Source organism: Cajanus cajan, chromosome 10, assembly GCF_000230855.2.
Source record: "Cajanus cajan strain Asha chromosome 10, NIPB_CcT2T_4, whole genome shotgun sequence".
NCBI classification, from domain to species: domain Eukaryota; kingdom Viridiplantae; phylum Streptophyta; class Magnoliopsida; order Fabales; family Fabaceae; genus Cajanus; species Cajanus cajan.
Genome location: NC_138526.1, coordinates 1,972,745 through 2,035,391, shown reverse-complemented (window position 1 = coordinate 2,035,391; position 62,647 = coordinate 1,972,745). Strand labels below are relative to the sequence as shown.

The window sequence follows — 62,647 nt, the reverse complement described above, 5'->3', positions numbered from 1 at the left end:
CCCAACTGATCAACTTAGATGTGAGTCTACCACAATATTAGTCTACAAAATTAAGCCCTCGATGGATTTAGTTCGCCGCCTACCTCCATGATACAACACACCCTTCTAGAACTAGGTCGAAGTACACTCTAGGTGACCACCCATGACTTAGGTGCCAACTCAATGTCTCGATCACTTGAACCCAAACACAACCATTTATGGAAAGTATGAAGCGCTCACTCCATATCATGTTCGCAACACTTTTAAAGGAGAACCATTTCTTTAAAAGAAACACGTCTTCAACTTGGACTACAAAGCTCTAGTAGTGTTATTAAACACAAATCGGAGGTTGGTTGAATTGGAAATCAGAACCATGCACTAGTGTAGATGGGACATTCCATGTGGGTGTTTTTGGATATTCTATGTAGACTTAGGATAGGAAATAGATTTCAACAACATAGAATGTCTACACATTCTATAATGGGTCAACAAGTGACATAGAAAGTAAACTTTCTATGCTGGATGATTAACGTTCATTATAGTATGGGGTACAACATGTTGTGAATTTGATATATTGCCACCCATATTCTATAATAGGTGTGATGTTATTCATCAAAGAATGTGCATATTCTATGATGAGTAATGTCACACCTGTCATAAAATACATTTTTTTAATATATTGTTCATTTTTTGAATTTTTCCAAACTTGCATAACAAATATATATTCCAGTACATTCTAGGCAATTCAATTTAATATATTGTTCTCCAATTTAATACAAAACTACATAATATACAATATCTATCATTTAAATTGAAACAATGTATAAATTAAACTTCATTAGAAATCAATCCTAAAGTTAATAATTGTCATTAATTAATAATAATGTACACAAATAAAACTAAAACAATGTACCAAAACATCAATCAATCTTGAATTGCCTTAAGAAAAGATGATGCCTATCTTTTACAAATATCTTTCATGTCTTCATGGGAAAATGGATGTGAATTTTTGAATACCTACACAATGAATTCAAAATAGAGATAATTTAGTGGTGTGCTAAGTCAGAAACTAGATGTAGGCCCTTATATGGCTGAACCAGTATAGATCATTGTGTAATTCTCTCTTAACCTTCATCTCTTGATATAATTTTATTATAATCTTGTGATATTTGTTAAAAATAATTTCAAGAAAATGTTTCTTTATATGTTATCAATTGTTGTTCATATTCAGTTCATCATATATGCAATTTGGTAATAATAAAAGAAAGAAGGTAATTTCTAAAATCAATTTGGATTACAAGTATTTGATCCGCTGCACGCTATATCTGATATTTTGTATCTTATTACTGATTTGTGATCTAAATTTGATTAATTGAATTTGGGATAAGAAAGAAGAGAATAAGGAAAATTTTTGAAAGACCATAGGAAACCATCTAAGTGAAAAATTTATTCAACCCCCTTCTAGATTCATGTTCTATTGGGACTAACACTTTTCTTTTCCTATCACTTTTGTTCGTTGTTAAAGATTTGTAAGAGACTCAAAACAATCCATTGAGAAGAGTTTCCCAACCACATTTAATCTATTTTTCTTGAGTTATGAGTATTGGTAAGATGTTAGGGTTTTTGCTTATGATGTCTAGCTAATTGTCTTTTCTAGGTTTGTAAAGTAGATTATATTTTGTTGATCCCAATTTAATATTATGATTTTTTTGTGTAATTAAATTTTTCTTAGTGTTTTTGTGGAGAAAAGATAAACACTAGAAAGGGAGGGTTAAATAATGTATATAAAAAACTCGCACAATTTTTTGTGGTGAAATAGTAACTCTAGTCAGATGGAGTATGAAGAATTATCAAATGGAACATTGAGAATTTTTGTACTGATTCGTTTCAAGCATTGAGACTATATCCAATTCACAATCTAATCAGATTGAGTTCCACTATCTTTAAACAAAGATACAATTATTCTTTCAACAAATCACTTCTGACTCAATCCTAATTCTTTAGCTTGCCACTTCAAGCAACTACCTAAGTATTCTTTTATCAACAAGCCTCTTTAAGCGTAACAACATGTATTCTTTTACATTCAAGCTCTTTAGGCTCAAAAGAAATATTCTTTTTCAGACAAGCTTCTTTAGGCTCAACCTTATAACAATGGCTATGAAGGTTACATGTGTTCATCTCACTTAGACGTTATATAACCAGTATAGAACAATGTATGTTTACAATAAAGAATAAATTTACAAAGAGTATGTTTCTGTATAAATATATATATGGCATTTTTCTTGTGTAAATTCTATATATATATTTTTTTGGCTTGAGATTTGAATATTCTTATATAATAGCTTAGAGAAGATAACCATTGTAACACTTTAAGTCCAACTCATAAGTTTATTTTGTTTTTCTTTATTGTTTTTCCTTATGATGGCAAGTGATCGTTCAACTCGTTTAACGCGAGCATTAAATGCATTTCACCACATGATACCTCTTACCTAATAAAGGAGGCTACTTATCAACTTTTCATACCAAACAAAGCTTGTAGAAGCAATGTTAATACAGAGCAACTATATCAGTGACTTTATTTTCTTTTTTCTTTGATTTCAAGGATTTTGGTTATGACAGAGAGCATGATTATTTTTTTAACAGATTTGTGAGTTTTAGGATGGCTTTCTAGTTTGATCTGTTAAGGAATAAAATATTTAATACAAATTTTGTCGTCAGTCTTAATAAATAATAAACATTCAATGTATATGAAACATACTATATGCTCCGTCTGATTTACAACATCTCATAGACTATCTATGTTTTACGTTATCTTATAAACTTTTCAAAGATATTTTTTAAAGATGTTTTTACAGACATTTCTTCTTTATAAAAACGCTTTGTTTGTTAACATTAGAACTTTGCGTTTAAGGAATCTAGATCATCTTTTGATTTAACAATTCTTTTTTTGCATGATAAACTCATCAATTTTGAATGTGCATCTTAGTTTATTTTTGGGAATGATCTATGAACACAAATTAACAATTCTATGAAACAATTAACAACTCCATTAAACATTTGGGATTCAAAATTTTGCATGTATGTTTCCTTAATTTTGAATTAACCTAACAACAATTGGTGATTTAAAATAAGAGAAAAAAAATTAATTTCTATATAATATTTAATTAAAGACTAATATGTACTCACAAGACGTGTCTTTCACTAATCAAACATTATTTGTTTTATTAACCAATCCTATTTCTCTCAAAATGCTATTTTTTTCCTTAATTAATAAAAAAAAGTCGTGTGTGTGAATCCTTTATATTGTTATTATCATGATAAAGAATAATAGGTTTAAGTGCATTTTATATACAATAATTTGAAACAAACACCTATATAAATTAAAATAATACAAAATATATATGAATATAAAATTATTTTAACATATAATAGTATTTATAGTTATGTTATAATATTTTGAAATATTTATTTACATATTTATTAATATTTTTTTTGACGAGTGCTACATATTAATTTATTAATATATGTATAGAAAGTTCAAATTTGATTGAGAAATATATTAACAAATTATAAATTGTATTCCCAATATTCACGAGTTATACTAATTATTTTAAAAAAAAATTATATTGTGTAATTCTATAATTTTATTATTCTATAATTTTTGTGTTGTATAATTCTATAGTTTTAATTTTAACATTATTAGTCAACTTTCTTTTATTTTATAATAATTTCATCTTTTTTCAATTTTTTTATCGTGTGACATAATGACATGATCCAAAAGCACCAAAAATATATTTATATTAATTCAATTTTTAATTAGCCAAAATATTTTTTTTTTGAAAATTGGTCTTAGTTTAATTTTTTCATACATAAATAAGAATAGTTATTCAAAAAAATATTTATATTAAGAATTTCGCGGAAGAAAGTGTATTTATCTGTTTTATTTAAGAAGAACGATTTTAATTTTTTTTTCTTAATTTCCTATTTCTTATAATTTAATATTTTATTTTTAAATAAAATTTTTAATATTTAAAAATTACCATAATATACATTATTTACTATAAATATAAAATATATTTATTTATTATAGATTTTAATTATAATATAATTTTTATATTTAAAATACTTATTTATTATAAATATAATTATCTTAATTTGTTTCATTAATTTCAGTTATATAAGATAAAAATATTGATAAAAAATTATATAAAAAAATCAAATTTAAATATATTTTTATTTCAAAATCGAAATATATATATTTTTGTCTTTCAAATTTATAACTTGTATTTCTAATTCGTATATTTTTTTAAAAATATTTTTTTAATTCTCAAATTTAAAACTTATAATTTTAATTCTCAAAATATGAAAATTTATTATTTTAATTCCTCTCATTTATTATTACCAGTTATGATATTAGCAATCAAAACAATATTTTAAAAATTAGAATAAAAAATAATTTTAAATTTAAGAAATTAAAATAATAATTTTTTATATTTTAAAATTAAAATATATAAATTTTAAATTAAGAATAAAGGAATCTCAAATTTAGAACTACAAACATAATTAAGATAATAAAATTTAGGATTTAACTTCTTAAAGTGAAAATACACTTTAAACCTTTAAAAAGTGTAATAATAATTTTTAATTAAAAATTAATAATAAAAAGTAATTAAATATATATATATATATATAATAGTAATAATAATAAAATTTAAAATTAATTATAATATATATCAAAAAATAAAGTGAATCATAAAACTTATGATATGGGAATAAATGACACGCGTGGCCACTCTTAAATTATGAAGACACATGAAAGAGTGAAGACGACGAGGGGAGTGAGTAGCCACGAGTTCTCATATTCCGTTCCCGTGACACTGAAGGCACTAAAAAGAAAAGAAAAAAAAAAGTGAAAAACATAACTTACACCGCTCTCAATTAATTTCCTTGGTTCGGAGAATCCAACGTTGGTGTTCGTCTCTCATCCCGAAGGTGAATCCATTTCGCAATTTCCTTAGATCTCAAACTCACCATTTACGTTTGTGTTTTTCTCTGTTTATTTATCACAATTCACAACATCCAACCACATTCATTTCCCTCTGATTCATCCTCCTTTCTGTGTTTTATTTGATTAGATGGAGGAAAGGAAGCAATCGCGTTACGTGAAGCTCACTAAAGATCAGGCTCCTTTGGAAGATATCACACCTGGTGAACTGAATCAGCCAATTGAGGTTCCTCAGGTTCGATTTGATTCGTACCCACCTTGCTTTTTTCTTTAATTTCATTCATCATTGTTGGCTATGTTGTTTGATTTATAGTATAGGCAATATCAAGGTTTTAAATTGCTATCATGGTGGTGAATATGGGGTAGTAGACATATAGTCTTAATTTCGAATCCTGATGTGGTCAATGTAATTTCAATGGATCAAAAACAAAAATTGTTATCGTGATTCCATTGTGATCCTTCGAATTGCGGGAAATTATGAATAAATGTAGCCAGGTTTTAAATTGCTGTTGTGGTTCTGTTGAGATCTTTGTCATTGTGGAAAATTGCAAAACATTGATGTTGCAACTGAAATCATGGTTGCGGATTGTTTTTGCAAACCTTGAATGTGGCAATGATTGTGGTAGTGATGTGGTCGTAGAGAACCCAAAAACCTTGATGTTGTGGGTAAAATTGTGGTTGCTGACCGGTTTCTGAAATCTCCCAAGAGAGATATTCACAAGGATGGAAATCTTGTTGAAGGGTTTCTGGGTTCAATCCGAACCTAGTTTTGCATGTTCGAGAATTCTAGTTATGTATGCGAATAAAGCAGTGGAGTGGTCCAATGTTGTTTGTATTTGCATTTGTGGAGACGTAGACATGGAATGTGAATTTGGGTGGCGAGATGAGGTTGTAGATTTGCTTGAATGCTTGGTTGAAAATGTTTTATAATAATCAGTTAACATTCTGTTGGCCGATGATGTTACAATGTTATGTGTTGGTTCATTAAATATATAATAACCCCTTGTAAGTGTTGGTGCCTCATATGGCTCCTCATATGTTTCTACTGTATGAGGTAGAAGCTTAGGCCTCAGTGAATTCAGGAGTTACCAAGACCAAGAAGTATTATTTTCCTTATAGGTTGATAAGGGGCTATTTGTTATTTTAGCAAGGTAGAAACATGATGCCTGAAGTAAATTGGCATACAGTTTGTCTTCCTTATGTACTTATGTTTTCTGAATCGTTGATCTGGGACTTTTTTTTATCCATATCAAAATCAGAACAAGGCCCTAAGCTGAAATCTAAAATCTAAAATTGAGACTGTATATTGGTTTGATGTTCTAAATTTTACAATTCCAAACAAGGGTAACTATTCCTTTTCCATCTTGTCTCCTTCAATCCCCCTCATCCCTCTTTGAACCTAAACCCTAAACTCTAATACTTTATAGATAGTAACTTACAGGAATTAATTGTAATATTATCATTTTGTCATGAAAATTTTCAAATGGAATAGTTCTTGATTTGTGCTAGAAATAAATTTAGCAACGAAACAACTAAGCCTTATTTCAAAAGGTGAGGTTGATCACATTCTCAGGTCGTGTTTGGAAGTTGGAAGCCAATTTGCAACCTTTTCAAATCTTTTGTAACATTGCTAGAGAAAACAAAATGAAAATTTGAAAAGATTGTGCTTGTGCTTCATCTGCTGAGTTTTAATATAAGTTAGTAGACAGCTATTTGCTTATGGTTTTTGTTAGATATAATTTTATCTTATGGTTATTTTATCTTATGGGCCTAGGCCCACTACTTTGTATTTAAACACATCTTTTGCTTTGCAATACACAAGGAATATGTTCTCTTCATTTACCATCACTCTCAACATGGTATCTAGAGCCTAATCCTTGACCTCCCGGTGGACCCACTGTTCATCGGTGCCCGGAAAACGTGTCTCATTCCGTTTTCCGGCTACCCACCCTGTCGTGTCTCATTCCGACAATTTTTTCTATTTTTTAGGGTTTTCTTCGTCACTGCCGCCGCCGTCGACTTTCCGGCCGGCGACCCACCCACCCAGGTCGCCCTGCTCCGGCGACTCACCCGCCACCAGTCGCGCGGCGAACGGAGATCGCACGCGCCCTCACGCGCCGATCTCCTCCTCGCGCGTTTTCTCTCTCCTCCACGCCGGCCGCCGCGCGTGGCAGCGCGTCCAGCCACCTTTCCGGCAGCGACCACCGGCGCCGGACTCGCCCAGACCCCCTCTACCCCGATCTGTGATTTGTTTTGTGATCGGTCATCGTTTGTCACGGGTCTCTTCCTTCTCGGGCCGTTTCTTTCTCTCTCCTGTTGCTGTTTCTCTCTCCTATTACAGCATCTATGGCTTCCTCTTCCGCTGCTCGGCCTGACTCTGCTATTTTCACTAATTATGTCAATGTCCCTCTTTCCATTGACAAGTTAGATGGCACCAATTATGATACTTGGGCTTCGGATATCAAGCTCTGGCTTAAGGGACAGGATTATGTTGCTCACCTTACCCAGACAGCTGCTTCTATTGATGAGAAGGATCGTCCTCGTTGGTTGAAAATTGACGCTCAAATTTGTAGTGTCCTTAAGTCGACCATTCATCCCTCCTTAAAGCAAATTTTTCGTGCCCATGAGACATGTGTTGATTTATGGGAACAAGCCCGAGTGTTATACACCAATGATACTCAACGTCTCTATGGTGTGTGTCAACATCTCCAGAATATCATCTCTCCCCGACGCCTTGATGGTTCCATGGCTGAGTATTTGGGCAAAGTTCATGGCCTCCTACATGACTTCAATGAACTTTTGCCTCCTGCTGACACTCCTGCCAAGGAACTAGAGCAACGCCAAACATTCTTTATGTTGATGGCACTGTATGGGCTTCCTGATGAGTACTCTTCCATTCGTGATCAGATTTTGGGATCTCCGACCGTGCCTACCTTGAACTCGGCTTGGTCCACTCTGTTGCGTGTGCCCTGCAAGTCTTCCCCTGACATCTCTTCTTCCGCTACCACTGGCGACTCCTCTGCTTTGGTGTCTCAACGTGATGATCGTCAGCGTTCTCGCAAACCGGGCAAAGGTCGTCCTAAGTGTGATCACTGTCACAAACTGGGTCACACAATTGACCGTTGCTATGTCTTACATGGTCGTCCCCCTCGCCCTGCTAGTGCCGTTGCCCACACTGCGTCTCCTGTCTCGACTGCATCTGGTGCTACCCCCTCTGACAGTTCTGGCTCTGGGCCCCCAGCTCTCTTCAATGACTTCCTTACATGGTATGAAGAACGTCAAGCTTCCAATTCCACTGCTTCTGTTGCGCACACAGGTCCTTCGTTTGTTGGTCTCACTCACTCCACCTCTCTTGGCCCTTGGGTCCTAGATTCTGGTGCTACCGATCATATTTCTGGTAATCGGTCTCTTTTCTCATCTCTTTCTACCTCTGCTTATTTACCCTCTATCACTATGGCTAATGGTTCTCGCGCCACATCTCATGGTGTTGATACTGTCCATCTTTCTCCTTCTCTCTCCATTGACAATGTCCTTTATGTCCCAGAGTCTCCCTTTAATTTATTATCCCTTAGTCGTCTTACTCGTTCTCTTGATTGCCTTATTTCTTTTACTAAAGATTCTGTTTTCTTACAGGACCGGAGTTCGGGACGGATGATTGGCACCGGATGTGAGTCTCATGGCCTTTATCACCTACGCACCTCTGCTCCTGTTGGTTTGGTGGCGGATTCCCCTACCCTCATCCATGCTCAATTAGGTCATCCTAGCCTTGCCAAGCTTCAACACCTTGTACCACGTCTGTCTAAGTTGTCTCAGTTGTCGTGTGAGTCGTGTCAGTTAGGCAAACATAGTCGTAGTTCTTTTTCTCCGAGTGTCCACAAACAAGCATCGTCTCCTTTTGCTTTAGTTCATTCTGATATTTGGGGGCCGAGTCGGGTCCCGTCCACTTTAGGATTTCAGTATTTTGTCACTTTTATTGATGATTACTCTCGATGTACTTGGTTATTTTTAATGAAATCTCGTTCTGAATTATTTTCCATATTTCAATCTTTTTATAATGAAATTCAAACTCAATTTGGTGTTTCTATTCGTACTTTTCGTAGTGATAATGCTCGTGAATACCTTTCTCACTCCTTTAAAGCCTTCATGGCTTCCCATGACATTCTTCATCAGACTTCTTGTGCATATACCCCTCAACAAAATGGGGTGGCTGAGCGCAAAAATAGACACCTTATTGAGACCACTCGCACCCTCTTACTTCATGGTCACGTTCCTCAAACTTTTTGGGGTGATGCTCTTCTCACTGCTTGTTATCTCATCAATCGAATGCCATCTTCTGTCCTTAACAACCAAATACCTCACTCTATTTTATTTCCCTCTCAACCTCTCCACCCCCTACCTCCTCGCGTCTTTGGATCTACGTGTTTTGTCCATAATCACAGTCCTGGCCTTGACAAACTCTCCGCTCGGTCTCATAAATGTGTCTTTTTAGGGTATCCTAGGTCTCAAAAAGGGTATAAATGTTTCTCACCCTCCCTTCGTCGCTACTTAATCTCAGCCGATGTCACCTTTCTTGAGTCTTCTCTCTACTTTTCATCTACTTCCTCTTCTCCTACACCTGTCCTTGCCCCTTCACCCTTACCTCTTGTCTTTGATACTCTTCCTGTGTCTGCTGTGTCACCCGACCCACCACCTCCGCCTCCACTTCAAGTTTATCATCGTCGGCAACGCTCCAACCTTCCCATTGGACCCTTACCCGACTCTACTTCGGTGCCACCTCCTCCGTCTCCTCCGGCCCAACCACTTGAGTCTGACCTCCCTATTGCCCTTCGGAAAGGTAATCGTTCTACTCGTAATCCTTCCCCTCATTATATTACTCTGAGTTATCACCGGTTATCCCCATCCCAATATACTTGTCTTTCTTCTCTTTCTTCTGTGTCTATTCCTAAAAATGTAGGTGATGCCTTGGCCCACCCTGGTTGGAAACAAGCCATGCTTGATGAACTGTGTGCTCTTCAGAACAATGGTACTTGGGATCTTGTTTCTCTGCCTCCTGGGAAGTCTGTGGTTGGATGTCGATGGATCTTCACAATCAAGGTTGGTCCTGATGGCACCATTGATCGACTCAAAGCTCGTTTGGTCGCCAAAGGTTATACTCAAATTTTTGGATTAGACTATAGTGACACTTTCTCTCCTGTTGCCAAGATGGCCTCTGTCAGATTATTCTTAGCCATGGCTGCTCTTCGTCGTTGGCCTCTCTATCAACTGGATGTTAAAAATGCCTTTCTTCATGGGGATTTGCTTGAGGAAATTTATATGGAGCAACCTCCTGGGTTTGTTGCTCAGGGGGAGTCTTCCGGTTTGGTATGTCGTCTCCGCAAATCACTTTATGGTCTTAAGCAGTCTCCAAGGGCATGGTTTGGTAGATTCAGTACTGTAGTCCAACAGTTTGGTATGACTCGAAGCGAAGCTGATCATTCGGTCTTTTATCGACATTCCACTGCTGGGTGCATCTACTTGATAGTGTATGTTGATGATATTGTTCTCACTGGTAGTGATCATCATGGCATTTCTCAGATAAAACAACATCTTTGCCATCACTTTCAGACAAAAGACCTTGGTAAACTTAGGTATTTCTTGGGGATTGAGGTAGCGCAGTCTACAAATGGAATTGTAATATCTCAAAGAAAGTATGCATTGGATATTTTAGAGGAAACTGGGCTAATGAATTCCAAGCCCGTTGATACACCTATGGATCCTAATGCTAAACTTCTACCAAGTCAGGGGGAGCCTTTCTCAGATCCTGAGAGATATAGAAGACTGGTTGGGAAATTGAATTATCTCACGGTAACTCGTCCCGACATCTCTTTTGCAGTTAGTGTGGTGAGTCAATTTCTCAATTCTCCATGTGCAGGACATTGGAATGCAGTCATCCGCATTCTGAAGTATATCAAAGGTGCTCCAGGAAAAAGTTTATTATATGGCTACAACAATCATACCCAGGTTGTGGGATACTCAGATGCAGATTGGGCAGGCTCTCCCTCTGACAGGAGATCCACCTCAGGCTATTGTGTCTTTATTGGCAATAACTTGATTTCGTGGAAAAGTAAGAAGCAGAATGTAGTGGCAAGATCTAGTGCAGAAGCAGAATACCGTGCCATGGCCTCTGCTACGTGTGAGCTTATTTGGCTCAAACAGTTGCTTAAAGAGCTGAGATTTGGCGAAGTTTCACAGATGACTCTCATATGTGATAACCAAGTTGCCCTGCATATTGCCTCAAATCCAGTATTTCACGAGAGGACCAAACACATTGAAATAGATTGTCACTTCATTCGTGAGAAGATTTTATCTGGGGACATTACTACTCAGTTTGTTAACTCTACTGATCAGTTGGCAGATGTCTTCACCAAATCATTACGGGGTCCTAGGATTGATTATATTTGTAACAAGCTTGGTGCATATGATCTATATACACCAACTTGAGGGGGAGTGTTAGATATAATTTTATCTTATGGTTATTTTATCTTATGGGCCTAGGCCCACTACTTTGTATTTAAACACATCTTTTGCTTTGCAATACACAAGGAATATGTTCTCTTCATTCACCATCACTCTCAACAGTTTTCAATCCTTTGCAGTTGGCTGTTCACAAGTGCTTGGAATGTGGCCAGCCATTACCTGAAAGCTATACACCTCCTTCTGATGAACCTTGGATGACTGGGATCTGTGGATGTGCTGAAGATAGGGACAATTGTAAGTTAATGCATGACCAAGCTGTCACATTTTGCTGGAGTCAGGCTGTTATCTATCATTTATTCATTTATATTGGACAGTTTGAACCAGTCAATTGTGTCGATAGTGAGACTACAAATAATCTAATGTCATATGATTCCTTTGACCATTAATCCTTACTATCAAAATCTCTTCATATTTAATATGTTAAATTATTGGTGAACTACAACTTGCTGAGCACTAGAATATGAAGGAATTATTTAAATGGCAATGATTATGCAGAAAATTGTTTCATTTGCTTGGTTTTATACTATTTCACCTTAATTGCAGGTTTGACAGGACTGTTTTGTCCTTGTGTATTATTTGGGCGTAATGTAGAAAGCTTGCATGAAGAGACTCCTTGGACTGGACCATGCATTTGTCATGCCATTTTTGTTGAGGGTGGCATTGCTCTGGCAACCGCAACTGCAATCTTTAATGGTGTCATTGACCCAGGGACATCTTTTCTCATTTTTGAGGGCTTATTTTTTACTTGGTGGATGTGTGGCATTTACACTGGTCAGGTTCGGCAAAACTTACAGAAGAAGTATCACTTAAAGGTATGTGTTGAATATCTTTTCCACTCAGACTAGTAAACTTTAAATATGGAACAGTACATATCAAATATTCACATGCTGAGAAATATTGCTTCTGCTTATTCCAGATGTGTAATGCAGAATTCATTAGATGTTAAAACCAATTTCCTTTCTGTAGGTGTCTGTTCTATTACCAAGCCTTGCCTGAATTGACATAAGACCTTTTTTTTACTGGAACAGTACATGCATGTTTTGAACAAATTTAATTGAAAGAGAAACATAGATCAATAGATGTACTTGATAGTCTGTAATCTAACAATGAATACATGATAAATGCCTGTATGGACATGATTCTAGTCTTATTCTTGGTGAATTGTTATATGAACTTTCAGCAAATCTGGTGTCAAATGTCAACAATTTGTAACCAACCACTCAGTTTGAGAAATGATGCTCAATAGAAAAAGACATCTTATAACCTGGAAAGAAAAAAAGACTAGTATAAGAAAATAGAAATATATTTGAAAAAATTCCATTGATTTTCTGTAAAATTAACTACTCAAAAATTTCATTTGTATTATAAATAAAAGTTTATGATGTTCAATTTACTAAATCCTATGCTGCTTGCTGCTGCTAAAAATTGTAAATACCGGCAACAGTTATTCTTTTAACATTCCAGCCATTGTACTTTCTTTGTCCCATTCACCAAGTTAGATGACTGGGCTTTTCAGAGATTTTTCACTAATACCGATAAGATGCTAGAGATGTGTTTCACCTTAGCCAGAGGCAGGCACCTTGTTGCTTTGGTGCCTTTGTCTACACTGCATTGTTTTTCATCCCATCTTTACTCTTGTCTTGTATCATTAACAGTTTCCTTATTTATCTATTTGTTTAAAGTACAATCCTTGATAGTCTCTAACTTCGTAGACAATTTCATAATCCACGACAGTTTGTGAGAACAGGGGCATCCATTCGTTTCTAGAGGTTATTTTGATTCAAAAGGTGGAGAAATTTGGGTTCTGACCCTTAACATGGGGCAAGAACCTTGCTCAATTCTAGGTCACCATTGGGCCATAGGCTTAAATGGCTGCTTTATAATTTCATTGAGTGATCAAATACTGTATAAGAAAGCATTTCTTTTACTCGTGTTACCTAGCAACATGTAGTGTATGTTTGGAAAAGATTTTCCAGACAAATAATTATTTTTGTTCTCTCAAAATTGCTGGTGAAGTTGGCAAAACAAAAAGATCAATTTTTTTTTATCCAAAATAAGTTAAACAGAGCACACAAGTAATATTTTAACAATTTTTTCTCCTTTAGCTTTTATGGTTTACCCAGAGCATTAACCTTGTTTTGCTTTTAAGATATTTTTTGACTTATTGTTTGGATGACTGCAGAACTCGCCTTGTGATCCATGTTGTGTACACTGCTGCATGCACTGGTGTGCCTTGTGTCAAGAGCACAGGGAGATGAAGGGAAGGCTCTCTGACAATGTTTTCTCAGAGACAACCATTGTAGATGCTCCTCCCGTTCAAGAGATGCAGTCTAGTGATGAAAAGGAACATCCTGAAACCTCTTCTGCTAATGACACTGAGCATACTGGTTTGGAATTGCAGCCTGTATAGGGTATTACCATTGTTAATCGAAAAGAATGACATGTATTCGGAAATTTTGCTTCATAGAGAATAACTTTCTTCGACCTATTACGTTGAGTCCCCTGCGTTTCATTGCACATGTAGATCATACATAGACAACACTTATGTTTTCAAGTGCCAACTTACATTGGATTCATACACAGTTTTTTTTTTTTTTTTTTTAAATTAAATTATTCCTGGCTTCAATTCGTTGAATGCATCTATCTTTTATTTATTTATTGGTATTATCATCTAGTTTTTAAACGAGCATGTGAATTAAAATGCCCAAACCATTGAATGGAGGGTACCTTCCTGAATAAGAGGCTATCCTCCTAAATTAAAATGCTTAAACCATATACAAGCTAGAAGGCTTTTCAATACGTTTTTTTCTTCATAACTTCAAATGTGGAAAAGGCTTTCCTTCTGTATAAGAACCATTGAATTTCTTATAGATTTACCGTATAAAAATTTTATGCTTTCTATTAATTTTGATGCATGTGTGCATACAAGAAAATATCAAGTTTGCTATTGATGTTGAAGCATTAAATTATCATTAGATTTGTAATTATTTTTCTGTAGCAATGCATGGGAGCATAATTTATTCTTCATCAATATACATACTGTAACGACAAATTTCACATTGAATTATGTTTATTCCTATTTTAAAAATTAAAAAATATATATATTAAGGTGCTAATTTTTCTTTATTCAAAGTAGTCTTGATCAATGTGTATCAAAGAATGTTATATTATTTTCTTCTAACTTAAAATAGTCTTTTTATGTGAAACTTTTACATATAAATATTTTACAGATTTCAATATAATATTAAATTCTTTATATAATTCATTCTCTTCATAATATAACATACATTTCTTAACACGAAATGTCGTCAATATCTGGTTAAAATTTAAAGTGTAGAGCTTAAATACCGAAGAAGGACGTGATGCACCAGCACCACAATTTAGAGGCACTTTTGGAGAAGAGTAATAATACAGTTCTAAGAATATAGCTCAAGTAGAGGAAAGGATAAATATGCTAGAGAAACAAAATGAGATGAAACAAAATGCATTCTCAGTAAACAAATATGTAATAAAGTGTCGAAGTTAATGGAGAAAAGACACATGGCATTGGTCTAATAGTGTATTCTGAGGTAGTAATGTGATGTGTTGGAGTATTCACCAAAAAATGAAAAATGTGACGTGTTTGGAGAAACATATGCAATTGTGGTAGAGGCATACAAAAAAAAAAAGTCAGGCAGTGAAGCATACAGTGAAAAAAAAAAAGTAACTGTAGAAAATAGAAAAACTAACTAAAAAGGGTTGCCGATCGAAGTCGGAGAAAAACATATCGCAATTTTGAAATATTCAGTCCATTAGTTTTGCCACTTTTATGAAAATTTCTTGAAGCAGTCATCTATTTTGATAATGATAGGTGCTTTATCCTTAGCTACAATACAACATTTGGTCACTATCCTTATGATAAGTGCTATGATTTCGTTAAGTTTATGGCCTAGTTTGAAACACTTATATCAATTTTCCTTGCTTTAGACCTTGTTTTTAACTCAAAACATATCTAAATTGTTAGGCGATCACATTTTGTTTTTGAATCATGTTTTTAGGCAACTTACAAGTATTTGGTTGTTGTTTTGTAGTTTAGGAGAAAGCTAGGAAAGAAGGAAGGAAGTCAAGCACAAAGTGGTGAATTTCAAGTTGAAGGAATTTTTGGTTAAGTCCCTAGGCTAAGCCCTAGATCCAGGCTTAGCCTCAGCTTGGCAGAGAGTCCCTGGAACAAAAATTCAATCCTCACGCTGAGCGTGGAACTGAGGCTGAGCGTGAAAGTCCCAGAACCTCATTTCACTCCAGACCTATCCTCAAGCTTAGCGTGGCTTCTCATGCTTAGCGTGGATTGTGCTAACATGTCATTATGCACATAAGACAAAAGCTTTTATGACCTAAAAGTGGGATTTTCGAGAAAAGAAGAAAGAATGATCATTCTTGGAGTGTGTGTGACGGCTGGAGAGCTCTGGAATCTTCAAGATCAAGCTTCTTCCTTTCTTCATCATTTGTAGAGTTCTACATGTCTATGTGTAGCTAAACTCACCCTTGTTGGGGTTTGATGTAACTAAACTCATTCTCATGTGTAAACTCTAAGCTATCAATCTAAATTGTTATCCAGTTTTATTGTTATTTTTCTGTGCAAAATGCTTGTTATGGCTTGATCATCCTTAACTTGAACTTAAGGTTTTTAAGAGATTGAGAAATGATTTTAAACCTTTGACTTGAAATAGAGCAGATAATGGTGCTTATTGCTAGAGATAGAGTAAATGTCATTGGTCTTTCTCAAGCTCTTGTTTTTAAAGCTGGTTGTTTGGTTAAACTATGCAAGAGATTGATAGTTTAAGTTAGCAACTTAGATGCCAACTTGTAAGAGATTAAGGTTAGTTACTTTTGAGAGTGATTGATAAATTCTGAATAATAACTATTTTGAACTTAGTGATAAGCATGAGAGGAAGGTTTAGTGAAGTCAAACCCCAACAATTTATTAATATTGCATTAGAATCAAGTTTTGCACTCTAAGTGTTTACCAAAATACCAAAAAGAATTGTTATTGCTTGTTTACATTATTTACTGCAGCAATCAAACTCTTATCGCTTTTTGGTAGCTTAGTTAGTATAACAAGTGAAATTACAAAGTGTTGCGCAAGTCCCTTTGGAGACGATACTCATACTTTCATTGAACTACTTATATGATTTGGTACACTTGCCAAACAAGATAACAAGTTTCTGGCGCCGTTGCCGGGGACTTGCGTCTCAATACTTAGGAAAAGTCACTTGGATTACTAATCTAGGCTTTGATTCATTTATTCTTTTACATTTTGCAATTACTATATTCTTTTTCGTTTAATTCATTGTATCTGTGTTGCTGACTATTGGTTGTAGCTTTGTGATTCTGGTTTATGCGAGGTACTGTTCCTGCTAGTGATTTAGCTTACGACCCAGAAATTGAGAAAACAGCTAGGAGGAACAGGGGAGCAGTAAGGAAGCAAAGGTTACTAGCCAAGCAGGCACAACATAGAGAGGCTACTTCATCCTCTCTCAATCCTTTTGTATCTGAAATCTTAGAGGAAGCTGAAATGGCAGAGGAAAGACCAAGAATTACTCTTGGTGATCATGCAGCTGCCACTGGTACTACTCATTTTTCTAGCATTGCCACTCCTGCAATTGCTGCTACTAATTTTGAGATGAAGCCTGCACTGTTGAATCTGATTCAGAACAATCAATTTACGGGCCTTGATCATGAGGACCCATATCTACATCTTCATACTTTTATTGAGCTTTGTGGCACAGTGAAGATACATCAAGTTCCTGAAGAGGTGATTCGAATGAAGTTGTTTCCTTTCTCACTACTTGGGAAAGCTAAGATGTGGCTCAATGCTCTACCACATCAAAGCTTAACCAGGTGGTCTGACATAGAGACAAAGTTCTTGGCAAGATTCTTCCCTCTTGCTAAGATCAATCAAGCAAAGAGTGAGATTGTCACATTCTCTCAGAAGCAAGATGAACTTCTTTTCGAGGTTGGGAGAGATACAAATCCTTGTTGAGGAGATGTCCAAGTCATGGATTTGATGACCTTACTCAGGTTAATATTTTTCTGGGTGGATTGCAGCCACGATGAAAATTCTATTGGATGCCTCAACTAGAGGTAGTATGCGTTTTAAAACACCAGAGGAGGCTATAGAGTTGATTGATGCTATGGCAGCAAATGATTATGATTTGCCAACTAAAAGGGAGTCAAGACAGAAAAGAGGTATTTTAGAGTTGTGATCTCAAGATGCTTTATTAGCTCAAAATAAGCTCTTGTGCCAGCACATTGAAGCTCTTACCAAGCAAGTTGCTCGGGTTCCACAGCTACAATCCACTCAGCATCAAGTTCTAAGTTGTGATCTTTGTGGGTTGAATCATCCTCACGGGCAGTGCATTGATACTTTCCCATCTCATGGAGAAGAGGTGAGTTACATGGGGAATCAAGCTCGACAAGGAGGATATTATGGTGGTAATTATGGGAAGAATTGGCAATCACACCCTAGCACAGGGTGGAACCAGAATGATATTGCTCAATCTAGTAGACCTCCTATGCAAAGGCCCAACTTGTATGATAGACAATCTAAATTAGAAGAAATAGTGAACCAGTTCATGCAGGTCTCAATCTCTAACCACAAGAATACTGAAGCATCTATAAAGAATTTGGAGATTCAAATGGGGCAGCTGGCCAGATAATTGGCTGAAAATTCTGGTGGAAATTTTTCAGCCAATACTCATACTAATCCAAAGGAGAATTTTAGTGCAATTACAACAAGAGGTGGTAAGAGAGTGGGTGTGTTGGAGGATGAGGAAGAGCAGCAAGAAAAAAAGGTAGAAATGAGAGAGGGAGATGGAGAAAATAATAAAAAAAATAAAAAAAATAGAAAATGCAAAAGAGAATGTCATAGAGGGAGAAGAGTTGGCTGAGGAAGTTGCTGTTAAAAAATCAAAGAGCCAGCTAGCAAGAGAATTGAAGATGAAATCCAAGGTGTCTAGTACCCAGGATATGCCATATCCCCTAGCCCCAAGCAAGAAGGATAAAAAGAAGCAATTTGCACGCTTCATGGAGCTTTCTAAGAAGCTTCAGATCAACATTCCATTCTCAGAGGCATTGAAGCAGATGCCCACTTATGAAAAATTCATGAAAGACCTCTTGACAAAGAAGAAAAAGTTCATTGAGCAAGAGATCATTGAGTTAGAAGCAGGGTGTAGTGCCATAATTCAAAAGAACTTACCTCCCAAGTTCAAGGACCTTGGAAGTTTTACAATTCCAATCACTATTGGGGACCTATCAGTTGGAAGAGCACTGCTAGACTTGGGTGCAAGCATTAACCTCATGCCTTTGTCTATGTTAGATAGAGTTGGCCAGGTGGTAGTAAAACCGACCCGCATAACTTTGCAACGGTCTATCAAGTATCCCTATGGTGTGATTGAAAACATGCTCGTTAAAGTTAACAAATTCATATTTCCAGCTGATTTTGTGGTTATGGATATGGAAGAAGACTCTGCTATTCCTATTATCTTGGGGAGGCCATTTATGAAGACTGCACGAGCGATCATTGATGTAGAGAATGGTGAATTTAAATTGAGGGTCCATGATTAGGTGATCACTTTTAATGTATTTGAAGCTATGACCCATCCGAATGATAAAGGTGCTTGTTTCCGAATGGATGTGCTGGACGAGGTAGTGCTTGAGGCTACACAAAAGCTAAAAAAATCAGTTCCAGATGATGTAATCCGCTTGAAGCCGCTTCCATTCTCACTGCTTGGGAAAGCTAAATTTGTGGCTCAATGCTTATGATTCAGCTAAGCATTACAAGGAAAGGGTGAAGTTGTATCATGAACGAAATATCTTAAAACGAGAGTTTCAGCTAGGACAACTTGTGCTCCTTTACAACTCCCGGTTGAGACTTTTTCTAGGGAAGCTGAAGTCAAAGTGGTCAGGGCCATTCAGAGTTAAGCAAGTTAAGCCTCATAGAGCAATACAAGTGGAGGATCTTGCCTCCAAAGAGAGTTGGGTGGTAAATGGCCAAAGACTCAAACTCTACCTAAGCGGTGAAATTGAGCGAGCTCATTCCACCGTTGCATTGCACAACTCCTGAAGCTTTAGCTTGTCAAGCTAGTGACAGAAAACGAGCACTTTATGGGAGGCAACCCATCATTCTTAATCCAAAAACCAGTTAGCATGCCTTTAAATTCAGTTATTTTGTGTTAGTGTGTTCTAGGTGTAGGTGCATGGTTAATCATTGTGTTTGCTTCTTAGTCGAGAAAGCATTGTGATTGTGAGGGCTTGAGGAACTTCATGTTGAGCTATGCTTGAAAATTTTGAAAATTTGCAGAAAAATTGAAAGCATGAAGTTCCAAGCTAAGCTATATCAGTGTAGAGGTAGAAGAATAGCTCTCTGGAGGTGTCACGCTAAGCCTCAGTCCCACGCTGAGCCTCAAATTTGAACTTGAAAATTGGTAGTTCTCTCTGGAACTCCCACGCTTAGCTTAGAATCCACGCTCAGCGTGGACGTGACAGCAAAATGGGGCACCTGGAGCTCCCAGGCTAAGCCCCAGAACCACGCTTAGCCTAGGAGTCACTTTTTCAATAAATGTTCTCACTTTCTCTCCAGAAGCCCATTCTTTTCTTCTACCCCTATTTAACCTTTCACAAACTCTCTCAAAAACCCTAGGTTCCTTTCTTTTCATTCTTTGGCCGTCTTGCTCTTGGTGTGGGTAGGCTCCATTTTCTCTCTTCTTGTTCATCAAAGGCATAAAGGTAAGTCTCTTTCCCTAATCTTATGTGATTCCCTCCATTGTATGTTTCTTGGTTCCATTTCTATTTTTCCCCACATCTAATCCCCTCTACCCATTTTCGTGCAAACCCTTGTATCCATGGTGTTTTTGAGCTTATTTTCATGGTTGATGTTCCTTTATGATATTTGCACATTTGTGGTGGTATATTTGTGAATGGGTCTTCTTAAAACCCTTGGAAACCTTATTTTTGTGAATGCCCAGTACAAGATTTAAGTTATTTTGGTGTTCTTGGTGGTGGAAACCCTTGAAAGCATTTTTAGGGCCAAAAAACAAAGGGAGCACATTGTTGCAACCCTCACGTTGAGTGTGGGCTGGGCGCTCAGTGTGGTTATGGAAGATTAAAAAAAAAAAAAACCAGCTTGGTTGTTCATTGTTTTGCCTGATTTTGTGTCTTCCTAGTTACATTCACTTATTTTGCTCATGTAGCATGGCCAGGAGGCCATGATCAATAGCAGGGGGAGGTGATGCAGCTGACGATGAAGAAGAGTCAGGCAAGGCTGAAGAGGATGAGGAGGAAGACTAAGCTGTTTCACTTTGGAAAATTGTGTTTTATTATCTTGTTCTGTTATTTGCTTCTGATTGTGTGGTTTTAATGCGTTTGAAAACTGGAAAATCAAAATTTAGGTGTGCATAGTGAACAAGGTCACTTTAAGACACAAGATCAAAAATGTTTGTGGTTGCACTCTAGGGATGATTAGTGATAGTGTATGATAGTTACTTTTGTGGTTAATGACTGTGGCATGATACTGTTGAAAAGTTTTGAACACCTTTACTAACCCATGTGAGTTTTGGCCCCTCTTGCTGTAAGAGTGTTACCATTTGATTTCATGCGGTTGATTTTGCTTGAGTCTCTTTTGAGTTTGCATAGCATATGTTGTTTAGAGATGATCAAGGCAATTTTTCTTGTAAATTTGAGCCACTTGACCAAAAAGTCAACCTAACAAAAAAGTGAATCCATTGCACCCTACTTTGAGCCAAACAGTGAATTCATTGAAAACCTTGAAGCCCTTAAGAAAAACAAAATTCTCCCACACCTTAGGAATAGGAGAGCAATCAAATTGATCATAAGGGGAGAAAATTCTTAAGTTTGGGGTATTTTGGGGTGATCATTGTTGTTGAGCATATTGATGAATGTACATGTTATGGTTGTACCACTGTGACCATTAGTCATCTATTATTTAGTTTCAAATAAAAAAATAGTAAAATAAAAAAAAAAGCAAAAGAAAAAGAAAAAAAAAAAAAATCAAATCAAACATCAAAAAGTGATTAAATTGTGTGAATAAGTGTGTTGTATGATCTATATGCTTTGGGTGAAGGTAGTATCTTGGGACTTCTAGGAATTGAGAAAGGAAGAGGAATTATACATGGTGATCATTAAGACTTGCTCTTCTACTCCTATGGTGTCATTTGTTTACCCAGAAAAAACAATTTCTTTTGTTAGCCCAGCCACATTACAACCCATGAAAGACCTTGTGATCTATGCATGATTATGTGACTGTTTGAATTTGATTGAGATGAAAAGCAAAGTTGATTTGTGTGATTCAATTGTGTAAATTTGAGAGATTCTCACCTAAATACACTTGTGTGATGAGAGAAACACTGATCTTGGTGAGGAAGAGTTTGTTCACTAATTTTTATTAGTATCATTGCCATGCTTGTTAATCCCTTTGGGAACTGTTGCAATGCACTTCTGATATCAAATGGTGTGGGCACCACATTAATTGGCTGATCAAGTGTAAACATTTTTGGTGTTCAACTATTGGAAGACATGTATGGCTGTTTTGTGTGATTACCAATTTTCAAATCGTGTTCAATTAGGAGATTAGGTTGTGTGTTAACTTAGTTGCTTTATTTTTCTTTGCTTGAGGACAAGCAAGATCTTAAGTTTGGGGTATTGATAAGTGCTATGATTTCGTTAAGTTTATGGCCTAGTTTGAAGCACTTATATCAATTTTCCTTGCTTTAGACCTTGTTTTTAACTCAAAACATATCTAAATTGTTAGGCGATCACATTTTATTTTTGAATCATGTTTTTAGGAAACTTACAAGTATTTGGTTGTTGTTTTGTAGTTTAGGAGAAAGCTAGGAAAGAAGGAAGGAAGTCAAGCACAAAGTGGTGAATTTCAAGTTGAAGGAATTTTTGGTTAAGTCCCTAGGCTAAGCCCCAGATCCAGACTTAGCCTCAGCTTGGCAGAGAGTCCCTCGAACAAAAATTCAATCCTCACGCTGAGCGTGGAACTGAGGCTGAGCGTAAGAGTCCCAGAACCTCATTTCACTCCAGACCTATCCTCAAGCTTAGCGTGGCTTCTCACACTTAGCGTGGATTGTGCTGACATGTCATTATGCACATAAGACAAAAGCTTTTATGACTTAAAAGTGGGATTTTCGAGAAAAAAAGAAAGGAGGATCATTCTTGGAGTGTGTGTGGCGGCTGGAGAGCTCTAGAACCTTCAAGATCAAGCTTCTTCCTTTCTTCATCATTTATAGAGTTCTACATGTCTATGTGTAGCTAAACTCACCCTTGTTGGGGTTTGATGTAACTAAACCCATTCTCATGTGTAAACTCTAAGCTATCAATCTAAGTTGTTATTCAGTTTTATTGCTCTTTTTCTGTGCATAATGCTTGTTATGGCTTGATCATCCTTAACTTGAACTTAAGGTTTTTAAGAGATTGAGAAATGATTTTAAACCTTTGACTTGAAATAGAGCAGCTAATGGTGCTTATTGCTAGAGATAGAGTAAATGCCATTGGTTTTTCTCAAGCTCTTGTTTTTAAAGTTGGTTTCTTGGTTAAACTATGCAAGAGATTGATAGTTTAAGTTAGTAACTTAGATGCCAACTTGTAAGAGATTAGGGTTGGTTACTTTTGAGAGTGATTGATAAATTCTGAATAATAACTATTGTGAACTTAGTGATAAGCATGAGAGGAAGGTTTAGTGAAGTCAAACCCCAACAATTTATTAATATTGCATTAGAATCAAGTTTTGCACTCTAAGTGTTTACCAAAATACAAAAAAGAATTGTTATTGCTTGTTTACATTATTTACTGCAGCAAATCAAACTCTTATTGCTTTTTGGTAGCTTAGTTAGTATAACAAGTGAAATTACAAAGTGTTGCGCAAGTTCCTTGGAAGACGATACTCATACTTTCATTGAACTACTTATTCGATTTGGTACACTTGCCAAACAAGATAACACCTTACAATACAATGACATAGTAAACACATGAAACACAAATAATCCCAACTTAGAAATTAGTGACACCAGCCACTAATAAACATGTGTTTGAAACTCCAGGTGAATCAAGTTAAACTGACATCCAGAGCTGAAATATGTGAAAAATTAAGATGTTGAAATTAATATTAAGAGGTTGTGTGACTGACATATATAATTGTCCTTTTAATTCAATGCCTAACTTGCATTACTGCGTCCAACAGAGAGCAAGGTTAAAGGAAGGAAACGAAAGAAAAAAAGCAAGGTTAAGCGTGCTAAAACACATAAATAAAAAAAGGTAAGAAAAAAATAGAAAGGAAAGAGAAACAAAATACCAGGATACGTATTTTTTCTTAGCTCAGGGGAAGTGAATTGGTCCTCAAAGAAGCAGCCAGCAGTTTCACTCTACCATTAAAGCTGAATTCATAGCAGCAGCCTCTTGTGCATGTCAAGATGTGTGTGGATGTGTAGGATACTGGAAAAGCTTGGCCATGAACAAAATAAGTGCACTATTGTTTTTTGTAACAATAGTTCAACCATTAAATTATTAAAGAATATTCTTATGCATGGAAAGAGTAAACACATTGATAACTAAATCTCTTGACCCAGTAGTTGTAAGATGTGTCATGAGACACAAGAAATTGACCTATTACTTCCAAGATCAATTCATGCAATTTTGAAATAGTACTTAACTAGTGGAGGTCAAGTCTCACAAGTATAAATTAGTCTTTAATTATCAGTTTTGAAATACTTTGTGAACCATATCTATAGACTCAAAAAGAGTAAGCACATTGATGTTAGATTCCACCTCCATGATTGAACAAAAGATGGGGTGATTAAGTTAGAGCACTGTGGCTCAAAGGATCAAATTACCGAAATTATGACCAAAGCATTGAAGCAGCATGTGTTTATGAAATTAAGAGTTGCTTGGAGTCCGTTCATCAGCGGGAGTAAACTGACAGCAAGTTGCTAATCAGTTTAAGGGAGGATTTGTTAGGATTGCTAGTTATTTTGGTGACCAAGTCAATCAGACTTGTTCACACTTTTATTTGTTGTTGCTTATTCTAGTAATGTTCTGAATTGTAGGGATAGCTAGTTTATGTTTGTTTCAGCAAAAGTCTCACCACGTCTTTAGCTAGCTTTGTGAATGTGGTGTTATGTTTGTTTTTCTGTTTTGTAAGGCTTCTATAAAAACCATGTCAGTGTCTTCCAATAAAGCAGATTTGAACTCCATTCTACATGTGTTGTTACTAAGAACTTGAGAGTACAACAGGTTCTATCTGACGTGACTCTTAGTAAGCTTTTAACTCTTGATTCTAACCAAGTATGGTGGAAGCAATTCTTTCCTTTTAACAAAGAGGAATATAAGAACTTTATGACTCTACTTCTCTCTTTCTCTTGAAGAGAATTCAAGTATGGATTGGACTCTACTACTACACTATATCACTTCAAAGTCCTCTTATTTATAGGAATGGAATGACTTTATTTATGACTCTTCATTCATAACCTTTTATGAAGTGATTAATCAATTAAGTGAGGAATCCCACTATAAAGATGTGGGTCCATTGTGAGAATCATTTCAATATCTTTTTAAAGTTGACTAAAATAGAGATATAATCTCACATTTTTAATTTTAAGTTTCACTTTAATCTTTTGAATAGTCTTTATTAATCTTTTTAAATAATCTGATAATGCATGACACATTGAAAATAAGTTATGAACCTATGGATAGATTCCCCATTGTGGGGTCATGGTTGATTTCCTATAACTTTAAGACTTGGAAGGTTAAATTTTGAGTCTATCCTTTTACCATAGTTTTAGATGTGCACATTAAGCATATTGATATCCACTATCCAAGAGTCAGTGCCACAATGTATACTTTTTTAAATGATATAATTTTAATTTGAGAGTAAAGACTCAGGAGAAGAAGATAATGGAATAGTAGAGATACAGACGAGATTTCGAAGATCACGACTTTCGTTTAAGTAAAGACAAAATATATGATGTAGTTTAAGTTTAGCAAGAGGTGCAAAAACACTAGCTTACAGCTATTTAAATTTTGAGAGGAGAACATACTTAGCCTCACTTCTCATCATTCAAGTATTTTGGGTTCAAAATGAAACTAGAAAAAAAAAATGAATCATGGGATTTCAGAGTACGAGGATGAGAGGTTCGAGTTATTTGTTTTTTTTTTTATCGCAATGCATTAAAGTGACGTATTTAAGACTTTGAATACATTATTATAATTCTGTCATAATTAGAGTGGATTTGATAGTTTCATTACTCAAACTTAAAAAGAAAAGACGTTTTCTTTTAAAACTTGAAAGAAAAGATTTAGTGTGTGTTTGTATAATGGGTGGGGTGAATTCCAAAGCAACGAAACGGAAAAGTGTGAGTCTTGATGCATTAAAATAAACTCACATTTACCTGTACATACCAAACGAAAATACAAACACACTCTTAATCATTATTATCGTAGTTATAACATAATAATCCATAAATAACTCAAAGTTGATTTATATTAATTTTGATGCCCTCACTTGAGTCACACAACTTAAAATTAATGTATGTAAACTTTTTTTATTTTTTTAGAAGTTTCCTCTCCTATTTTGTCCATATATAATAATGCCATAAACTCATACTGTTTTTTTTTGTAAATTAGTAATCAAATATTTATCTTATTGGAAAATTTCCATAAACTTGGAACTAATCCAAACGGGCTAATTATCCTTACCATTTTTTGTCCATTCTGCATCACAGTGATTTTCTATTTTGCAATTGAATCAATTGTGTTATTTCATTTGTTTTTGTATTTGTTAATATTCTTATTCATTAAGAAAGTGAGATCATATAGTTGCTATGGACAATAACAGGTGGTATGTGAGTTAACTCAATTAAGGCACATAGAAGCAAAAGAAAACACTGACTCATGAGGTTTCTTAAAAGAGCTCTTAAGCACCAAACATTCTGAACTATTTGTTTTTTACTACAAATCTAACAATTGGGTCCACCAGAGTTTTCATGTGAATATAACATTAGCCTTTCTCCATTAGTTTCATCTTTAGCAACGGAAGAGTATGTTTCAAAAGTAATCTTTGTCAACATCATAACTCATGTAACAAGAGCTGTCCCATTTAATATAGTCACAAAGTTATAGACAACAAACATGTTTGGATAAAAGTTTGAAATGTTTTTTAAGAGTTTTCCTAAAAAAAATAAAGAATATTTTTCAATACAAAGACTCTTAAAAACACTTCTAAACTTATATTAAAAAACAAACTCAAGTTCTTTTTATACTCAAGTTCTTCTCATTAAAAAATATTGATCCTTGAATTCTTCATTTTTTTTTTCTTGTCACGATGTTCTCAACTTATGGAATCAGAGACTACTTTCATTGTTCATAATATTGTGACTGCTATTGATCCGAAGAGTTTTTATACACAGCTACATCTAACACGAATTCACTGCTAAATAAATACAAGATGTGTAAATATTATGTGTCCGATACAATGATCCCATTTCAAATACATCATTGAGCATTGCTAGAGAGATAGTCTCCAGTGTTGGACTTCATCCTTTGGATAATATGCACTCGAATGCTTTTCTCATTCTCCTATTAGTGTATATGGAAATAAAAAACATTATTATTTAATCTGGCTAACACAAGAAAAGAGTAATTATATTTGATATAAGAACTTAAAAATAAAAGCTAAACGCATTATTTATATTATAAATATAAGCTATTTTTAAATGTTAGAAATGTGTTGTTGAGAGAGAAAAGGAGGTTGCAAGGCTCACCAATAAAGTAGCAATAACTGGAACAAGCCCCAGAAGTTCTTGTAAGTACTCTTCTTCTTGTTTTAATGTGGTGGTAAGTTCTGTAATTTGATAAAGAATCCTTTCAACCTGCTGAAATAAAGAAAAAAAAAATACTACCATTAATTAATTAGTTATATAATCAGGTAAGAATATTGTTTTTCTTGTTACATTTAGTTCATAATCGGATTATATAATATTGTTTGCATACTTCAACAATTATTTGGTGAGTATAATTTCAATTACATTTACAGATAACATTTTTTTTAATTTTCTTTTAACTTGTAAATAATTTTATTTAAAATCATAATAAAGTTAGACTCTGCATAAATTATGTTAGGCTAATAATTTTAAGACATTGAATATTATTTGCAATTTTTACGCAATTTTTATTTTCTTTTCTTACTTACATTTTCTTTAAATATTAATTAAAGTTTATTAATTATTATTTTTATTTTTTTAAAAAATTAAATAGCCTGTCTGGTACGAATTTTTTTATGTTACTATTTTTAAAACGTTTATTATCAAAGTTAATATATTCTGACTAAACGATTTTTACATTCAATATCTAATTTTTATTCTTACATAGTGTCCTTGAATTTTCTATTTAATATTTATTTTAATAATATTCCTGTTTTAAAAATAATTATTTTAAACTGATGTTTTTCTTAATGTTTAGCTTATATTTTTTTAATAATGTATTATTTATATTTTATACATAAATATTGGTAAAATATTTAATACTTATTTCAATTTAAAATAATTTGTTAATTAATAAAACCGAGAATAAAATATTTAAAACTGAAAAAAATATTTCTTGTAATAGAATTACGAATAAAAGTGAAAATATTTAAAACTATAATATTTAATTAAAACATGAACATAAAATAATTCTTACTTATATAGATAGATAGTACATCTCCTACTTTTTTCTGTGAATATAAAATTGAGAAAATAAAAAAAGCACCTGTGTCTGGTATTTCGCTATTAATGGTACCAAACTCTCCATTACTTTAATGGCTGTATTCAGCGCTTCAAACACAGATTCCGTGTCTACCTGTGAAGAGAATTAAATAAGAAAAAAAAAACGTTAATTAAGCTACAAGATATTAAGACGAATTCAATATAAAATTAAAAAATGTTTCGTTATTTTTAAAATAATTTTTATATTTTGAGACTTCAAATAAGGTTTTATAGATGAAGCAAGTATTTCATTATTTACAAAAGAATTTAATTAGAATACATGGATAATATAAAAATATTTTGAAACCTTGGTTTACTTATAGGATTAAAAGTAATATTTAGATGATTAGATAGTGAATTTTTTTAACATATAGATAATGTATCAAATTAAAATATTTTATAATTTTCTTATAAATATATTATAAAAAAAACTCTTTACCAATTTGGCATGATCAAAAATGGAAAAAAGAAATATTCTTAATAAACAATATATTTTAGTAACATTTGCAACCAGTGACAAACTTAAAAACTTGAGTCAGTTGAGCAGTTTATATAAAAAATAATAAAGTATTTATTATATTATATTATATTATATATATATATATATATACATAAATCAAGAAATGAATATTATAATGCAAAACAGTCATTAACAATGAAAATTAAGCTAAAAAGAGACTAAAATATAATAAATAAATTAGCTAATAAAAGATAAAAGTAAACAACTAGAAACAATGAATTTAAAATATAAATTTAGAAATGAAAAAAAAAAAAAAAACCTATAATTCTTAAAGTCAGAAGTGCTAATGCACCCTCAAGCATATATATATGCAAGTCTTCTTAAATATGCAAGTCATGATGGAGGCGCATTTGACCAAATATGTATGCCTTATTAGTTTTACAAAATATATATATATATATATATATATATATATATATATAATATTTCCATATTTTATACCTATATATTCTATTACATGGAACATATAAAAAAGTAATGGTATAATTGTTTTTAAGGTAAAATTAACTTATAAGATAGATAAAAGCCCTTTAGAGTTAAAAAAAAAACCTAAAAATTAAATAATTAAATTAAACATTTTAAAAAAATTAACTGATAAATTATGATTAATATAAAATTAAAATGATATATTTATTTATTTAATAATGGAATTAAGAAAATGACAATATGGACAAAAGATTTTTTAAATTAAAAAGATTAAAACAAATTCTACGTAAATTAATGAGAAAATAAAAAATTTAAGTTATTATAAATTGCTTAAATTAAGTTATAAACATAAATTATGTACTAATTTAAATAAACTAATATTAGTCCGGTGTGATGCAAAAATGCATACCTTTACAAGGTGAGATAGAGGCAGTATGGTGGACAATGCTGATAACTTTCTTGTCAATCTGCCTATCGAGTCTTCATTTCTTCTCTCTAATTGTGCCCATTCAGTCAGAAGGTAGAGTTGTCCATCCAAAATTTCATAAAGCTTCATCACATTTTTCACCTTTCGCAATTCCATTCTCTTTTGTATTGTTATCTTTCTCAATCTCACCATTCTAAGCCACACCGAAAACAATTGTATCTGAAATTAACAAGAGAATCGCAGAGTAAAAATCATAACATCACAAATAGATATTTATAAATAAATAAAAAATAGTTCACTCTTAATATTTATATTTATTATAAGGTATAATTTCTTAATATTAAATATTTTTCACAATTCTTAATATTGGAAGATCCTTCATTAACTAAAATTAAAGTCATAATAATATATATAAGAGAAAAATAATTTTTACTTTAAAAATTAATATCTTTAATTCTCTATCTTAATATTAAAGTGTATCTTAGTCGTAATTATTAATTATACAAATTTTACACTCCAAATATTTGATAATGGACTAACTAAAAAAGAAAGAACATACCTCAACTATATTCTTGACATTATCCATGACAACCTTAGCTCTAGCATTGATAAATCTCCACTGCAAAAGTCTGTTATACAAAATCCTAAACCGATGGTACTCTTCCTCTTGCAAGGAAGACACTTTCCTTTGCTTGAGATACTTCAAGACTTTACTAACACTACCACCAACACTACCACCATTGTTACCATTGACTTTCGCCGGTGAGTGAGTCCCAAACGAAGAGCCGAGGGACCACCTTCCCGGCGAAAGTGCCCACGCCGAAGGCGACTTCATTGTTGACAATGAAGTCCTCTTTGAAGCTCCAAAGTTGTTGTCAGGGCTGACACCACGTTGCAAGAACTTGCCATTGCCAAAGCCATCATCTCTAGGACTCTTCTTCTCTTGAACCCTATTATTGGTTGGCTTGCTTGTGATTAACGTGGGATTTAGGTTTATATTGTTGTTCCTTTCGTTGTTGGTTGTTCTTGTTCTTGATGTTGACTTTGAACGTTGGACATTGGTGAATCTTTCACTAGAGCAGCTGAACCTTTGTGAAACCCTATCTGGGGTGGTTATAGCTGCGGCGGGGCTGCTACCGCTTCGGCTACGGACAAGCCGCGGTGACGGCGGCACCACCGTGAGGTGGTTGCGGCCGGAGAGAGTGTGGGAAGTTTTGTCCATAGATGGTTTTATGTAGGGTTTTGTTTTGGTACTCTTTTTGGGATTCAATAAATATATATGTATGTAATGTGTAGAGAGACAAAGGGTTAGAAGTTAATTGAAAGCACGTTGAGTAGCAAGAACGTTGAATACGTACGTGACGTGTACCCACGCCATGCAAAAATGTTTGCACGTATATGATGGAAGTTCAAAGGGACCTTTCTTGTTGCCTTAATGTTCATGAAGTGCTGCAAGGATAATTGATAAATAAACAATCACTACTTTGTTTGTTTAATAAAGTCAACTTGAAACAAGTTTTTCAAAGGTTTATATTAGTGCTTCAATTAAAGCGCGTATATTTTTAAAATAAACTTTATAATCATGGATGGATAGTATGATTTATTTATTTATTTTTAAATTATACTTTTGATTCTGTTATTCAATCTATGATTTTGATATTCTAATTCTTAAGTCTGCAATTTAGTCTCATGATTTATAAAATCTAAATTTTTGTTCCATTGCTATATGTTTATTTAATAACCATTAAAACTATAATATTGATCACAACCTTACTTTTAAAGTTTGTTTAGGTAAACTTTTTCAAAAAGCACTTTTAAAAGAGAGAAAAAAAGTTAAAAATTTTGTTTGGTTACGAACAAAGAAGGAAAAAATGTTCTTACCAGAAATCGGTCGTAGGGGACGATCTGCTGGGTAAGATCGGCGAGCCTCCTTCACTGGGTACACTTACTGTTTCAAGGCGGGAGTGGTACCTGCAAAAGAGACTCCGACGTTAAAGTTAGTGTTTGTGGATGTATGAGTCTCGTATAAGTAATGCACGTATCTTTGTGTGAATTAGGGTTTCATTGGGCCTTGGGCCTGAGATCAGTTATGACTTATTTGGATGTCGGGTTGACGTCGCTTAGCGTGTGTCCGAGGTCACTCCGCGCTGAGATGTCGAGCTCGAGCTCGGCATAGCAGTATGGATATAGTACACTAGCCCCCCGAGCTCCGAAGACCGTGGGTCGAGGAGTTGATGCCGAGCTCGGTAGGGGGTCGTGACCCTTCGCGTACGCTTCTATGTTGTACTGCCATGTGTCATAAGTGTCACTTCGTGTTCCGAAACGTGTGGGCGGCGCGTTAATGGGAATGACGGTTACATAATGATGGTAGTGCTTCATCATGACGGGGCCTCATTAATGTGCTGTCAGTCTTGTCCCCTTGCTGACACGTGTTATTGCCGTTTTGAATTTTGAAGGCCACTTTTCTTCTCTCGTGCCCTTTCCCCTTTCACTTTACTCTTTTCGTTTGTCTTGCTTCCGACGCCTCTTCGTTTTTCTCTGCTCATTCTCCATCTTTGCTTTCTTTGTCAACGTTCTCCTCCGTCGCCTTCTCCGGCAACCGAGTTCTCATCTTCCGTTATTGTTCTTTCATTTGTCAAAGGAGTACCAGGTACTTTGATTTCCCTATCTTCTCCTTCTTCTCAAATCTTTTCGTCTTCTTGATGGCTGGTAACAGTGATGTCGCTCCTTCCGCGTCGGCCAAGGGCAAAGGCAAGGCACGCGGCAAGGCGGTGGCCGCCGAGACGGCCGCCGCCGAAAAGAAAAAGGGGGGAAACCAGCCTAAGGAACCCTTCCCCGTCATTCCTGGCTACGATTGGGACAGTTAAAAATTCTGTTTGGTTAAGAAGAAAGAAGGAAAGGTAGCTTTTTTCCTATTTGGTTTTTAAAGGAAAGAGAGATCAAATTTTAAAAACGAATTTAATTTTGTATCTTTGTAAATTTAAAATTTAATAACACAAATATGGTTATTTTAAACAATATACTAAAAATATTTTAAAATCTCTCCCCTCCCCTCCAAATCCTCCAATATTGGAAGTAACTAAAATTAGATGAGAAAAAGGTTTTGCTCCTCTCTTCTCCTCTTCTAAAAGTTGAACCAAATAATTTTTTTTTTGAAAAACCCCTCCTTTCCCCTCCATTTCCCTCCAAACAAATACTATGTAAGGGATTTAGGGACAACTTCGCTACCCATTGTAACATCCCAGTTTTCAAAATGGTTATTATTACTATTATTATTATTATTATTATTTAGTCATAATTTGGTGATTATATTTTACTTCAATTGTAACTAATTCACACTCCATTTATGCTTAATTGTAGGCTTTAGAAAGATATGTGTATTATTGGGCTTAATTAGATAGTTGTGATTTTCTTTGTTAAAACCGTTTTTCGCTGGGCTGATTGGCAAGCCTCGGTGTTTAGGGCATAACTTGGGCTGTGATGGTCCAAATTATGCAAAATTGGTGTCAATGGAAATATAAGAGAAAAACGCACAACTTTTACAGAAATAGCCATTTGCAAAATCGGTCGTTTAGGAGGTCAAAATTGGAATTTGATTGATACAATTGTTTCTCGCTGGACTGATTGGCAAGCCTCGGTTTGTGGGGTATAACTTGGTCGGTGGTTGTTCAAATGATACAAACTTGGTGGCTATGGAAAGATAAGAGAAAATCCTACAACTTTCATGAAGGAAATATTTTCAGATTCGGCTGTCTATAAGGTCCAAATCAGTAGCTAAAGTCGGTGAGGAAAAGAACATGGCACCAACTCCATTAATTCACACCAACTCCATTAATTCATCCCACCAACTTCTATAATTCATTCCACTTAGTTTTGTCTATCTTTTTCTCCATTATTTTACATTTTTTTAATGTGTTTTGGAGGCTATAAATAGGCCTTCACTTCTCCATTGCAAACCATCCCAAGAAACACTTCTCATTCTCATTCTCTCTTCTCTTATACTCTCTTCTTCTCCTCTTCTTCTCTTTGAAGACCAAGGAAAGTCTAGAGGAGGAGGTTCTATCCTAGTTTTAGCTCCGGTCCCTGTTTTAGACGGAAGAAGCCTTGGGGAGGCAGCTGTGCTATAGTCTCAGTTTCTGCTTATCCAGGTAAGGGGGGGAGTGAGAAATCTCGCTCTGGGTGTGGGATTGTATGCTGGGTAGTGGGATTGGCCCCCAATCCTGTGTTTGTTGTATGTTATATTGTTTGTATGTTCTAATTGCTTGGTTAATATGTGTGTATGAATAGAAATTCTGTTGAGATTATGATTGTGAAAGTTATGAATATGATATGATAATGTGAATGTGATGTTTCTAATGATATGATGTGATGATGAAATATGATGTGAAATGACCATGAGATATGATTGACCATGAGATAGATAATGTGATAATGTGACAATGAGATATGAAATGTATAAAGAGAAATGACCATGGAAAGTGATAAAGTGATATGAGAATGCATAGAGTCTTGTTTGACATGCATCATTTGCATAAAGTGATAAGGGTACGATATGGAATACGCCGCCAGAGAAGGCCCCCTAGTGTAAAAGCTGTGGGGATCAGTCCTTGGGGATGGCTCGGTTTGGAAGTCCCAGTCTCGCCCATTGTGTGCATGGGATGTATCTTGCGCGGCTTAGCTATCCCGACGAGACTCTGGTAGTATGTCCTTCTAGTGAGAGTGCGCAGAGGTTGTGTCCCGGCATGTACTCCTAGACTACTCTTTGTGTATTGCTAGCGGCAATATACTACGTGATAAGTGACTGGCGCCACATGCATGATAAAATGTAGTCCGTGTCCATACATGTGTCTTTTGATATTATATGACAAATGGATATGCCTTGAATGAGTAAGATGTGATATTGTTAATCTATGTTATATATGTTTTGTTTGTGTTTGGCTATCTAGTATATATATTCCTACACTGTGAGCCGAGTGAGATGTTTTCTCACTCCCTTTTTCTTTGTGTTGTTTTTCTTTAACCGCTATACAGGTGATTATCAGCATGAGGCTGAGGATGTTGGTGGTGAAGCTTAGGCTTCTTTATGGGCTATGCTCTGATAGGACATGTGACATCGGGGTATAGATAAGATTAGATTAGGTTGTTAATGTTATTTTAAATTACTTTGAAAACTTTGAGATTTATTTCTTTGTAATTTCCGCTGATTATGTTTGTTAAAAATGTGATACTCTTTAAACATGTTTGATTATTAAAGTTATATTATTTAAATTTATTGATTTATGATATGCGGGGTAGAGGGTGTCACATTTAGTGGTATCAGAGCCAGGTTGATCTAATCGACCGTGAGTTATGAGTCTACTATGCTTGTTTGGTAGATTAATAATGTGATGAGTTGATTGATGTGCTAATATGATGATTGATTATGTTGTGTGCATTGTGTTCTCAGGATTTGTTTGATAGACATGATATAATTTGATGATGCTATTTTTGATTGCTCTTTTCATAATTGCTTATTTGTTTGATACTTCTTGCTTACGTAAGAAGTAGTGGTTGAGTAGTATCACTCGTATGGTGAGCTTATGTACCAATAGTACGGATAAAGCCTATTGAGACCTTAGAATTAGGAGAGACATTAATTTGTCAAAAGTTTACGATTAATGAAATTTAGGAATCTATAGTAGTAGCGATTGAATCCAAGGAGGTTGTATCTGAGAATTGGAGTTTTGATATTTTGATGAGAGGTTGAAACGTTCCTTGAGTATTGGTGCTTCATGTTAACTTTTATGGTTTAGGTAATATGTGAATATTATTCTCTAAGTCCTTTGCACTAAATATGTGAGCTGTTTTGGTCTAGGATTGTAATGGAAAGCTTGAATATGAGTTTAAGGTGGAAAGGAGTGAGTTTGGAATGGTTGAGGTATTTTGTGAAATGTTAGTACACTATTGCTGTATAATATGGGGATTATTTTCGTTAAAATTTTGTTGTGCTTGTATGAGTATCATATTGACAGAATCAGATTTTATGGTCTTCACAAAAGTAGTAGCTTTGGACGTTATCTTTCTAATGGAACTGGAATCAGGTAAAACGGAGGTATAGAACTCTAGTTATAGCTACTTTGGTGATCAAAGGTCTAGTTATAAGCGCTGAATATATCTGCTGCGGTTTTTGAAATTTGTAGCTAAGAAGATGATCTTTTTAGAATTCTATGTCTTCGTAGGAGTTGTAGCTTATTCTCTATCTTTATTTTGAGATAGGTTTGAGATCATTTGAATAAGTATAACTCTCTAGGTATCATTTTCTTTAAACATTGTTGAAGGGATATGTATGGTTTCATGATATTTTTGAATCGTTAGGCAATGCAAGGATAAGAATTGATTTTGTTTTGGGGTGTTTGCATAAGGATTGAGAGGTTGTTTAAAGGTCGTATAATGCTATGTGATAAAGTTTGTTCATGTACATGCTTATCGATGGTATATTTGAAGGTTTAAAGTTGGTATTCTAATATGATTTAGTAAGCATGTATGTTGATATGTGGATAGATTACCTTAGGGATCAATTGGTGAATGTCGTGTGGTTAGTGAGATTGATCTTAGGGTGTGATATGATCATATTGTAGTTGAAGGTGGAGATATATTCAAGACGGTTGTATGTTAAGTATTACTATTTTATTTTATCTTATTTATTGATTGATTGATTGATTTATTTATTATTTTTATTGTATAAGATAAGTTTTCTAGTTCTTGTAAATTCCAGTTAAGGTAAACATGGATATGTCTCAGGTAGAAGTTGTATTTAAGTGATATCTAAGCCAATTAGTGAAGATAAGAGTTTTATGATGTTAGCTTATTATTATTGGAGATTTATTGAAGGAATTTCTAAGATAGCTTTGCCCTTAACTACATTCACTAAGAAGAGTATTGTCTTTATGTGGGATAGTAAGTATGAGAGTAGTTCCAACTCTTAAGGCAAGATTGACTAGTGTTAATACTACTAGATTTTAGTAAGTCTTTTGTGGAACATAGTTATGTTTCTAAGATAAGATTGGATAGAGTGTGGATGCAAGAAGGAACAGATAAGTAGCTTATGATTCTAGAAAATTGAGAATTTATGAGAAGGAATTACCTTACCCATGACCTTGATTTGAAGACATTACCTATATGATTCTAAGCTTGAGGTATTTAGCGATCATAAGAGTTTTAAATATCTATTGACCAAAAGAGATAGTTAGAAATTTTTAAGGAATAAGATTTTGATCTTACTGGTTATTTGGCCAAAGCCATTGTGGTAACCAATGTTTTGAGTAGGAAACCTTTATATTTTTCCTTATGATTAGAAAGAAGGATCTTTTTAGGGATTTAAGTCTGACTTGTGAGATTACTCCTAGTGGTGAAAAACTAGGTGTGACTCGAGTAACAAGTGGATCATTGAGATAAATTGGAGAAATACAATTAGTTGATTCATATTGGTAACAAGATATGAGACTATAGAATAAGGTGATGGATAGGGGTTTGAATTGGTTGAAGATGGAGCAGTAAAATTAGTGATTTGATATGTATAACATGCTTAGGTGCTTGATCTTTACAGATGATCATAGAAGTAATATCAATATTATGACAGATGCCTTGATTACGATGATCACTAATATATTTAAGGATTAGATTTGATTGGAGAATTTAGGGACTTATGATTGATGTGTGAGACTACCTTTAGGAACATTGAATTGACTATGGTTGAAAATAACTAGTGAATTAATGGATGAGACTAGAATCTTTTCTAGTGAACCAAGTGGAAAAGATTAGTAGGAATATGATTAAAATTTATAATAAAAAAAAAAATAAATAAATAAAATTGGAATTGATGTTGTTTTGAGGTGCAAGAATAAATTTGGGTGCTTAGTAATCTTGAAATTAGAAAGATGACCTTAAAGGGAGTTTTAAGAGCTACTAAGGTGCATCAGAGTGGCGCAGCGGAAGCGTGGTGGCCTTAAGTAAAGAGAGGAATAGAGGATATTATGTACTTATATTTAGTATGGTATAAGTATGAGACAGAACATCAGAAGCCTTTTAGGACTTTTGTAGCCTTTAGATGTTCCTGTTTGGAAGTGAAATAATATGTCTAGACTCTGTTGTGGATTTTCCAAGGAAATTTAAGAAGAATCTTGAACGAGTCATAGTCAAACCTCTTCGTTTCAAAAATTCGAGGACGAATTTCTTAAAAGGGGGGAAGTATTGTAACATCCCAGTTTTCAAAATGGTTATTATTACTATTATTATTATTATTATTATTTAGTCATAATTTGGTGATTATATTTTACTTCAATTGTAACTAATTCACACTCCATTTATGCTTAATTGTAGGCTTTAGAAAGATATGTGTATTATTGGGCTTAATTAGATAGTTGTGATTTTCTTTGTTAAAACCGTTTTTCGCTGGGCTGATTGGCAAGCCTCGGTGTTTAGGGCATAACTTGGGCTGTGATGGTCCAAATTATGCAAAATTGGTGTCAATGGAAATATAAGAGAAAAACGCACAACTTTTACAGAAATAGCCATTTGCAAAATCGGTCGTTTAGGAGGTCAAAATTGGAATTTGATTGATACAATTGTTTCTCGCTGGACTGATTGGCAAGCCTCGGTTTGTGGGGTATAACTTGGTCGGTGGTTGTTCAAATGATACAAACTTGGTGGCTATGGAAAGATAAGAGAAAATCCTACAACTTTCATGAAGGAAATATTTTCAGATTCGGCTGTCTATAAGGTCCAAATCAGTAGCTAAAGTCGGTGAGGAAAAGAACATGGCACCAACTCCATTAATTCACACCAACTCCATTAATTCATCCCACCAACTTCTATAATTCATTCCACTTAGTTTTGTCTATCTTTTTCTCCATTATTTTACATTTTTTTAATGTGTTTTGGAGGCTATAAATAGGCCTTCACTTCTCCATTGCAAACCATCCCAAGAAACACTTCTCATTCTCATTCTCTCTTCTCTTATACTCTCTTCTTCTCCTCTTCTTCTCTTTGAAGACCAAGGAAAGTCTAGAGGAGGAGGTTCTATCCTAGTTTTAGCTCCGGTCCCTGTTTTAGACGGAAGAAGCCTTGGGGAGGCAGCTGTGCTATAGTCTCAGTTTCTGCTTATCCAGGTAAGGGGGGGGAGTGAGAAATCTCGCTCTGGGTGTGGGATTGTATGCTGGGTAGTGGGATTGGCCCCCAATCCTGTGTTTGTTGTATGTTATATTGTTTGTATGTTCTAATTGCTTGGTTAATATGTGTGTATGAATAGAAATTCTGTTGAGATTATGATTGTGAAAGTTATGAATATGATATGATAATGTGAATGTGATGTTTCTAATGATATGATGTGATGATGAAATATGATGTGAAATGACCATGAGATATGATTGACCATGAGATAGATAATGTGATAATGTGACAATGAGATATGAAATGTATAAAGAGAAATGACCATGGAAAGTGATAAAGTGATATGAGAATGCATAGAGTCTTGTTTGACATGCATCATTTGCATAAAGTGATAAGGGTACGATATGGAATACGCCGCCAGAGAAGGCCCCCTAGTGTAAAAGCTGTGGGGATCAGTCCTTGGGGATGGCTCGGTTTGGAAGTCCCAGTCTCGCCCATTGTGTGCATGGGATGTATCTTGCGCGGCTTAGCTATCCCGACGAGACTCTGGTAGTATGTCCTTCTAGTGAGAGTGCGCAGAGGTTGTGTCCCGGCATGTACTCCTAGACTACTCTTTGTGTATTGCTAGCGGCAATATACTACGTGATAAGTGACTGGCGCCACATGCATGATAAAATGTAGTCCGTGTCCATACATGTGTCTTTTGATATTATATGACAAATGGATATGCCTTGAATGAGTAAGATGTGATATTGTTAATCTATGTTATATATGTTTTGTTTGTGTTTGGCTATCTAGTATATATATTCCTACACTGTGAGCCGAGTGAGATGTTTTCTCACTCCCTTTTTCTTTGTGTTGTTTTTCTTTAACCGCTATACAGGTGATTATCAGCATGAGGCTGAGGATGTTGGTGGTGAAGCTTAGGCTTCTTTATGGGCTATGCTCTGATAGGACATGTGACATCGGGGTATAGATAAGATTAGATTAGGTTGTTAATGTTATTTTAAATTACTTTGAAAACTTTGAGATTTATTTCTTTGTAATTTCCGCTGATTATGTTTGTTAAAAATGTGATACTCTTTAAACATGTTTGATTATTAAAGTTATATTATTTAAATTTATTGATTTATGATATGCGGGGTAGAGGGTGTCACACCCATAATTCATATATGTACCCACATGTGATTTTTCATCCTCCTCTTTTCTCAAATGGTGACCTTTAATGTGAAGGGTGTAGTTTCACAATTCCAAACCCTATTAACTTCAAAATCTCAAGCAAGATCTCCTCATAGATTCTCTCTCAAGTATCAAAAGACAAAACATAAGATTAAAGTGTATTGTGAGTAGCCCCTCTAACTTTTATTTTGATATGGTAAGTGTTTGGATTGGGCTTATGAAGTTCAAACCCATTATGTATCTGTTAGATTACAAAAACTCACTTAGCCTATTATATTATTTTATTTTCATAAAAATCACCCTTAATTTATTTTAAAAGTCTAACTAATTAAATTAATTAAATCCAATAAAATAAATCATTTATTATACAATTATATTATTTATAATTTGATGGAAAAACATGATGCTATAACTTTTCTCCTCATACAATGAATTTCATCCCTCAATTTTACTTGTAATGAAAAACTCTAGATACAACTCCTTCATAATGCTCTCAAACTCCCCAATAGCACTTCAAGCAATACCTCCTCCCTAGAAAACCTTAACTAGAGGTATTATCTTTTGATCCTCAATTTTCATCGATAAGTATTCATAAGCTAAGTTATTCTTCACTTGGATTTCATCTGATTCAATCATATGTGACAAATCATGAACATACCTTCAAAGTTAAGACACGTCAAAGAAATTATGAAGGTTTGAGATATTTGGAGGTAAAGTAACTTGATAGGCAATTTCACTAACTCTTTTTATAATCTAATAATTATGGACTAATGAATCGGGCTATAAGATTTTTAGACTTCAATGCCATACTAAGCCATAGTCCACGAAGTGACTTTTAAGAATATGTGATCCCCCAACTCTAAGTTCTTTATTCTTTATTATCAACATAAATATTTTGTCTACTCTATGCTACTTCCATTCTCTCACTACAAGAAAAATGCTGATTTCCGACAGAAATTTCTGATGGAAACGGGTAAATAATTTTTCTGACAGAAATTTCTGACGGAAAATTCCATTGAAAAATTCCGTCAGAAATTTTTGACAGAAATATCCGTCAGAAAATTCTGTCGAAAATTTCTGATAGAAAAATCTGTCAGAAATTTCCATCAGAAATTTCTGACGAAATTTTCTGTCGAAAATTATAATTTTTTTAAATTTTAATAAATTTATTAATATAATAATCCTCATATTTGACCTTTTAAGGGTTCTATTTCACGATATTTCACTGTTTAGCGTGTTTTATCCTTACTTGTGCAATTTCTGGGAAACTTCCCAGAAGGTCACCCATCCCCCATCCCTGTACTACTCCAGGTCAAGCACGCTTAACTGTGAAGTTCTGATAAGTATAAGCTACCGAAATGTATATGTATGTTGTCAGTATAACTTGTACAAATTAATTCACTTAAGTCATCATCAAATATACAATCTGATATTTGTACTATAATAATAATATATAATAATTTTATATTACAAATAATAATAATAATAATAATATATTTAATTATTCTTTATTTATATGTACTTACTTTTATAATTAATATCTACTTATTTCTATTTAAAATTATAATTTAAATTATTTAATTTTATAATTTATAATGATAATATAATTTATAAAATTATAAATATTTATTTATTACATACTTATAAATTAAATTTTAATATTTTAAATAAATTATTAATTAATTTAATATATTTATTTACCTTAAATCAAACATATAAAATTCAAAAAATGTATTTATCCTTGTTTTTTTTCTTCTAATTATCAACTATTAATAAAATAATAACTTAAAATCTTATCTAATTATATATAATATTCTCATATCAAATTTAAAACCAGATATTAGTTATACAAAAATATTAAGATCATATAATAAATTGTCAATAAGATTTTAGTTAAATAAATTAAAATAATTAATGTTTCAATTATATTGTTAATTAGCAAATAGTTTATTCCAAAACAAATTAATTTTTTATATATTAATTGTTAGTAAAATTTAATAACTTTTAATTTAACAATTAATTGGATCGATGAAATAACACACACCATGAGTTATTGAGCGGAATAACTTTACCAAGAGTTATTTTGTAAGTTATCTTAAATCAAACTTATAAAATTCAAAAAATATATTTATCCTTGTTTTATTTTTTAATTATCAACCATTAATAAAATACTAACTTAAAATCTTATCTAATTATATCATAATATTTTCATATCAAATTTAAAACCAGTTCTTACATTTTCGACAAATATAAATTTGTCTGAAATATTCCATCAATAATATAGCTTTTCCTACAAAAATTTTCTCATCGAAAATATAAATTTTCCGACAGATTTAATTTTGTTTTATAAGAAATCATCTTCGATTAATATAACATTTTGTATATATGATTTAAGAGTAAAAGATTTTTAATTTAATGGTTGAATTTACAAAATTCACATTTAATATAAAGTTATTGAGCGGTGTAACACTTAGTAAAATTTACACCAGTGTAATTATATCCCCCCTCATATATATATATATATATATATATATATATATATATATATATATATGTATATATATATATATATATATATATATATATATATATTAAATGTGACTTTTACTAAGTATTACACCGCTCAATAACTTTACATTAAATGTGAATTTGGTAAATCCAATTGTTAGATTGAAAGTTCATATCTCTTATAGATTATATATACAAAACTTTATATTAATCCAAGATGATTTAATACTTCATTTTTATAAAACAAAATTGATGTAATATATTCATTTCAAAATACACTAAAATATGAGCACTTTGATACCTTCCAGTTGTTGTTCAATTTTAACAAAATTTGATATGCACGTATAAAGTGATATGAATTTTCAATTTAACGGTTGGATTTACAAAATTCACATTTAATATAAAGTTATTGAGCGACATAATATTTAGTAAAAGTTACATTGGTATAATTATAACCCCCTATATTATATATATATATAAGACATATATAAAACTAGACATATATGATAGAAATATAAATTTTAGTGACTAAAATATAAAAATAGACACTCATCAATATTTATTATATTTTTATATTAAATTATATTCATATTTTATATTGAATTAAATATGTTTATAATCATGTAAAATGAACGAATATAAATTTTAGTGACTAAAATATAAAATTAGACACTCAATATTTATTATATTTTTATACTATATTATATTCATATTTTATATTGACTTAAATGTGTTTATAAAATATAAAATGAACGAAATTTGATTTTGATCTTTGTCAAAAAAAAATTATTTTTCAATCTCTTAAAATTTGTAAACAATGTTTTTGATCCTCGTAAAACAAACTAATTCTTATTTTGGTCTTTATAAAATATTTTTATTTTATTTTTTATTTTTCTAAAATTTAAAATCATTGTTGTTAGTCCTTAATAATCATTTTAAGATAGATAAATAGAATTTCTTTTAGTAATCTATAAAATGTTCTAGAAGTAACATGTATTGATAGGATATTGCTAACAATTGTGAGTAACATGTAGAATTATTATTTAACTTTTTAATAACTAAATAAGTAGTTAAAAATTATCACATGATAATATAGATTAAAGAAGATAGTTCCAAATTTTAGAAGATGAAAAATAAAGAAAAAAGTTTACTTAAACCAAAATCAAGACTTGCTCATTTTTCTAGAATTAAAAACATTTTTAAACTTAAAAATAAGTATAAAATCGACTATGGTTGACAAATATCCATTATGTGACATGTTTGAAGTGTACTAAAATTATATAATCTATTATAAATTTGACATAGTTGCTAATACAAATGAAGGTGCTCCAAATAAACATAACATAATTGATTATGTCAATTAATTATAATACTAAATTATATAAAAAAAATACTATATATAAAAGAAGAGAAAGAGATAATATAATAATTAGTTAAATTATTTAATTTTTATAAATTTTTTAATCACATAAAGTACAATTTTAAAATATTAAATATCTTTTATTTTTCACTTAATTCTCCTGTATTAAATAGCTAGTTACAATTTTTACTTTAATTGTCAGCTTTTTTTATTAAACCATTTCTCATATATTTTATTTTCTTTTATTACTTCACTCCTCCAATAAAGCATTAATTTTTATATGATTAAATAACAAAAAAAAAAAAAAGCATTGCATTTTCTATTTATTATTATTTTCTTAAACCTAACAAACAAAGTATACATCTCTTGTTATCATATCATAGATTATTTTAAAGTGGGGCCTATGTTATTTTAGATGGGACCGGGTTGATCAATGGTGTGTGATTGATGAAGGAACCAACCAACATCATTAGAATGGTATAGGGTCTGCATCGAATATACTACGTTTGATCATTTTTATATTTTTAATACTGTTAAATTATTATAAAATAAGTCTTTATGATTGTAGTTCTACCCAAACATTTAAAAAATGTCTATGATAGATAAATAAGTCATACTTAAAATATATATTTTTAAAGAAAGTTGAGTTTAAACTAACTAAATTATAATAAAATATAGTGTGACTTAATTTATTTTCATCTTTAATACTAATCGTAGATATAAAAAACTTGTAATAAATAATTATAATATATATTTATACCTTTAAAAGTTATATATAAAATTTTTAATACTACAAATATATATAAGAAATTAAAAATAATAAATTAAAAGTAAGAAATTAAAATAAGAAATTAAAAATAATAATTAAAAATAAGAAATTTCTGACGGAAATATAAATCTGTCGAAAATTTTCGACAGAATATTCCATCAGAAATTTTCTGTCAGAAATTTTCCGTCAAAAATTTTCGACGGATTTATTTTTCCGTCAGAAATTTCTGACGAAATTTTCCGTCAAAAAGTTTCCATAAGAAATTTCTAACAGATTTATATTTCCGTCAGAAATTTCCAACAAAAAATTTCTGACAGAAAATTCTGTCAAAAATTTCTGACAGAAATATAAATCCGTCGAAAATTTCTGACGGATCTATATCCGTCGGAAATTTACATTTTTCTTGTAGTGTCTCTTAAATCATCTTGACATTTTCAATAGTTTGTTGCACTACTTCAAGCCTTGAGACAATTTTCACAAGTTCCACACCATCATAAAAGTTTCCTACATCTCTTCCCATAAAGACTTCACAAGGTGTTATCCCAATACTATAATAGTAGTTATTGTTGTATATGAACTCTATCAAAGAAATGAACTATCCAAGTTACCTCATTGCTCTAAGACCCAAATTATAAGCAAATCTTCAAAAGATTGGATGATTCTTTCGGTGTGCATGTATATTTCTGGATGATAGAATGAACTCAACCTAATCTTGGTCCTTAAAGCTTGATGTAGACTCCCTCAAAATCTAGAAGTAAACCTAGAATCTCTATTAGAATTAATGTTAGACAACACATCGTGTGTAACACTATAAGTTGTGATAGTATTATACTACCCCTAGTTATTTTATGTTGTTGAGTTATATTGGTGTTGAGAGGCTCGGGGATTTGAGGATCCCTTTAGAGCTTCAATAGTGTTGAGAACACTACCAAAAAAAAGTGTAAAATAATGATCTAATTTAGCGACCGAAAACAATTAGTCTCTAATCTACAACTAATCAGCGACCAATTTAATATTTGGTCATTACATTTCCATGGCGATCGAAATAATGACTGAAATAATTAGTGACAAGACATTTAGTTGCTAAACACGTCGCTATTTAAATAGTTTTTTATAATTAAAGTTTGTGATCGAATTCATGACCGAATTTCTACTGAATTTAAACATATGTTAGCGACCAACTGTGTATCAATCGCTAAATATGAATTTTTTGGATATAAATAGCGACCAATATGCTTCAATGGCTAAAAAATGATATTAATGTCTAATAGCAACCGAATATGAAATCAATCGCAACACATTTTAATAATAGCGACTGAATAAGAGACTGATAAATTTGATAACAAGTTTACAAATTAATTTTCTACCGAATTAGCGACCATCTATATGACCAAACAGAAAAATTAAACAAATTTTTTATTTGTTTAGTGACGAAAATGGAAACAAAAAAAATCAGTGACTATTTTAATTTGTGGCCAAATCAGCGACCAAATATAAATGGCCATTTATTTTTTAAAAATATTATATAGCGATGAAATTGCAACCACATTTTTCGGTCGCCAAGTTGGTCACACAAGCCCGACGACCAATACTATAGTGACGGATATGTTTTATATAGTTATGCTTGCATCCAGTCGCTAAGTAGCGATGGAAAAATTTCTACCACTGTTACCAACAATGATTAGGCTTTTCACGACGAAATCTTTTGGTTGCTAATTCGATCACTGACTCTAATAGTGACCAAAATACATGAAATAACGATAGATTTTGTTGGTCGCTAAATAGTGGTTTTTTTTGTAGTGTAGGGGGTTCTCTAGGTACAGATCCAATTTGATCCTAGAGGAGAAAGTATATAAGGTTTCTATTTTGAATAGAGTCTCATAAACTTTTTTCCTCAAATTTCTAGAGAGAAGGTTTCTATAGTCCATGAGCTCTTTTTTTATTGATCTTTTTCTCTTCTACTTTCAATCATTTTTCTAAGTCATGTTGTTTGTGATTCAAGTGGTGAAAACCTTGAATCCAATAGTTAATTTCATGCAGAACGCCAATCGTTCTTCTCTTCTACCTCGGACCTAAGCTAAAAGTTGGAAATTTAGGTGTTTTATGATGAAATGAGGGTTGGAAAATCATTTCTAAGTTGTGCATAATGTGGAATATCAATTGTGAGTGGTTGTGTGGATGAATTTGAAGTGGGAAGCATGTTAGAAATGAGGTTTTTGAGTTGTTGACCATAGTCATTGATTCTTGGTGAAACCTTGTTTGCATGTTGAATTTGAGTACAATTTTGAGTTGATTGTGTTGTATATGCTTGTTGTTTTCTGTTGCATGTGTTGAAAACTTGTTGAATTTTAAGTTGTGGCTCAAAATCAAGTTCTGCATATGCAGAATTTTGATGTCACGTCGAGCGTACCTTTAATGCATTGGGTATTGTTCTAACTTGAAATGTGTGACTACGCATATAGTTGTTGTGTTAAGCATATGATGTGTTGAGTTGATTGTGCTGTATATATGTTATTTCTTTTTACTATAGCTTATCCTTACATGTCTCCATGTGGTGTGGATTGCAATGATCATACGTGGTATGGGAGCAGGGTAGGGATAGGGTTGGAGAGTTGTTGTGGAGGCCACTCAGTGGTGCATAAGTTGGAGGATGTTTTGTTGACTACTTGATAAAGGTAGGTGTGTATATGTAGTAGTTGTTGTTTGACTGACAACTTAGGATGTATAGTTTACATTTATCGGATTATTATATTTATATTGCACATATTCATTTAGTTGATCTCCTTTATACGCATGCAGTATAGTACATATTTTTTGTATCTATGATCTATTGTCTTAAATTAAATATTTTTCGCTGCTAGTAGTTGTGTTAGCATTGTATAGTGTAGGGACCAAGTCGAGTCGTTACACTTTTATGGTATCAAAGTCAATCAATTCTTTTTTAGCACTCTATGGGGGGTGATCCCATTAGGTTTTTGTTATGTAGTGCTATGTGTTGAGTTGAATAAGTGTTGAATTATGTTGATTAGTTGTTGAGTAGTGCTAACTAGTTGTTTGATGATTAATGAGTAAACGTTGTGTTGTATTGCTAAATGTATTGTTGTTTTGTGTAGAAGATGTCCAGATCTAATGAGTAGATAGCTCGAGCCATGGAAATGATGTTCATAGCTATGTAATAGTAGAATGCCTACTTTGCTCGGGCGAAACCATAAAGAGCTACAGTTGAGGCAACAAGATCAGTTGGGTCTCAAAAAAGTCGAGACTTAGTTGAGTTTCGAAAGTGTTACCCTTCTCAATTTAAGGGAGATACGGACCCAAAGGTAGTTGACCATTGCATCTATGAGATAGAGAAAATATTTACATTGTCAGGTCTTTGAGAATATTTACATTGTCAGGTCTTGTGTAAAAGCTTAGGGATCAGTCTTTGAGAATAGCTTGGTTGGAGGTCTCAGTCTCACCCACTGTGTGTATGGGATATATCTTGCATGGCTCAACTATCCCAACTAGACCCTGGTAGTATGTCGTCCTAGTGAGAGTGCATAGAGTCATAGAGGGTGTGATCTGACATGTACTTTTAGGTTACTCTACATGTATTGCTAGTAGTAATGTGATGTTTTATTGGCGCCACATGCATGATTAAATGTAGTTCATGTCCATTGTATAATGCATCTTAATGTTATGTGGTATTTAGTTGTTACATTGTGAATCATTGGAATATGTTATATGATCGACATGCTTATGTTATATTGATATATGTCTTGTTTGTGTTTGGTTGCCTAGTTGCATCTTACATCGTGAGCCAAAGTGAGATATTTCTCACTTCCCTTATCTTGTATTGTTCTTTTTCTATGTTGTTGTAGGTGATCTTCAACATGATGTTGAGGATGTTGGTGAAGAAACTTAGCCCTCATAGAAGGGTTATACTCTAATAGAATGTGACATCGAGACTTAGTTAGGGACTATCTTGCTTTGTCATGTTTTGAGATAATTGTGAGTTTTCTTGTAATAGATTTCATTGAGATTTCAATTGGTTTTGTTTTGTTAAAAATGTGATACCTTCTATGTTGAACACATTGGATTTTATTTATGAAAGACTTTTCTATTCATTTTATTTATTCGTGTATTATGGAATACAGGATAGAGGTTGTCACATTAATTTAGTGTGTATAAGTTAACTTTCACAAAGAAGATGTATAAGTTTGGTACACTTGGAGAAGGTAGCTTGCTAAGACAAGGTTTGCTAACTTAGATGTTTCTTAACTGGTTGTCCACTAGACAATGATTACAAGACAGAGAAATTTTATCAGAGTTTTGGCACAGTCAATAGTAAGAATTTATACAATATTCACATAGTTTTTCTTCTCTTCAACTTTTCTTATATTTATAGGGTTGAGATATGTATTCATTGGTGAAAGCCTTTAACACTAAGTTGTTTGAAATGTGAAGTTCAATCTTCACAAATATGGTCATTATTCACACTTGTTCAGAGCTTCAGGTCTTCATAAATGCATAGACATGATAAAGGAAGGTTTAGAAAAGACAAGGTTTGAACTTGTTGCTTTAGGCATTAATATTTACGTTTGTAGCTTGACTTTATTTTTCTAGACAATGTGTTGATCTGATTCATTGTACCATTATGCACACATACACAAATAAGGAAATAAAGCACAATAGTATTTACAACACATGCAAAATATCAAAATGCTTATCACGATTTATTTTTTGAACGTTTGAAAGCTTATTTCAAGGCATGAAGACGTTTAACAAGCGTTAAACTTGTGAACACTTTAGAAGATGTAGACATTCTTTATGGTGTATTGAGCATTGGACACAAATACTATTTTAAGTTTCCAAGTGTTACAATTATTCATTTTTATGTGATTGTAGAAGATGTTTATTATTAAAAAAAAAAAAAATTGGTCTTCATTACTTTTGTAACCTTGGCCACATGTATCCTTTAACACTACAAAAAAATAGGTCATTACTGGCGGTTTCTTTTTTGCGGTTTCCATAAACCGCCAAAAAATGTTACATTAGTGATAAGGATACCAAACGCTGCAAATTATTGACACTTTCTGGCGGTTTTAAACTGCAGAAATGGTAATTGTTATGTGTTGGCACTTTCTGGCGGTTTAAAACCGCCAGAACGTTCAATAATTTTTTTATTAAAATTAAACTTAAAAAAATGAAGTCCAGTAATAACAGTAAGTACACAGGGGCCAAAATGGATGCAAGCTACTCCCTTTTGAAAATTTCACAATTTCACTGACAATAGCAAAGATAAGAAAAGAAGAGAAAACAACATGCAAGAGCAAGAGGCGAAATTGAAGAAAACCAATTCGGAAGTGTGAAGCTTCGAAATTGAATGTAGTTCTTCTCCTATTCTTCACCTAGCTCGGATCCTCTCCAATGGAGATGCAAACCGAATGGAATGGAGGCTTAAGTAGATGGAAATTTTCGGAATGGAAGGAGGTTAAGCTTAGAAGGAAGTATCCAAGCTCAAGCATCAATGGATTGTCCACTTCAAAGAGAAGGAACAATGGTGAACTCCTAAAACTAGAGAGAAATTCTCAGTGACTTTGAGGGAGAAACTTGGCTCAATGGCTCTCAAATTTCTGAATATTCAAAGTAAAATTTACAAGGTGTGAAGGAGGCATTTAAAAGGATTCGGAATCAAGCACTTGGCGCCTAATGTGAAAGCCTCACATGTGGCGCCAAGTTTTGAATTCAAATTTCAAAAATTTGAATTCAAAACTTAGCTCACATGTGGTGACCGGTCACACTTAGAGCTAGGTGCATTTGGCTTTGATTTAGTATGCATTTAGGGTTAATTTTGAGTCACACATGTTCAGCCAAGGTGGCGTCAAACATGTGACTCAAAATGTAACTTAAATGCATCCTAAATTAAACCTAGTTTAACCTAATCCAATTAGACTACAAATCCTCCTTAAACCCTAATCTAATGACCTAAATACAATGGTCAAGAAAATACAATGAATAGGAAAAATTACAAGAATAAGAATGAGCCTAATATTGGGTATCAAAAGCCCAAAGCTCAAGAAGCCCAAAAATAAGCCCAAATACAAAAACCCTATTCTATGGTCAAAATACAAGACCAAACATCAAAGTAACTTCCTATACTAAGTAATGCAATAAAACATGGTGTTTAATCAATGAAGGCCCAAGTGAGAAGCACCCTAGGCCCACCAAGCCCATTGGGCCCACTAAGCTCTGAAGCAGTCAAATCTTCAAGTAATCTCCTGGCCATAGCTCTAATGGTTGGGCCTTTAGCCCATGCTCTTCCATCATTCCCTCCCTCTTGAGAAGGATTCGTCCTCGAATCTGAAGACTCTTCCTCATCATCACTAGCACCTACAAAAGATTTAAGATCACTAACATTAAAAGTAGTGCTGACTCCATAATCAGAGGGTAAATCAAGTCTATAAGCGTTATCATTGATACGCTGTAAGACCTGAAAGGGACCATCTCCTCTAGGACTGAGTTTGGACTTCCTTTGATTTGGAAAACTTTCTTTTCTTAAATGAAGCCAAACCCAATCTCCTTCCTCGAAGATCATAGGTTTCTTGCCTTTATTTCCTTGCTTGGCATACTTCTCATTTTGATTTTGAATATGAGTTTTAATCCTTTCATGAAGATTTTTAACAAAATCAGCCCTTGAAGCCCCTTCCTTATGAATGAAATGTTCAACATTAGGAAGAGGTATCAAGTCCAAAAGAGTTCAAGGATTAAACCCATATACAGCCTCAAAAGGAGAAATATTGGTAGTTTTGTGAACTACCCTATTGTAGGCAAATTTAATATGAGGTAAAAACTCATCTCAAGATTTGTGATTACCCTTTAGGACTGCCCTAAGCGTAGTTGACAGAGATCTATTCACTACCTCAGTTTGGCCATCTGTTTGAGGATGATAAGTAGTTGAAAAGAGGAGTTTGGTTCCTAGTCTTGACCACAAGACACGCCAAAAGTGGCTTAGGAACTTTGTATCTCTATCTGAAACTATAGTCCTAGGAAGCCCATGGAGTTTAACCACATCTCTAAATAAGAGTTTTGCAATGTTGCTTGCATCATCTACTTTGTGGCATGGAATAAAATGAGCCATTTTACTAAAACGGTCCACTACCACAAAGATAGAATCCATTCCCCTTGGAGTTCTAGGCAAACCTAGCACAAAATTCATGCTAATATCTACCCAAGGAGAAGAAGCAACAGGCAAAGGTGTGTATGTACCATGAGTGATGGAAGAGCATGGGCTAAAGGCCCAACCACTAGAGCAATGGCCAGGAGGTTACTTGAAGATTTGACTGCTTCAGAGCTTAGTGGGCCCAATGGGCTTGGTGGGCCTAGGGTGCTTTTCACTTGGGCTTTGATTGATTGAACACCATGATTAATTATATTTTCTTAGTATAGGAATTTACTTTGATGTTGGTCTTGTATTTTGACCATAGATTAGGGTTTAGGTGTCTTGGGCTTAATTTTGGGCTTCTTGAGCTTTGAGCTTTTGATACTCAATATTGGGCTCATTCTTCTTCTTATATTTTTTTCTATTCATTGTATTCATTATACCAATGTATTTCGGTCATTAGATTAGGGTTATATGAAGAATACATTAATAGGAGAATTAGGCTTCATTTATGCATCATTTAGAAGTAATTTGAGTTGAATTTGAGTCACATGGATGGCATGGAGTGGTTCCGGCCATGTGAGCTCCAAATTCACCTCAAATCACTCCTAAATGACACCTAAATGATGGTAGCATCCGGTGTGAGCTTGTGAGTTGGCCAAAGTTTGAATTTCAAATTCAAATTTGAAATTCAAACTTGGCGCCAACTAGGTTTGCTAAAGGTGCCGCCAAGTTTAACCTAATTCCTTCTTATAAATGTAACTTTTCCTACCATGTTAAAACACTTTTGAATATATGATAATCTGAATTTACTTCAGCCAATTCTAAAGTCACCGAAATCCCCAAGAGAGAGCTATAGAGAGTGCCTTCATAGTTTCTTAGGAAAACCCTAGTTTCCTTCACTTTGAAGTGTGCAATCCCTTGAGGCTTGAGCTTGGATACTTCCTTCAAGGTCTTGACCTTGTTTTCAGCTGGAGAACTTCGTCCAAGGAGTTCAACAACTTAGTTCCATCTCCATTGAAGAGGATCCGTGCCTAGGAGGAGCTTAAGAGGAGCTTGTTCATCACTTCTCCTACTCTTTCTATCAATGAGGCATTACTTTAGACTTAGCTTGTAAACAAGCCAAACATCTAAAACAATGCCTTTGGACATCTTTTCGCATATGGGGCCAATAAAATTTTTCTTTTAGCAAACTAAGGGTTTTCTCAACACCAAAGTGCCCCATAAGCCCACCTTCATGACTCTCTTTAATTAAAAATTTTCTAATGGATCCTTGGGGTATGCATAACCTTCCTTCTTTATACAAGTACCCCTCAACCATATAGAAACCATCAAAAGCTTTTTGTTGACATTTTTTATAATTATCACCAAACTCAAGATCTTCCTCATACAACTCCCTAATATTATCAAATCCAAGAATTTGAGTCCCTAGAGACACAAGCAAAGTATGTCTTCTAGATAAAGCATCAGCTACAACATTTGATTTTCCTTTCTTGAATTTAATGATATATGGAAATTGTTCAAGGAACTCTAACCATTTGGCATGCCTCTTATTTAACTTACCTTGGCCTCTTAAATACTTAAGTGACTCATGGTCACTATGAATGACAAACTCTTTGGACACAAGGTAGTGTTCCCAAGTTTGTAAGGCTCTAACCAATGCATACAACTCCTTGTCATAGGTAGGGTAATTGAGGGAGGCAACTTTTAGTTTTTCACTAAAATATGCAATGGGGTGTCCTCCTTGCAATAACACAGCTCCTATGCCAACTCCTGATGCATCACATTCTAGCTCAAAAGTCTTTTCAAAATTTGGTAGAGCTAAAATGGGTGCATTAGTAAGTTGATCTTTAAGAAGTTGAAATGCTTGGTCATGCTTTAAAGTCCAATCAAATAAAATATCTTTTTTGACTAGCTCATTCAAGGGTGAAGCAATGCTAGAGAAGTTAGGCACAAATCTTCTATAAAAACTTGCTAGTCCATGAAAACTCCTAACTTCACTAACATTTTTAGGCTTGGGCCACTCTTGAATGGCTTTGATTTTCTCGGGGTCCACTTGAACCCCATTTTTGCTTACGATGAACCCTAGGAAAACCACATGATCCACACAAAAAGTACATTTTTCAAGATTTGCAAATAATTGGTTTTCCCTAAGGATCATCATAACTTCTATAAGATGTCCTAAGTGATCATCTTGAGACCTACTATAGATTAAGATGTCATCAAAATAAACAACAACAAATTTTCCTATACACTCTCTTAAGACATGATTCATAAGCCTCATGAATGTACTTGGTGCATTAGTTAAACCAAAAGGCATAACTAGCCACTCATACAATCCAAATTTGGTCTTAAAAGCAGTTTTCCACTCATCACCCTTTTTAATTCTTATTTGGTGATAACCACTTTTAAGATCAATTTTAGAAAATATAGAAGCACCATGTAATTCATCAAGCATATCATCAAGTCTAGGGATTGGGTGCATGTACTTGATTGTGATATTGTTAATGGCCCTACAATCACAACACATTCTCCATTTTCCATCTTTCTTGGGCACTAACAATACAGGCACAGCACAGGGACTCAAACTCTTTTGCACCCACCCCTTATCCAAAAGTTCTTGGACTTGGTTCTCTATCTCCTTAGTTTCTTGAGGATTTGTCCTATAGGCTGGTCTATTGGGTAGACTAGCCCCAGGCACAAAATCAATTTGATGTTCTATACCCCTAAAAAGAGGAAGGCCCTTTGGACCATCACTAGGGAATACATCATCAAATTCTTTTAATAAATGAGAAACTTGAGGAGGTAAAGAACTAAGCTCAATGCTTAAATTATAACACTTAAGCACACCTCTACAAAGAAGAAGGTAAGAAGGTTGTTCAACAATTAGGGTTTGTTTTAAAGTTTCTTGTTGAATTCCTTCTATAGAAAAAGATTTCTCTTCCTTCTTCTTTGAAGCTTTATGCTTTTTCTCTTCTTTTATTTTTTAATTAAGTTTTTTTTTCTTATTATCTTTTCTTTTTCATTTTTACTTGATCCTCTATCACTTGTGAAGGAGACAAAGGATGAAGTACAAATTTCTTCTCTTTATGAGTGAAAGTGATTTCATTGGTAAGGCCATTGTGCATGGTTTTCTTGTCAAATTGTCATGGCCTTCCCAACAAAATATGGCAAGCCTCCATTGGAACTATGTCACAAACCACTTGATCTTCATAGTTACCAATAGAGAACTTGACTTTCACTTGTTTATCAACATTGATATCCCCATCTTCATTAATCCAATGAAGTTGATACGGTTTCGGATGGGGAATAATAGTAAGACCAAGCTTCTCCACCAACCTTGTACCACAACAATTGCAACAAGACCCACTATCCACAATGAGAGAACAAGCATTATCAAGAATTTTACACCTTGTGTGGAAAATATTCTCTCTTTGTGAAAGGTGAGACTCATGAGGTTGGCTTCCTAGAAGCCTTCTAATCATAAGAAGTTGACCATCACAAGGATATGCACTTTCAATTGGATGGTCTTCCTCACTTGATTCACTATCACTTGAAGTAGTGGAACTAGATTCATCAATACTACTAAAAACATCTTGGCCCTCTCAAAATCATTACCTTTTTAGTTGGGAATTGAGAAGCTATGTGGCCTCTCCCAAGACATTTAAAGCATTTGATGTCACTAGTCTTACTACTAGAAGTGACAACATTTTTATTTTTCTCTTTTTCATTTTCTTTTTCTTTTTCAAGACCTTTGCCAAATTTCTTAGAGGAATCATATTGACCCTCCCTCTTGTAGTCTTTCTTAACATAAGAGCTAGATTGAGTTTTGCCTTTAAAAGAGCTTTTTCTCAAGTTTTGTTGTTCCACCCTTATACAAAGTTGGACCAAATCATCAAGGTCCCTATAAGGGAGTAACTCAACCTTATCTCTTATGTCAAAATTGAGACCACTTAAAAATCTAGCAATGGTCAATCTTTCTTCCTCCCTTATCCCAGCCCTCATGAGATACAACTCCATCTTTTTCCTATACTCCTCAACGCTCATATTCTTTTGTTGGAGTCTTTGGAGCTTATCCATAAGCTCCCTACTATAATAAGAAGGAATGTGCCTTCTTCTCATAGCACTCCTCAATTCATTCCAATAAGTGATGGAAGGATCATTGTGAAGTCTTCTCTCTCTTTCCAAGGATGTCCACTAATACATGGCTTATCCTTGAAAAGCTAGGGTGGCTAGAGGAACTCTTCTTTCCTCACCTACTTGATGACAAGTGAAGATTTGCTCCACTTTCATCTCCCAATCCAAGTAGGCGTCCACATTTTCTTTTCCATGAAAGTAAGGGAGATCAACCCTTGATTCCCTCACTTTGGGTTCTTTAATGACTCTTCTAGGATGGGGTTGGTAATATGCATCAAGGTTTAGGCTATCCTCATTTTGGCTAGGAGAGTCATTGGAACTCTTTGTGGAACCTTTTGAGGAACTTTTTTGACTTTTGTTTTTATGTAATTTTTTTAAAAGTTTTGCTTCTTGTTGTTTAATCTTTTGAATCTCTTCTTCTAAAGCAAGAAGTTGTACTTCTCTTTCAATCTTTTCTTTTTGTTTTTGAAGTACTTCTTCATGCTTCCAAAGTTTTAGTGCTTCAACCTCCTTGACAATTTTTCTAAAACTTTTAGGAGTATCAAAGTCACTACTACTTGGAGAATGATGACTCATGATTAAACAATAAGAATTTGTATGCTATGCAAAAGGTATAAAATGTTTTTGGTATTTTCTAGGAATGAAAATAGCACTTGGAAGTCTAAGTGTACAAATTGCACTATCAAGGGAGGTGAGCTACAAAGAGCCACTTAATAACCAAGCTTTTTCAAGTGGAAATCACTAAACTCCTTTATGGTACTTCCAATTCCCCAAAACTTTTCACAAAAATTTTGAATACTTTTCACAATTGGTTTGTTTTGAAAGCTAAGCTAAACGTGAACAATTAAGAACTACACAATTCTAGATGTTTCAAGGCATCAAAATAAAGCAATTAAAAGACAAGGAACTTAAAGGAAGAAAGATAAGTAACTAGTCGGGTTCCCTAAGTGGAAGCTTGAAACATATGAAATTTCTAAGCCACTTCCACTAGTACTACACGTGAGTAGGCTACCAAGGAGTTAGATATACCTGACCAGCTTCTTAATACTCCCTCCAAGCTTTACAAATTGGTTTAAAATACAAGAGATTTTGCAAAAATGTAAACTAGCCTAGAAAGCAAGTAAATGATGGCTTTAGTGACCAATTAGTGACGGATTTGTTGTCCAATTTTTTTCAACACTTATTCAAGTGTTTAATCCGCCACTAATCCTTCAAATATGATGCTACTGGACCTGCAAAAGAAACACAACAAAGAGGTTAATGGTGGCTGCCTCACAAGGTGAAAGGAATGGTCACTCAAGTGAAGGAAGTTTAGGAAAAGCTAGGTCACTAAATTAGGTCAAATTTTTGTAGTCTTAGTGTCCAAACTTTTCCTACTCTTTGTTGAGAAATGCTTGATCCTTGAGAGAGGATTTGAGGCCACTTCCAGCACAGGGAATTTAATGAAAGAAAACTAGACAAGCAATAAAGCACAATTTGGAAAGCTTATACCAAAAGTAAAGAGTAATAGGTGTATATGACAAGACACAAAAAGGTTCAACAAGTAAAACTGAAAATTAAGACTCCAAATAAAAGCTAGCACTCAGTTAGGAATGTTCCTAGATAGGTACTAGAGTAGATGAACAAAACAAAAAAAAATTGAAAGCAATTGGATAAGTATAGAAAAAGTAGTAGTCAAAACAATAACAAGGAATCAAGTGAATTTCTATCCAAGAACACCTCACGACTTTTTCTATTTAAAATGCTTTAACTATTTTTTTTTTATTCTTTTTCTATTTTCAAATTAAGATTCCAGAGAAGGTGTTTGCCTTTTGTTTCAAATTTTTCTATGATTCCAAGCTATAGAAACCGAGACTACAAAAATTAGGTAAAAATCCAAGTGAAAATGAGAAACTAGTGCACTAGTCTTAGGTTTTTTTGTATTGAATTCTTTTTTGCACACTTTTCTTTTGAACTTTAGAACTTTTCTTTTGTTTTAGGCTCTGTTTTATCTCTGTTTTCAGCCTCTAATTTTTTTTAAAATTGAATCCACAAGAAGAGTGCACTAGAAGTAGAATTAAGCACTTGAAATTTTGAGTCACAAAAATTTTTATAAGATTTTTCAATGGAAAGTGATTTGAAAACTCAAGTACACAATGGAAACCTAACTCTAAAGAAACTTGCTAGGACTAATAGAAAATTATGAACACAATAAGGTAAAAGAAAAAGCACATATAGGTAGGCACAAATTAGAGCAAACCGAGAGCAACATGTAGACACAAAATTCAAAATAAAACTAGGTTAAACATGCTATTCAAGGAATTTGCAACATATAAGGACTAAACATGAACTTCTAAGACAAAACAAGATTAAAAACCAAAATCTAATGCATATGCATGAGGTCCAATCACGGACACATACAAGAATGGAGAGACTCAAAGAAAACAAAATATAAGCACAAGCAAAAAGGTCCTAATTCATGTTGATTGTGAAAGAAACTCAAAAACAATCAACCAATGGATCTATGGAACACAAGAGGATTCAAAACATATAGATCCACAACGAAACTTAAACAAGACAAGAAGAACACATTGAACACAAATTCGGACACAAAAAGATGAAGCACTTATCTTCTTGAAGAACCTTGCTCTTGATACCAAAATTAATGGTGAAGGTAGGAAAAGTGAATGTAGTTCTTCTCCTATTCTTCACCTAGCTCGGATCCTCTTCAATGGAGATGCAAACCGAATGGAATGGAGGCTTAAGTAGATAGAGATTTTCGGAATGGAAGGAGGTTAAGCTTAGAAGGAAGTATCCAAGCTCAAGCATCAATGGATTGTCCACTTCAAAGAGAAGGAACAATGGTGAACTCCTAAAACTAGAGAGAAATTCTCGGTGACTTTGAGGGAGAAACTTGGCTCAATGGCTCTCAAATTTCTGAATATTCAAAGTAAAATTTACAAGGTGTGAAGGAGGCATTTAAAAGGATTCGGAATCAAGCACTTGGCGCCTAATGTGAAAGCCTCACATGTGGCGCCAAGTTTTGAATTCAAATTTCAAAAATTTGAATTCAAAACTTAGCTCACATGTGGTGACCGGTCACACTTAGAGCTAGGTGCATTTGGCTTTGATTTAGTATGCATTTAGGGTTAATTTTGAGTCACACATGTTCAGCCAAGGTGGCGTCAAACATGTGACTCAAAATGTAACTTAAATGCATCCTAAATTAAACCTAGTTTAACCTAATCCAATTAGACTACAAATCCTCCTTAAACCCTAATCTAATGACCTAAATACAATGGTCAAGAAAATACAATGAATAGGAAAAATTACAAGAAGAAGAATGAGCCTAATATTGGGTATCAAAAGCCCGAAGCTCAAGAAGCCCAAAAATAAGCCCAAATACAAAAACCCTATTCTATGGTCAAAATACAAGACCAAACATCAAAGTAACTTCCTATACTAAGTAATGCAATAAAACATGGTGTTTAATCAATGAAGGCCCAAGTGAGAAGCACCCTAGGCCCACCAAGCCCATTGGGCCCACTAAGCTCTGAAATAGTCAAATCTTCAAGTAATCTCCTGGCCATAGCTCTAGTGGTTGGGCCTTTAGCCCATGCTCTTCCATCATGGTATCACTTAGCAGTGTTGAAACCTTTAAGATAAATTTCTGTTAGCATGAGTGATTTATCTGGAATTCGAGTGTTAGCTTACCCAAAGAACTCAATCGAGCATTTCCTGGAAAATCTAGTTCAGAATAAACAGGTCGAAGATCCATAGATAAACAGGGTGAAAGCATAAGGCATGGCGAAAAACACTTCGTGAAGCCTCTGTGCACAAAGATAAATCTCATAGAGATGGCTTGAATGAGGATATTCATGCCATTGAGAAAAAAGCCCCCAGTAATTCCAGGGATGATAATAGAAGTAAACATAACAGTCACTATCCATGGATTCTTATTACCAAAAACAAGGTGAAATGGTTGGTAAATTAAAGGAAGGCTGACAAAGTACACAGTCACACTTCGGAGCATCACCTAAGGACAAAAATAGAATTGATCTTGATCAATCCCCTGTAACTAATGGGCGAGGTATCCCCAATCACCACCTCAAAAATATAAAAAATTAAAAAACTAAAAAGAAAAAAAATATATATATATAGAAGTTTTTATGATCCTTTTTCATTAACTTGTATGTTTTCTTCTTTTTTCTTTATCTTTATCTATCAGGTTCGCAACTATTCTCCACCTCCACAAATTAACAATAGCATCAAGGTGAGCACTGTCATGGTAATTGAATTTTAATGTCGTCTAGCACATATTCATTGCCATTGTACAAACTGTGGTAGTAATTCATGTCCACAACTTTCTGTTAATTGAAAGTAACAATGACTCAAGCAATAATAAATTGAAGTTATTTCATCAACCTCAATCATTTCCTTTTAATTACCCATTTTTAAATGGTTATTGGCTTATTGCCTTGTGCTTTACCTCAACTGTTATTGGCTACTTTTATTTCTTAATTATATTTCATAATATTTTACCTTGTACAGATGGAAGTTGGAATTGAAGATTGTCTGCACATTGAATTCGAATACAACAAAAGCAAGTAAGTTGGTTGAGAAATTCAAATTTCCTAATGTTTCTTATTAGATAAAATAATTAGACTAGTCTAGATAAATTTTTGTTCTTGATCTAGTCTCTTTTTAATAATATATAGTGCATAGTTGCAGTGTTTCTGAGTAAACACTTTTGATAGTGCATAGTCTCATGTTTTGCATTATTCATAAATTTTCATTATGTTTTTATATTTGAAGCAAGATTAATTTTGGGATAATTTACATATTTTGCTTTTGAGCATTGATCATGAATTTGATTGAGTTATTTAATATGTCAGATATGTTTTAGAATTGATGGATCTTAATGTCTTAATAATAAAAAATGTCATGCTAGACCTATGACTAGATGTTGTCTTGATTTTTTTATAATGTTAAAAGTTGTTAATTTAATGTATCATTATGTAATTATATTTGAACAAAAAACATACAAAACACATAAATATTATTATTATTATAGGTATAATTTACTAAATAAGTGATCCTAGAATTTGACAAGTAAAATTTTTATTTATAAGTTACTTGAATTAAATAAAAATATAATATAGTCATTATTAATTTTTAATGATTAATATGGTTAGTGATAATTTTTAATAATAATTTGATAAATACCTAAAATATATAGAATATTATTTGTCGATTTATAATAAAAATGCGCTTTTAAAATAATTTCAAATATATTTTAAAAAGAAAAATTACCATAAAATAAAGTATCTTTTTTATGGTTTAAAATTGTTGAAATCTGAGACAAATAAAAAATATATTTTCGGCAATCTAAAACCGGCACAAAATGTAAACAAATAAATATAATAAAAATTTTGTGGGGGTTTTAAAATTGTCAGAAACTTTGAGTTGTGTAGAATTAAAATGAATATTGTGGGGGTTTAAAACCGCTAGAAAATGATGAACAAGTCAAAGAGCTTCAATTTTGTGGCGGTTTTAAACCGCCAGAAAATGTCAAACAAATCAAACTAAAATGCATTTTGTGGCTGTTTCAGACCGCCAGAAACAGTTTGAATTTTCTAGCTCAAAACCAGCTTTTACAAAATATCCGTCGCAAACGGTTTTTGACGACCGTAGATCCGGCGTATATTACGCCGAAAATGCAATTTGTGGCAATTTTTAACCGCCAGAAACCACCAAAACAACCGCCACAAATCACACATTTTTTTGTAGTAATGACTTAGAAAAATATTAGTCCCTCAAGGTCATTATTTTGTTATCGTCAAAATTAGAGTATTTTACGTATATGATTATCTTTGGTTCAACAATTAGTTACCCTCAATATTTCTTATCTCACATTACTAATTTTAATCTTACAAGCTAAGCTTAAATCCTTAAACTGAGTTATCAAATCCATCTCTCTAACGTAACCAACAAAACTGGCATTTGTAAGGAATTTTCAACTTATTGGCTTAAAGTTTTACAAAACATTCAATATGTGTGTGGTGTAACAAATATTCTTATATGTGTGTGTGAATAATCATCTTACACATAAGTATTTTCAGGAACTTTTATTTAATGAGAACGTTTTAGTAACTTTTCTATGATGAGAGAGCTTTTATGAATTTTTTTTAACTTTTTTTTTTATTTCATTTGTATTTATTATATTATTTCTAATTAATAATTAATATTTTAAAATAAAAATCAATAATTAAAAATAATTTTATGTATTAATATAAATTATTTATCATAAATCTAAAATATAATTATATGTTCAAAATTATTTATTTATAAAAAATTTAAATGTAATATGATTTATATATTTAATAATATTTATTTATTGTGAATTTTAATTATAATATAATTTATATATTCAAAAGTATTTATTTATTTATTATAAATTATATCTACAGAAAAAAGTATCTTATGTCTTTTACATACTAAAATACTGATTTAATTTTAAAATTAAAAAATTTAAAAGTATATATAAAGACAAGGAATCAAATAAAAATTTGTTGTAAAAAAATAAAATGTATTCAAATATAATAAATATTTAATATTTTCACTAGAATTTCCACGTCAAACTTATTGTAATCCTTTTATTTAATTATTTCATTATTATTTTTATCTAAATTAATATATATTTTACTTTTATTTTCATAAATTCCAAATTTATATATTTACTACAATTCATTTTTTTTTAA

At 33.3% G+C, this 62,647-nt stretch overlaps 2 protein-coding genes and 1 long non-coding RNA gene across 3 annotated transcripts; 2 read left to right on the top strand and 1 right to left on the bottom strand.

Annotated features, from left to right (window-relative positions):
* Nucleotides 1-4,787: 4,787 nt before the first annotated feature.
* On the top strand, nt 4,788-14,135 carry LOC109819070 (cell number regulator 6). Its single transcript, XM_020384655.3, has 5 exons — nt 4,788-4,971; nt 5,115-5,219; nt 11,620-11,734; nt 12,044-12,312; nt 13,683-14,135. Exons 2-5 carry the CDS (start codon nt 5,115-5,117, stop codon nt 13,908-13,910), a joined length of 717 nt encoding a protein of 238 aa, XP_020240244.1. The 5' UTR covers nt 4,788-4,971; the 3' UTR covers nt 13,911-14,135.
* Nucleotides 14,136-27,043: 12,908 nt separating this feature from the next.
* Nucleotides 27,044-30,888, bottom strand: QWRF7 (QWRF motif protein (DUF566)). The gene is made up of 5 exons (XM_083065691.1): nt 30,226-30,888; nt 29,649-29,885; nt 28,298-28,387; nt 27,313-27,420; nt 27,044-27,127 (listed from the first exon to the last, which is right to left on the bottom strand). Exons 1-5 carry the CDS (start codon nt 30,886-30,888, stop codon nt 27,044-27,046), a joined length of 1,182 nt encoding a protein of 393 aa, XP_082921817.1.
* A 2,020-nt stretch (nt 30,889-32,908) lies between these two features.
* LOC145952691 (uncharacterized) lies at nt 32,909-39,918 on the top strand. The gene is made up of 3 exons (XR_014430211.1): nt 32,909-33,814; nt 34,698-38,812; nt 39,697-39,918. It is a non-coding gene; the product is annotated as an uncharacterized LOC145952691 (long non-coding RNA).
* Nucleotides 39,919-62,647: the final 22,729 nt, after the last annotated feature.

Coding starts and splice junctions, on each gene's coding strand:
- QWRF7 (XM_083065691.1), bottom strand. CDS start 30,888: ATGGACAAAACTTCCCACACTCTCTCCGGCCGCAACCACCTCACGGTG. Junction 28,388..29,648: donor CTCTATCTCACCTTGTAAAG/GTATGCATTTTT, acceptor TTCTCTTCACAG/GTAGACACGGAATCTGTGTT. Junction 27,421..28,297: donor TAGCGAAATACCAGACACAG/GTGCTTTTTTTA, acceptor TTATTTCAGCAG/GTTGAAAGGATTCTTTATCA.
- LOC109819070 (XM_020384655.3), top strand. CDS start 5,115: ATGGAGGAAAGGAAGCAATCGCGTTACGTGAAGCTCACTAAAGATCAG. Junction 11,735..12,043: donor TGCTGAAGATAGGGACAATT/GTAAGTTAATGC, acceptor CCTTAATTGCAG/GTTTGACAGGACTGTTTTGT. Junction 12,313..13,682: donor AGAAGAAGTATCACTTAAAG/GTATGTGTTGAA, acceptor GGATGACTGCAG/AACTCGCCTTGTGATCCATG.